The sequence below is a fragment of the Pelodiscus sinensis genome, chromosome 11 (genome assembly GCF_052426305.1).
Source record: "Pelodiscus sinensis isolate ZL-2025 chromosome 11, ASM5242630v1, whole genome shotgun sequence".
Lineage (NCBI taxonomy): Eukaryota > Metazoa > Chordata > Testudines > Trionychidae > Pelodiscus > Pelodiscus sinensis.
This window is the reverse complement of record NC_143062.1, coordinates 26619600-26690777: the sequence shown is the minus strand read 5'-3', so window position 1 is coordinate 26690777 and position 71178 is coordinate 26619600. Positions and strand designations below refer to the sequence as shown.

The following is a 71178-nucleotide window of genomic DNA, read 5'->3' as shown; positions in this document are numbered from 1 at the left end:
GCATCTGGGAGCCCTAGGCCCCTTTGAATTCCCAGAGCAATTTCTCCCTTTTCCCCAGCCCCCCACCCCTCACCAGCAACAAGTTTCACAATGTATAAGTAACACACAAATCGTATGCAGTTTGAATGTTTTTGTACCTATCTTTGCCTTTGCTTTACTCTATGGCTGTGTCTAGACTGGCAAGTTTTTCCGCAAAAGCAGCTGCATTTGTGGAAAAACTTGCCAGCTGTCTACACTGGCCACTTGAATTTCCGCAAGAACACTGACGATCTCATGTAAGAAATCAGTGCTTCTTGCGGAAATACTATGCTGCTCCCATTCGGGCAAAAGTCCTTTTGCGCAAAAGCTTTTGCGCAAAAGGGCCAGTGTCGACAGCTCAGATTTGTTTTGCGCAAAAAAGCCCCGATCGCAAAAATGGCAATCGGGGCTTTTTTGCGCAAAAGCACGTCTAGATTGGCCATGGATGCTTTTGCGCAAAAGCATCCGTGCCAACCTAGATGCTCTTTTCCACAAATGCTTTTAACAGAAAAGCTTTTCCGTTAAAAGCATTTGCAGAAAATCATGCTAGTCTAGACGTAGCCTATGTGTGTGCGGTCACTTTAATATGACTTTTAATCTACTGGATAGGCAGAAGAGTTGTTGTGGTACAGGTGGGCCAGGAGTTCTTAAAGCAGGGGGCGGGGGAGAGAGGCTCAGAAGGAAGAAGGTTGAGAAGCCCTGCCCTGCTCTAGCAGAGTCTGAGGGAAAACACTTTGCAAGAGGTAATGACCAGAATGAGTAAAAGCGGCGGCGGGGGAGGCGGAATGTCTTGCTCCTTTTACTTGTTGGTATGGGGACCAAACCCAGGGCAGTGTGAGCCGGGGCACCTTCCACTAGATTTACAGGGATTCTTAAAATGTGGGTCAGGATCCCCTTTGAATGGGATCACCAGGGCTGGCTTAGATTTGCTGAGGCCTGGGGCTGAAGCCTAAGCCCCACTGCCCAGAGCCAAAGCCAAAGCCTGAGGGCTTCAACCTGGGCAGCAGGGTTCAGGTTGCAGGCCTACAACACTGGTGTTGACTGGAGCCCCTGGCCCTCTAAATTGCTGCCAGAGCCCCACATGGCACACTCCTGGTGGCTCTAGGGGCTGCCGGGGTGGGGTGCTCTCCGGGCAGGCTGCCCTAGCCCGTCCCCTTCCAGGTGCTTGGAGCTGCCCACACACACACACTTTACCTAGAGGCCTGGCAAGTCTGTTTGCTCCTCTGTTCTTGAGCTTCAGGTTTGGCCCCTTTGTCCAGAGCAGTGGGGCTTAAGCTTTACCCTCCTCTCACGAACCCAGGGCAGGCTCAGCCTTCGGTCACCACTCCTGGGGTCATGGAGTAATTTTTGTTGTCAGTAGAGGGTCACAGTGCAATGAAGTCTGAGAATCCCAGCACCAGGGTATCTTCATACTTTGCACTTGAGCTGTTCTGTTCACGTCTCTCTCAGCCCCTGTGTAAGCATCTTCCTCCTCATGTGACAGTGGGGAGACAGAACCAAGGCTCAGATAAAGCTCTGGTGTCAGAAACCTCAGCTTCCACTGCCCTCCTTACTCCAGGTGTGATTGTGGCCTGCAGGAAGGCTAAGAGAGGGCTGGAGCCCATGCAGAGAGTCAGTGCCAGAGCTGGGGGTTAATGCTCAGGATTTCCTTACTCCCAGTGCTTTGAGCACGAGGTCAACATGCCTCTCTCCCTCCTGGGAAAGGCAATGAGTTGTTTCCCAGGATCCCTGATCAAACATGGAGCTGTAAACATCAGAGCAAGATGTTTCTCGGCCTCTGCCCAGCTACTCTGAGAGGAGATTATTACCCACCCTGCAGTTGGTGTGAAGTGACCTTGAGGCACCCAGTTGTTGTCTGGCTCCAGAACAATGGGAAGGAGCTGGGCGAAAGGAAACTCTCTAAGTACCAGACGGTAATCTCCTGGCCAGAGGGAGGAGGCAGGAAACCCTACATGCCCAGAGGTCAGATGTAGAATCACCATTAACACAAATTGGGGGGAGGGGAGAAGAAGCCCTCATCTTCACTTTATCTCTGTGGGGATTAACTCTGGCAAAATGATCCCTCAGAGCATTTAGCGGGTGAAATCTCTGGCTACCACCTGCCCCAGTCTCAGTGTGGAAGAGATGCTGCACTGAAATTGTTTGGGATGGAACCTCTGGCCATTTGCCTGCAGTGATTCCTGGCATTTTATCATCTCCGTTGGAATCCAGCTGTCAAAGCCACAGATTCCACTGCTAGCAAGAGAGTTCTCAGGACTTGCACTTGAATTCCAGATACAGTTTCAAGGACTGGCCAGAGGGTAGCCCGGCATATGGCACCACGCAGCTGATGAAAGGGGCATATCAGCACTGGGTGACTTTATCTACCCACATATAAACCAAAAGCTTCAGGGGGTAGGCGAGTTAGTCTGTCACTGGAAAACCTTAAAAAACAACAAATAGTCTAGCAGCACCTTAAAGACTAACAAAACATGGACACGTGTTTTGTTAGTCTTTAAGGTGCTGTTGGACTATTTGTTGTTTTTTAAGGGTTTCACATGTAAACCAGTCAAAGTTGACAGTCGGGCAAGGAGTAAAGAAGTACTGTCTTGATACCCAAAGTGACTGCTTCTTGTGGATAAACTGGCAACACAGGGAATCTGTGACACATTTGGGAGATCTGGTAATAGAGAAATCGCCTTGAAAAGACCCCATGTCTTTTACAGGGAACACTGGCCCTAGCTACGTGTACCAATGAGGCAAACCATAAAAACTGCCAAAATCTGACTCGCTGCAGGAGCGCTGGGTTATTCCATAGGCAAGGCTGACCTGAGCACACTGTAGAGGCTTACTGGTTAAGGTTAACTGATGGGAGACGGAGCAGCTCCCCACCTGCCACCGGCAGGGGGCTGCTCCAGCCCTGCAGAGGGCCTGCCACAGACAGGTCCACGGCAGGACCAGGAGCCCCACAGGTAGGGATGGGGGGATGCTCCAACCCAGCTGGGCTGGAATGACCCTCCTGCCCCCACTCCCATGGGCACTTTCTGAAGGTGGGGAATCATTAGAGACGCTTGAACCCATCATTTCATGTTAAGCTAAAAAAGAAGGAAACAGGGTAGGGCAGTTGGTTGAAGCATGGAACCAGGTCACCTGGATTCTCTTTATGTCTCTGAGTAGCTGTATGATTGAGTGAATCTCTTCAGTACACTGTGCCTCCCTTTGCCCCTGTGGGAAAAGACCGCTGTGAAGTTTAATTAACTGCTTGTGAAGTGTGCTGATAGCTTCCATCAGAAGAGGCTATAGAAGTGTAAGGTGTTGTTATTAAGAAACCATCCAGAACTCAAGCTGGGCCTCGTTTGAAATTTGGCACCAGTCGGTTACTATTTTGTTTTAATTCTGTTTCACTTTTGATTCCAGCTTGGAGTGGAAGGGCCAAACCACTGTGAACAAGGTCAGTTTTTGTGGTCGTTCTAGCCTGAATAAAAGCAAGAAGCATGCATCATAACTATTCCAAGGAGATGGCAAAGGAGAGATTGCCGCTCCAGTTCTAGAGAAGCAAGAAGTTTGGCTCAAAGTTCAAGTAAGCATTATGATTATTTAATATTTATACTGCTAGAGGGCCAAATCAGGCTTGCAAAGCCCATTGTGCTGAGTGCTCTAGAGATACAAAAATATGGCCCTTGCCACAAATAGGTTACAAAGACTAGGACCTAAAAAGTGTAAGGGGAGAGGGATACAATAGAATGCATGTAATATTCATTTGCATTCTTCTGTTTATAAATAGATGAAGTAAGTCTCAGGTATCTCCTCTGCCTCTCTGCTTAGTCAGCCATTATGATTTGGCGGAGAAGGGTCTTGATGGTGGGATTCTAAGGAGCGGATAGTGGCCATACACAACTTTAAAGTTTAGAGAAGGTAGATTAGGAGCTTGTGGTCTCCCCGTCTCCTAACAACAAAAGCACAAGGGAATATTCAGTGAAACTGAAAAGTGACACATCCGAAACTGATAAAAGGAAATCGGTTTTCACACAGCGGAACTCATTTCCATAGTGTGTCTTTGGGGCCAAGAATTTACCAAGATAATCAAGGAATTGGGAAATTTTGTGGATAACAAGAATATTTAGAATTAATAGTACTAAAAAATCTATTTGGAAGGGATATAAAATGTAATGTTTTGAGATTTAAGCCAATCTTGAGCCATTAGAGATAAGGATGTGGCCTTCCTCTGGTGTTTCTTGCATCTTCTCCATAAGTATTTGGTTCTGGCCACTCTTGCAGAGAGGACACTGGACTGCCTGGACCACGGGTCTGTCCTGGTCTGGCAGTCCCATTATCAAGTGCCACCCAAACCTTGTGAGAGTGGCCCATCACCAATTACCAGGTGCACCCACTCTGGTCACCCATAGATTGTTGGATGCTAACTCAAGCACCTTACTGATAGGAGGGGTCTTGTATTCTGTATCTTTTGGTGAGGCTTTGCCTGTGTGCAGTTCTGAGGCCAGGAAACAATTGTTCATAAGGGAGTTATGGCACTTAGCACTTAATAAGATATTTGGTCCAGATATTTAGTGGCATGATGAATGATTTAGGGCAGCAACAGCTTTGCACACTAAATACCTTCATCATGAGAAAGGGAGGGGCCTGGCACGTAGTGGAAAACAACACCGGAGATTGGAGCCATTAAACTCAGCAGAACACCAGGTCTCTGACTGCCCACTCCACCCTCTCCCTGGCCCTCCCCTCACCTCCCTTGGAACTGTTTCTGATCTGTGGAAAAAAACAGCTCCCCAGGTAGAGAAGGAAGTTGGCAGTGACAATGCACTGAGGATGTCACAGTGAAATCAGCGAGGCTATTTATAGGCAGCTAATTGATTAGAGTGGCCACAGCAAAAGGAAATGACTTTCAGGATGGGATAGAAAACTGAGGGCCCCAGCCAGCTTTGGAGAAATACAACAAAACACCCTAAATAATCAAAACCCAACTCATCGCTTTGAAGAGCAGAGAGAGCTACAGGGAGAGAAGTGGCATGAGCAAAGAGCTGCCAATGAGGATTCATGATGGGGAGCCCTTTGGGGTCTGACGTCAGAACACAACTGGATGTTGGAAGGCATGTGCCTTTGTGTGCGTTGGGACTGCCGTAGGGGGAGATGGCAGCATCTTGGAAGGGACTGGGATGAGAACTAACGTGGGGGGTGGATTATCCCACATCTACCCATGCTAGGGTTCTGACACCTTCCTCTGAACCATCTGGGACTGGCCTCTGTCAGAGCCAGGACATTGGACTAGAAGAGCAAATGGGTCTGAGTCAGTGGGGCAAGTCCTGTGTTCCTATCCAGAGGTAAAGGGCATCTGTGGCTTCCTGTGCGATCGCATGCCCGAGTTGACTGCTCGAGGGCAGTAAAAGTGGGCACACCTCAGGCGGGCCCTTCCCTGTGACTGAGATGGGGCAAGGGACAGGCCACTTCTTTTGCTTCAGACTTACAAGATTTTTTTTTTTTAAACTTTCTGTGCGGCTTTAGTGCTGAGGGAAGCTCTGGTGTTCCTTCCGATAGCAGCTCTGCATTTACCCTCTATCAGAGGTGAAAGCGGGCCAGTACAGCTGGTATGGCATAATGGTAGGAACTGGCTGCCAGTTCCTGCCCCCACATAGCTGAGGTTAAGCTCTGCCATGGCAACACTGCTGGACCCTACCGCAAGGCTTCTGATGGGGAGGAAGCAAAAGTGGCAGCTGCCCCAGGGCTCAGCAGTTTAAAAGGGCCGAGGGATCCTGGCTGTCTAGGCCTCGGCATCCACAAAGGGCTGTCTGGGGGAGTCTGCCCAGAACCACCCTTTCTGCCTGAGCCTCCCCTCCCCCTTTCAGGGGCCCAGTTCCTCCCCCACCACCAAGCATACCAGCTTCGAGTGCATCTGTAAGTCCTCCCTTTTACTTTCACCCCTGCCCTCTGACATTTTAAGCCCACCCAGACCAGTAAACTTAGTTAATCTTTGCAGCAGCCGCTCCAGGCTAGAGCCTCCCCACCTCTGTCCTTTCTGAGTTCTCAAGCACCAGCCACTTGATCCTTTCTGTCTGGTTTGCCACCCTTGTAGGCCTGGAACCAGCACCCCAGATACCAGCTGACTTTGCACATACACTCTCCCAGCTGTTTGCACACCAGAGACCTGTTGGGGAGAAAAATAAACAAAAAGTGTATTAACTAGAAAAAACAGAGTCAAAGATGAAATCGTGAGGGTGAGCAACTATATAGCAGCACCTCAAAAACCTCAGGTTTTACATGTCCATGCTGGATAAAATCCCTCTTCTCAGACAAATTACCTATTGCCTTCTAACAGTTTCCCAGCCTATGCCCTAGGATAGGGAGAACCAGTGTTCACCGACAACCTTTTGCTCCAATCTGTCTGTTCAGTTCTGGATAAAAAGTCTCATTCTCAAGCCTGTTTCTAAAAGGCATTTTCCTTTTTATTTTTTCTCTGACAGTGACTCATGATTTATTCAGAGTGGGGAAATTCCCTTTTGACATGATAGCTGGGATATTGCAGTGTCTTCCCATGAACTTGAATGGTCTGTCATTGTCTTTTCCTGAGTTGGACAATGGATGGTTTGTAACCCCAGTCTCTACACTTATCTCATCTTGACCATCAAGTTCCTGACATTACAAGCTTTCATATAAAAGCCTTTATTCAATATGTACTATATTATTGTCCTATAAAAACATAATCGGTTGGTTTGACTGCTCTTTTTAGGGATTTAAACATTCTGTTCTCCCCTTCAGGTGCCACATCCTCCTCTTAAGATGGACAAGGTTTCTGTCTTCAAGGAGCTCAAAGAGAGAAAATGAAAACAGGAGGCCTGATAAACAGACACTGCACTTCTCTTTGACAAGGGCTAGAGAAAATATTATTGGGAAAGGAAAGTTGACTGGGATTCAGCCTGAAGGCAGCTCTGTGCTTCTTTGTGTACATTGTATTTGAACAGTGGGCAAATTCACTTGCCATGACTGGAGCCAAATTTTAGAGGCAGTGTTCTCCTCTGGGAGCACAAGACTGACGGTATGTCTACACTACCCTCCTAGTTCGAACTAGGAGGGTAATGTAGGCATACCACACTTGCAAATGAAGCCCGGGATTTGACTTTCCCGGGCTTCATTTGCATAAGCAGGGAGCCGCCATTTTTAAAACCCCGCTGGTTCGAACCCCGTGCAGCGCGGCTACACGGGGCTCGAACTAGGTAGTTCGGACTAGGATTCCTATTCCGAACTACCGGTACACCTCGTGGAACCTACCCCGTGGAACAAGGTGTACCGGTAGTTCGGACTAGGAATCCTAGTCCGAAGTACCTAGTTCGAGCCCCGTGTAGCCGCGCTGCACGGGGTTCGAACCAGCGGGGTTTTAAAAATGGCGGCTCCCCGCTTATGCAAATGAAGCCCGGGAAATTCAAATCCCGGGCTTCATTTGCAAGTGCGGTATGCCTACATTACCCCGCTAGTTCGAACTAGCGGGGTAGTGTAGACATACCCTGAGAGACAGGAGTCCAGGGTTCTTTTCCTAGGTCTGTTAATGACCTGCTATGTGACCTTCAGCAACATGTCTATCTGTCTATATTCCAGTTTGTCCTTCTGTGAAATGATAATGGTGTTTCCTCAATGTATAGAAAAGGCTGTGAGGATTGATTGACTAATTAAATCTTGCAAGATGCTTTCAGATCCTGGGATGGAAGGTGCTAAAGTAGCCATAGAAAAGCTAAATGGTATTAAATAGTAATAACTTGGAGCTTGGAAACATCTGGGCAAAGAAGAACCATGAATCAGTCATCTGAGCCACAAAACCTTCATTTCCCATCAGGAATTTACTCAACTATTGCAGCTATCTAGATCTGTATCCATCCTGGATTTAAATTCACTGATGTTGTTGAGTTCCACAAGCCAATGAATCCATTAGGTCATTGTGGCCTTTCTGCTTGGTTATAAAGACTTAGCATGGTGGCTTCTGTTCTCAGCTGAAGAATAAAAATGACCAATGATCATTTCTTAGGCAGGGGATAGTCCCTTTTCCTTAAGGACTGTGAAGAGGTGTGAATCCCAGAGCAGCGTGGGCTTCAAGGGAAAGTGTGCGTTATGGGGAAGATCAACACTGCTGCAGTTAATCTTCCCAGGTTTGATTTAGCGGGTCTGGAGAAGATGCACTAAATTGAATTCAGAGAGCGCTCCCCATTCGCACTGGTACTCCTGCTCCTTGTGAGGAGTAAGGGAAGCTGAAGGGAGTGTTTGCTGCTGTAGACCACCTACTGTGTGGATGAGGATTTAAGATGTCAACTCCAGTTACGCAGTTAAAGTAGCTGGAGTTGCATATCTTAGGTTGACCTTCCCCTCCAGTGTAGACCAGCCCCAAGAGAGTCAGGTCCTGCTTATACCCTGGCCCAACTCGGTAAAAAGGGTTGAGTTGGTGTGGGCAGCAGCAATCCACTGTCTCAGAGTTTGCTCGTTTGGAAACGGTGCTTTTTTCAACGGTTCTGTTATCAGATGGAGCATTTCCTTCATCAGTGTTAATATCCATGTAGTGAAACAATGAAAGGGCTTCCTATCAGTTCCAAATAGGACATGAAAAGCTCTCAGCATTAAGAGTAGAGGATGCTGGAATAGGGCAATGGGAAACGCCTGAGTCACTGAAATGCCTCTTTGATTCCAGTAGTCTGATATGTTCAAAAGAAAAGAGAGCGAGGGAGAGAAAGAAGAGAGAGAGCAGCTAGTTAATGATCTGAAGGACACAGGAGAGGAAACGCCGATGCCTGAAAAACAGACTCTGCAAAGAGAGAAAGGCAGAGGGGGGGTCTTCAGGCTGGAGCCTTGAAAAGCAAAGAGAACAACAAGGAATGAACAAAATCAAGTTGCAACACAATGCAGCTTGTTTTTATAGTGTGATGTAGTGCTACCTGGCCAAGGAACAGAGATGTTCCAGGGACGGCCACAGTACACCAATACTGCGCCAAATTCAAAAGATGCAACCTCAGTTGAAGCCCATTGGAACTGAGCTCACCTGCCTACTCAAAGCTGAATTTAATCCACTCCCTTCTGTGGAGTTGCAATGAGTCAGTAGGAACCAAAGTTTAGCTGGGAACTGGGGGTATGTCTACACTACCCCGCTAGTTCGAACTAGCGGGGTAATGTAGGCATACCGCACTTGCAAATGAAGCCCGGGATTTGAATTTCCCAGGCTACATTTGCATAAGCCGGCCAGCGCCATTTTTAAAACCCCGCTGGTTCGAACCCCGTGCAGCGCGGCTACACGGGGCACGAACTAGGTAGTTCGAACTAGGCTTTCTAGTTCGAACTACCATTACTCCTCGTGGAATGAGGAGTAACGGTAGTTCGAACTAGGAAGCCTAGTTCGAACTACCTAGTTCGTGCCCCGTGTAGCCGCGCTGCACGGGGTTCGAACCAGCGGGGTTTTAAAAATGGTGGCGCCCCGCTTATGCAAATGAAGCCCGGGAAATTAAATCCCGGGCTTCATTTGCAAGTGCGGTATGCCTACATTACCCTCCTAGTTCGAACTAGGAGGGTAGTGTAGACATACCCTGGGATGTCAGTTGTTTGCTGCCACAAGTCTGTTATCCACATTAACTAATTAATCTGCATAGCTCCCTTGTGAAGCCTTTACAGTATTCCACTATTAAGGCAGCTGATAGTGACAGGCTGGCTGGTAGTGGAGTGTGGTACAGTGCCCTACAGCCCAGCACAGAGCAACACAATAGAGTACAATGTGCTGCTGTACAACAAAGTGCAAGCCAATCCTGCAAGTGTAGTGCAATTCAGTACAGTGCAATGCAATATCAGATACTGCCGTGCAGTGCTGGGGATTACAATGCAGGACAAGGATTCAATACTGTAAAATACAGTAGTTCCATGATCCAATTAGTCAAATCCTGTTTCTGTTTTAGCCTGGGAGCTTTGCCATTGATTTCCATATTAGCAGAATTGGAAATATCAATATTACATCATGACTGTTTATAGAAGAACTAACCTGCTGGTCAATTTACAGAACATAGGAAAGTTATGAGCCCTGCTCCAAAGCTCTTGTTTGATCATAAAGAAGCCCCAGTGCCTTTTATGGAGACCTACATCATTGCAACTATACCGTGAGTAGGGGTGTCAGAGGTGGAATGTCCCAGACTTTGTCTGTAACACAAAGACTGCCATATGGTTGGGATGGTCTATAGGGAAACCTCAAGGTGAACGAGGCACAGTCATTCCTGGGTAATTCCCCCCAGTCAGCTACTCAGAGGATGAATTTGAATCTCTGCATTTTCCTTTGCCTACATTTTTTTGCCCTGCGTGTGACCCAGCGTGGTGCAGGCACTGGCCAGTGAAGCTGCTCCCTGTAGTCTGGTACCAAGCCCCTGAAGGTTCAGAAGAGAAACTTCCCATAATGCGCCTATGGAGTGCACAAGAGGAGCATGATGGTCCCTCTAGGTCAGTCTATGGCACTTTGGCAGGGGAGAGTGTGTGGGGGGAAGCTTGCTTGGTTGTTGGGCCTGCTTCTAGATAAATAGGGGCCTTCACAGCTGTCGATCGAGCCCCTTTTATCTGCGTTGTTTTGGAGGAAAACTTTGAAATAATAATGATTTAAAAGCCCAAAGATCTCAGCAAAACTCCCTGCACAGATATAACTATACTAGGAGGAAAATGTTCTTTGTAAAGCACCCAAGGTCACAAGACCACAAAGTGGAAGGTTGACCCCTTTTATTGTCTATTGTCTTGGCTGGTGGCAGGAAGCATTTTCTGGGCATTGAAGCCAATAGCTCTGGAATATTGCTTAATGTCAGGAGTGAGCAAATCACCAATGTTAGCCGGTACCTGCTGTACTAGCACAAAATGAGCTGGAGTCTCAAAGCCAGGAGAAATCCCCTTCTTGGATCAAGGCTTAGGGCCTAAAGGTGTCTCAGCTGCTGGCTGGCCCTTCCACAGGATTTATAGGTCTCCATCCTGACTCCCGGAACTTGTGTATTGGCTGCAGTTCCTGAGGCTGATGTACAAATCCTCCAGCCATTGTCCATGTTCCAGGACATGGACTGGGAAAGGATTTATTTTCTTTAGTTGTAAATTGTCTGAAAGAAAAATACAGCAAAACTCTCCACAGATATGTGTCTAATCCTTTTTATCTTCTATTTGCAAATACATAGTTATGCCCCTTCCCTTCCCCGACTGAAATCAGACACCAGTGCCCCTCTTATGAATATGGGCTAGTTTGCTTTTCCTCCTGTTGACCCCACCTGATAATTCAGAGGTTCTCATTTTGCTTAGAATGGAGACTAAAAAAGTGAGTTGAAGAGAAGCCAGAATTCTCCATTTGCATTGGTGATGATAGATCAGATATGACACCAGCTATGCAGAACTGTAAATGACATTATAAGGAACAAGCTAATGGAGAATCCAAGCTTCAGAGAGATGCGATTTGCCATGGATCCCGTAGGGAGTGAATGTCAGAACTGGGATTGATCTGAATGAGTGCCCTGAACTGAGACCTGTACTCAGACCACTGTAGCATGCCTCCTTCTGAGCGAAAGTGACACTAGCTGTGTCTTTGTGCTGTCAGGGAAGCATAGCACTTAGCCTTTAGCAAGCAGGGTGCGTCCCTAGCTAGGGCACTGGATAAGGGCCCAGGATATGTAGTTTCAATTCCTAGCTCTACTACTTAGCTGCAAGTCAGCAATAGAGTCAGTCACTTTGTGTTTTCCTGCCCATCCTTTGTCTGCTTTGGAAACTCTTTAGGGCAGGGACTGTCGCCTACTCTGTATCTGTACAGCACTAGCACATGCATTTCTATGATACATGTAATGAGCAATGACAATATCAACATGAACAGTGTCATGGGACAGAATTACCTACAGATGAGACAGTTGTGATGGGCAGCTTAATTGGACAGGGAAAGGACAGTTCCATCATGTATTTTTGCCCCGCTTCTGTACTTTCTCTCTTCTTTCTTTCCTTCTTTCTCTTCTTTCCCCTTCATTGTGTAATTTCAGGCCCCTATGTGCACGTGTGTGTGAAAAAGGTGCAAGTGCACCCCCTCATGGTCCCAATTCCAGCCAGGCTGGGCAAGGCTCGGGTGGTACATTACCCCAGACCCTCTCCCATGTTCCAGCCAGCCACAAGAAAGCTGGGGCTCCTTCCCTCCCCAAGGAGGTAGGCTGGGGGTGGGGCTGGGTCCTGCTCACTCCCTGCCTTTTTCTGCTAGCTCTGTCTGCAGCCCCCAGTGTGCGCCGCAGAACCAAGTGGCAGCTGCCCTCTCAGCTGGCTGCCAGCCGCAGAGGCCAATCAGAGCCAGAGAAAAAGGCACCCATCGCCAATGCCCAGCTGGCAATGAAGGGAAGGGCCTCGGCCCTCTGGGAACTGTAGTCCTGTCTTCATCCCTTCATGCTCCCTGACACGGGTAGGCAAGTGGGGAGGCAAAAAAGGACTACAACTCCCAGAATGCCATGTGGCTCTCCTTGGCACACATGAGAAGCCAGCCCTCTGGGTGGGAGCAGAGTTTGGATCAGGCTTGGGCAAAATACCCTCTGGCCTGCAGACATGGCAGGGAGCCTCAGGCAGACTCCTTGCCTTCCCTCCCGCCCTCCTCCCACCCCATCCCCTCTCCACACTGCTGAGAAATGCTACTGTTGGGTTTGTTTGAACAGCTGTGAGCCTTCAAGCACTGGTCCGGGCCCCAGCGCAATTCCATTGGATGGTTTCTGGCCAATGGGAGCTACCTATTGTCAACAGGCAGCTTGCAAAGCACCCTTAACCGTGCCCCCCCCCCCCCCCCCCCCGGCCTGTAGCTGTTCAAAAACCACATGGTTCCTGCAGCTAGTGTGGGTGTCAAGCAGGTAAGTCTCCCAGCCAGAGCCTGCCTCTGGTACCCCAACCATCTGTCCCCCTGCCCCACATAACCCAAACCCTCTGCCACTCCTGCTCCCATAGCCTGCACCACAAACCCCTGCCCTGGGTCACAACCCAAATCCTCTGTCCCTCTTCCTGCCCCTATATCCCCTCCCAGATCCTGCACCTCAATCCCCTGCCCCAGGTCACAACCCAAACCTCTGCACCCCAGTCCCAAGTCACAATGTTGTCCTGCCCTAGGTCACATACCCCTTCACTCTGCACCCCTGCCCTAGCTCACAACCCAAACCACTGCACCCTAATCCCGTAACCCAGGTCACAGCTACCTCCTTCACTCAATTGCCCTCCAAAATCCCACACCCTCTCCTGCACCCCAACCCCTCACTGCATGCTCCCTTCTGCACCCAGCTTCCATCCGAGACCCCGCACCTCCCCCATTAATATGGAAGAGTTAGGCCCGTAACCACTTTCCAAATTCTTGGCATGCTCCCATCAAAAATTATTGCCCACCCTTGGTATGAGCTAACTCTGCACAGCAAAAGTGGGAGGCTGAGTCTGGGTCACATAGCAAGAGGAGTGGGAGGGCTGCAGCTCTGCTTAATGTCCTGCTAACTGTAGCAATCGCATGAGAGCCTCTTGTCTGGAAGGCAGACAGGCTGTGCCACAGGACAGGGTGGGACTGGCTTGGGGGCCACTGGCTGTAGCAGGAAGAGCCTAAGAGTGTTGTTTCTCTCCCCCCCCCCCCCCCCCAGCTGCGGTGAATGTCCCACTCCTTGCCCTTTGCTACCTGGATATATAGGAGTTGCTGCAGGGTGCTGTTGCTCAGCCATAGCTTGGCACTGACAGTCTCTGCCCATCCACCCGCACTTCTGAGGGATGATTGCCCCTTCACTGCTGTCACTTCATTCCCACCTTCTAGTCCCATAGGAAGAAAGGGAACCATCCCTTTGGGTGGTATTTGATTCTCTTTCAGCTTGCTCGGGGAGTGGGGTGGGGGGGCAATGAGGGTACGAACAGGTTTGGAAATGCATCACAAAGCCATCACTCCTCTGTATCTGATCCTTAAGCCCTCGTCCGCAGAGGAAACCTGCACAACAGCTTCAAAAAATGAGCCTGGGAACTTAAATTCACACCTTAGCTAGATGCTGCAAAATATTAACTGAACAGACGCACTGGATTTATGATTCATTACAACAATCTGTGACCCCCTTAACTAGCCAATGACTGAGGAGTTGTTAAGGGGCCACTGCACCTTCAGTGGTCTTTTGAAAAATGTGGTAACTATTTATGCTAAGCCACCTGTTCCACTTCTGTTTGACAAAAGACAGGACTATGCAGCACTTTAAGGACTAACAAGATGGTTTATTAGATGATGAGCTTTTGTGGGCCAGACCCACTTCCTCAGATCAAATTGTGGAAGAAAATAGTCACAACCATATATACCAAAGGGATACAAACAAAAAAAGTGAACACATATAAAATAGACAAATCAGATTTTAGAACAGAGGGGAGATGAGGGGGGAGGTTAATGTCCCAGGGAAAATCAGCCCCAGCCTTCCCCAAGCTGGCTGGAGCATGGGGCAGGGAGGTTTGAGCAGAGCACCATTCCTGCTTTCCCCTTGCTGGCCAGAGCACGCTTACTTGGGGGAGCAGGGAGAGAATGCATTCGCATCCTTGCAGTCCACATTTATAACCCCCCCCCCCCCGAAATGCCTGAGTAAGGGCCTGCATTTAGCTTGGCTGACATTTTTGCTGGCTATCCTGACTCTTGGGCACTGTTTGAACATCAGGCCAGTTTGTGGGTTTATTTTGTGGTATCCCACGTGCAATTTCCATGAACAAATCAAAACAAAAACAAAACCTCCCTCACACTAGTAAAGACACTTGCTGTTATCTTTGAATTCATTTTTTTTAAATCACAATCAAGCTACTCTCACTGTTTCCAAACAATCCTTGTTAATCAGCCTCTTGAAGGATTGGGAGGCACATTAGCTTCAGATAAACTTTAGAGTCATATTTCTCTTCATCTGGCTTTCTTGCAGCTATAGATGTTAGGTCTTGTCTGGTTCCTATCTAGACAGTACCTGAGAGCCAGCACAGAAACATTCCCTCTTGTGTGTTCCTCAGTGGGATTTCCTGTCTTCCATCCCCCACCTGTTTCTGTAATCGCCCAGAGTGGCTGAATACTTTGGGACGCGTGACCCATTAACTTTACTTGAACCTTTCCAGTGGCGATAATCCCAGCTTAGTTCCTGACCTAGCTGAGAGCTTGCTTTAGGCTCCCCAAGTGGATCTGCTCTCTGCAGGTTCCTCTAAGGCCCCGGGTTGAGTCCGAGCTATAGTAATACACACAGTCTATTTGTGCCAGGTGTTGTGGTGGCATGAAGCCCAAAATGTCTGATTCACTCCCATTCTAGTGAAGTCCTCTCTATTGCCTGGCCACTGGTGTCTATCTGGCCTAGCTATGTGGCATTTATAAGGTGCCTATCCCTGCAATACATAAGGGCTGTATCAATTAAATCTCAGACAGGAGGTGACTACCAAAGGAAGCTTCACTGTCCCCTGATCCCCCTTCTGCACTGCGTGGCTGCTGCTGGCAAAGCCAGACCAGCATGAGACAGAAAGCTGGCAGAGGAGGCATCAGGAGGGCTTGTCAGATGAGATCAACACCTTCAAATAACTCCATGGGGGCAGAGAGGAAGACAAATACCAAGGAGCACTGATAACAAGGCTTTTCTCAGAATGCCACTGGGCATTTGGCTGGCGTGTTCAGTGCTTTTATGGTCCCAGGCGATGCAGGTCGATAGAAGCCGATGGCTAGAGGAACAGCCAGGGTTCTGACAGGGGAGAGGATCCCCTGAAGTATTCCAGCCTTTTCTCTGAGCTCACTCATACTGGCACGGATCTGGGCAGAGCAGTGAGTGGATCTATCAGGTACTCACCCCCCTGCCTGGCAGAATGATTCCTGTGCTGTCAGCAGGAGGACCAGATATAGGAGCATCTTATGGCCCAGGAGCCTGCCTCTCCACTCTGTTACATTGGCTTTACCCTGCCTAGTTGCATGGACCCCAGCACATGCAGCTGGAGTTGTGGAGGAGGGAGCCAGGGTCTGAGGCCATTCTCACAACGGGTGTGAGGGAGATTGTTATGTTCCACACATTATCACTGGACTTCACAAGGCGCGGTTGCTGCTGGAGAGAGTGTGGCAGCAGAGGAAAAGGAAAGAGGGGAAGACAGCAGTACCAGGACTGGCCCATGTTCTTGTGGTTTTGATTCCGCGCTGGATTGACAGCCCTGGAGACTGGCATCCTGGCTGTTCCCTCAGGGCAGTTACCATGGGGCTGCATTCTGCAGACTTCCCAGATGATCCAGCACTGGCGGGGGCACTTCCAGCAAGGCTGAGGGGGATTTGAACTTTGCTGGCACATTCAGCCCTAAATTTCACTGCTGAGGTAGCCAGGGATTGGGGGGGTGGGGTTGGATTAGTGCCAATTGCAAAGGGAGTTGCTGTGAAGAGATTCACCTGCCAGGGCCACTGAGCCGCCATGAGAAGGGCCTTTCTCATTGGTGCTGCTCGCCCCTCATGCTGCGGCAGGGCCTGGGAAAATGGAAGAGCAACCTTCCGCATAGCCTGGCTGTTCTCCTGCAGCTGTCTCCTGCCGTTAATATCCTGCAAGCGGGTTTGTGAAAAGCAAGAGTTTTCTCTGAGGGTGGAGAGTTGTTGCGAAGTTAAAGCAGAATGCGCCAAGCTCCTGCTTGTGCTATCAGTAGGATCCCCCTGGCTGTGGCCAGCTTGGCTGTGTTATCGGCCGAGCTCTAGATCCAGGTATGTCTCTAATTCCCCAGAGTGACAGGGATGCCCTTTGTGGAAGGCGAGATTAGAGCAGGCGTGCGGCTGCACAGCCTCAGCCCAGGTGACAGGAGAAGCGAGCCCTGCGCTCTGTTGAAAAACAAGACGGAGGAGAGAGAGAAAAAAAGTGACAGCACTGGAGGGAGTCCAGAGGGGGGAGGAAAGAGCTTCTACACAAAGGGCCGGCCTGTCTTCACACCTGCTCGGACATACGGGGAGCATGGAGGCCCGGGGGGTAGAGGGGGGCCACTGACAGATAGAAGCAGGGGGAAATAATTCTCACTGAAAGAAGCATGTCAGTGGAAGATAGCTCAGTGAGACACTTCAAATAAAGGGAAGCAGCCGTGGTGACAGGATACATTCTTTGCCTCAAACACACTGTAGGCCAGGAGTGCCAGAGGCATCTGTGGGGAAGAAAGGCTACTTGAGTCGCATCAAAGACAACCACCACCGAAGCACAATTGAAGCCTGCAATCGTAGCCAGCCTGAAAGCGGGTTTCGCACAGGCTGCTTTGTTCTCTGATCATCCTCGTCGCTTTGGTATCTCCCACCATCGGCAGGCACAGCAACCGCTTCTCGTCTCTGAGGGAACCAAGCTGCAGGTGACTCAGGTTTGGGGGAGTTCTCTGCCCTGCCCCTCCTCAGCCCATGGCACACAACCCTAGCCAGCAGTTTGGCATTTGTATTGTATGTATTGGCTGAGCTATTATCCTGTACCTGCAGCAGCGTGTCCCCAATCCCCCACCCACATTGGCGGAGCCATTGTCCTTCACCTGCAGCAACCCATCCCCAATTCCCCCTGCCCATTCCCTACGGGAGAGCTGCCATCTCACACACAGCAGGCCCAGTTCACGTCTGGTGAAGCCGGGTGTCACTCAAATGAGGTGAGCAGAGAGGCCCTGACCTAGCCCAACATGCTCACTAGGGATACGTCTACACAGCACGCTTATTTCAAAATAAGCTATTTAAATTTTTTTTTGAAATAGCTTATTTCGAAAAGCACATTCACACTACAGGGAAGCCTCAAAATTAGTCCGAGGCAGGCTCCCCTAAAGTGTAGGTGCTATCTCAAGATAGAGCCCCAGGAAGCACTGGGGAGTAATTCCTTTCAGTGGCCTTGGGGAGGAGCTATTTCAAAATAGCAGCAGTGGAGCGTCCACACTGCTGCTATTTTGAAATAGCTGTTTCAAAAGAGGCATTATTCCTCGTGCAATGAGGTTTACAGGTTTCGAAATAAACCATCCGGTATTTTGACTTGATTTTGAAATAACGGATTTGCTGTGTGGACACTCGCATTGTTATTTCAAAATAACGGCTGTTATTTCGAAATAACACTGCTGTGTAGACGCACCCTAGCACAGTGAGCTGTCACTTTGATACAAAGATCTAGGAGAGGCTTGATACAAGGCTCAACAAAGAACAGCGTCTGCCCTCCCTCCTGTAATCTAATAATTTCTGCCAGTTCTCAAGGACATAGATTCAGAATCATGAGTCTGAGGACCATCGTATCTCACCATAGCTGCTTTTGCTACTTACCAAGGACTGGTGTTTGAACTGGGCTTTCATGCTGTCCTAATATTGTAGGGGGTCTATCTGCATCCCATGTCCCTGGCCTCCCAATATTCCTGTTTTTAAACCCAGGATCACAGACTATCTCTATCCACCTCTCCTGCTTCTGGTGGGGCTTCCAAGCTGGGGAGTTGCAGTTCTCATTCAGAACAAGCATGGGCACCATTGTCTTTTCTCTTCCAGCCAGCTCTACAGCCATGCTGAGGGTGATGTCTGTTGGGTATTTGGCAGGATTTGTACCTGATTTGGGGGTCTTGTGGGGTTTCTCGTGCTTGGTATGTGAGAAGAGGAGAAGGGTCTTAGGACTGAACTTTGTAGCTTTCTTTTAGCTCTCACCTTAACTCCCTCAAAGGAGCATCCACACCTTAAGCCAGAGGAGTCACTTGTCAAGAGAACAAAGCTTGAACCAGGTTGCAGAGGATATGGGAAAACGGCTGTCTCTACATGGAGAATTAGGGAAGATCTGCCCAGCATGAGATCTTTAGGGAGCCTTTCTAGCATCTCCTGGGGTATCCCACAGACTCTTCCCCCACCATGTTCATGGTGGATGTTGCTTTTGGGATGTCATTTGCGAGCAGCATTGTGCTGTGGCCTAGGTTATCTTTCGAGTGGGCACCTCGAAAGTTTCTCTTGTCAGGTATCAGCTATGTAATTTCATTGCTAAGTTCATAGGGAGAGCAGACAGCATGTGAACCTTACATTTTCATTGGCAGTTGGCTTCCACTTGAACTTCACATCAGCCCTGCTGAACTTGGAGAACCTCTTGGTGGCAGAGTTGGCTGCTCATCTAAATTTTGCGGCTTGGCTTTTCCTTCAGCGTGACAACATTTCTCCTGAATGCCGACTTTCAGGGATTAGCTGCAAAGAGAATTTAGTCTTGGAAGCCAACAGGAGCTGCCCAGTCTTTGGTGCTTTTGAAAACCAGGTAATTTACTTAGGGCATCTTAAGGTGGACTAACTTTAAATGCCCATTTTGGAATATCACGGCCATGTTATCTTTTTGTATGTTTTTCCAGAGAACAAGTAACATAGTCTCTAAGAGGTGGTGTCACATGGGCTATAGCCAGCCTTACCATGGGGGAAAGTGATAAACCTTACAGGAAATACAGAGAGCAAAACTAAGTTTGCTAATTAAATTGCCCCCTTAAAATGAGCAATCCCTGCTCAGACATACCTAAATGAAACACTCCTGCTGCCAATATCAATATATTGGGAATCTGTTCTAACCAGCCAAACACCCAGCTTGCTCTTGGTTCTAACACTGGTTACTGTATATGACTAGTGAGTCATTCTGTGTTTGTACAGCAGCTATCTCAACAGGATCCGGGCCTGGTGCTCCAAGGTGCTATAATAATAAAAATAAAAAATAATACTAGTGCACTTTCAACATGGGTGATATACAAATGGCCAGACAGCTATTTTCTGCCTCACCTCTCTGTTCAGAAAGCAACTTCTGGTCTGCACATGAGCCTGGTGAACCTAGTGAAAGAATAATAGCTGTAATAAATTAGCCAATTGTGCCCCCTGGTGGTACAGAGTGGTGTGTGCCCTGGTGAGCTGAACAACTCTGTCCACATTTAAAGCCATAAAGACCCACTTCTAGTACATATCCTTTGGTATATATGGTTGTGATTATTTTCTTCCACTATTTGATCTGAGGAAGTGAGTTTGGCCCACGAAAGCTCATCATCTAATAAACCATCTTGTTAGTCTTTAAAGTGCTACATAGTCCTGCATTTTGCTTCAGCTACACCAGACTAACACGGCTACATTTCTATTACACTTCTAGTAGGTTTCCTACAATGCATCTATTTCATTTGTATATAAATACTTGATTGTTGTTTTTCTTCCCCTAATATCTGTCTGTATCTCATTAGACTGTGTGGTTCTTGGGTGCTGGTCTATATGATATAAGTAACTAACAATCTGTCTCCCCCAAAGAATCCTCACCCTTTGATCCAATGCTGCAGTGGCCCGGCTGTGTGCTTTGCAGGCAGGCAGATCTTTGGACAAAGGCTTTAATGTACGTTATACCAAACAGAAAGGCCTGGTGAGGTCCAAGTCTTCACTGCCACGTGAGGAAAGTTATGCATCCCTATTGCAATGCTAAGTGTTCAAAAACCATACATTGGGTCCCACAGTAGCATGAGATTGCCTTAACAGTCATGAGAATTGTTTCCCAAAATAATATTGGCCTTGTTACATTTGTCTTTTGTTTTTTTTTAACCTTTGGAAGATCACATTTTCTGGCTTTTTCTCATAAACCATGAGGGCTAGAAACTTATGACTCCAGCCACTGAGGCTTTAAGATACACACCCAGGCTATGTCTACACTACAGGGGTTTTCCGAGATAACAGAGGTATCCTGGAAAAACTCTGCCATGTCCAGGGAATGCATCTGCTCTTCTGCTTTTTTTGCAGAAGAGCAGACAGGCTCTTTCAGAAGCCCTGTCTTCTTCCTCCCACAAGGAAGAAAGGCTCTTCCAAAAGAGGAGGCTTTTCCAAAATTTGGCCCACTGTAGACGGGCCAAATTTTGGAAAAGCCTCTTCTGAAAAAGCTATCGGAAAAAGGTACACAAATTGCAGAGAGCGATTTGCGTACTTTTTTCCAATAGATCCCTGTAGTGAAGACATAGCCCAAGTTTCACAAAATTGCCCCAGTTTGCAATGTATCTCTCACTGCCTGTGCGTTCCAGAATCCATAGCAGTGACTATCCCCTGACCACTGGAGCTTGTTTACTCAGGCCCAGTGAGAGAGAGGCTGTAATCTGCTATATTTTTTGAGGGGAGGAGTCCCTTCCTCATCTCAGTGAGTCCTAAGGATCCCTCCTTTTCTCTATCTTCCTCCCCCCATGGTCTTGCGTCACAAACAGCTGATTGGATGGCCATCTTTTTCTAGGCCATTGATGCTGCTCAGCTGGCCAGAGGATTGCCTATTGAGCAGCAAAGAAGCACTTCCCTAGGGCTATGCTGTTTCTCCAGCTTTCCCAGCCTTCATTGGCCAAAGAAGGAAGAGGTGATTAAGCAGCATAGGCCTTATAGGCCTTTGTCTAGGGCCCCAGCTCCTGGAGTCAGGGGATTATAGCAGAATCTCAGGGGGTTGTTTTTGTTAAAGTTTGCAGCTCTTATAGTTGCAAAGCTATGCTTGGAAATGTGAATGAAGTGTAACCGGTGCAGGGACATACCTCTTCCTGTGTCTGCAGAGAGCCCTAAACCATATCTGAAAGGGATGAACTACTGTGTTCATATCCATAGTGTGTTACTCTGAGACCTACTGCTCTGGGGGCCTGGCCACTCCCAGTATAATGTGGGACACCAAGTGTGGCAGGAGGAGAGCTTGGCCGTGCATGCGGATACACTCCCTCTGTTGGGGTGAGTACTGCTTCTCCTGCTGCTACTCAGGGGGAGAGGCAAGGGCCCTATGAGTGTGTGTGTGTGTGTGTGTGTGCGCATGCGCACAAGCACCCCTCAGGCAGTTTCCATTTCAAGGGGGGAATGGAGCCACAGGATGGGCAGGGCCATGAAGGGACAGTGAATTCACAAGGCTCTATGTTGGAATGTGCTTATGGCTTAATCTGGCCTGGGTAGGCTTTCTTTCCCACCTCCGCTGCCCCCACATACTTCCATCCCTGCTAGCCCATCACCCCACTTCCCCTGGGAGCTGGCTTTGTCTGCATCACTTCCCTAGGCCTAGGAGTGACCAGAAAGTCTGGGGAATGCTGGCCACTAGGCCCCACTTCATTCAAATCCCATGGCAGACCATGCCAGCTGACTTGGGCTGTTTCACTGTGGGAGCGATGCTCAGGCTGGAGTCTGGGCTCCAGGACTCTGCGAGGTGGGAGGGAGTATAATGTGGGACTGCGTAGAGGGGCCAGAGAAGCAAGGGAAGTTTATCACCCTTGTGCAGCGTTCCTAGTGTCTGCAATAGGGTAGATGAAGGCCTGGGGGCTCATGCCCATTCCCAGATCCCATAGGTCTCTGCGCAGTCTGCCAGCGTGTCCTAACTGAAACAGAGCTTGTCTCTTTCCGCCCCACGCAAGGAAGGGCTGGGTCCTAGCCAGAGTTTCCAGTTCCTGTTACAGTCTACTCAGCAGGCTTTTTCTCTGGGGGTAGAGCAGCAGTCTACCTGGAGCTGAAGGGTCTGTAACTTCTCCTCCTAGTTCAGGCAGCATTATCAAAGCCCAGTTTCACTCCCTCTCTGCATCTGTCACACCTGCATTTTAAGACCTGGGTGCATTTGCTCTTGTGATGCCCTCTGCATTAGAGGTGCCAGGTGGAGTCAAACCTCTAGTCTTTCCTATGCGCCTGTTTCTTTCCTCTGGACCCAGTGTCCTGCCCCTTGCTCCCTGCTGCAGGGCGGCCTTGCTCTGGATCTGCTGAGGCTTTGGCTGGGATGATGCAATAGAGAAGCAAATGGAAGGAAGATGAATGGGGAGCAGCTGTCTTCCTGTATGGTGTCCTCTTGGGGGGACAGCACTCTCCTTCTGTGATGGCACAAGCAGGTGCCACACAAGGATAATGTCTTACATGGGAGGACATCCCTTCACACAGTGTCAAGTATTTCCAGTCTTGGAGCTGAGCAAAGAGTCGCTCTTGTTATATGGGCCTGGACAGCATTAGGAAGAGCTGACAGCCACCACAAACCTGATGTTGGCAGATGTTCAGCCCAAATAGACTGGGAGATGGGCCTGAACATTTGAATCCAAACTGGCAAGCCTCACACCCCTTGGGGGGCATGTTGCTCATGGGCGCTGCTAACACCTCTTTCCCAGTGTGCTGTAGCTGCTTCTTAAGGGGTGGACTGGCTGCATAGCCCATTGGATTGGTAATGGAATGAGGCACTTGTCACCCCAAGCCAGGGATCTGATGCCGCAGGCGAAAGCAGGCCCCAGCGGATAGTGACCAAAAATCACTCCCCATTAGGTGGCATCATAATCTGTGGGCACAAGAGCACCAATGCCAACAAACATCCCATCAAAATGGCAAGCTGGCGAGGTCAGTCCCAAAGGTAGCCCCATCTCCCCCGGCACAGGAAGGCTGCTGCAGTACCTAGCACACTCCCCCCGGGCTTGGGAGTGGATTTCCAGGTCCATTGTGGACTTCCTGGAAGTCACTAAGACACTCCGTGGTTGTGCAGCCTCAGAAGGGTCCCAGATGGCACAAGTGATGGGCACATCATCTCCTGGCTCCTCCATTCCCCTGGTCTCTCCCCACTCTGAAGAGGTGCAGGAAGAGGGAGTCATCTCTGATGACTCTGAAAGAGGGCACCGGGCACCAGGCACCAGGTTCACATGGTGCTCGTGCTGCCACTGCTTTGCCACCTCATGGCTGGGCACGAGTCCAGCTGGCGTGATTTCTGCCTGCAGGCTGGGCTGTAAATTAGGCTGCTGGGCTGGATGCTGCCTTCGCTTGTGAAGACAATAGAGGAAGCACTGAGGACTTCCCACTCAAGATACACATCGCCTATTCAAGAGCAGAGAGGGAGACCCAGATTAGGAGACTATAGGCAGGCAGGCATTGGCCTGCATTGGAGAGAGATGCAGACAGTGAAAGCACACCAGAGAGAGGCAGGAGAAATGGGGCCATGTCTATTTACCACTGTGTTGCTGCTAGGGCCCACACAGGGATGGAAGGGAGGTGGCTTGTGTCTTCCTGATTCTGGAACTGCTGGGTCAATTGGGCAAGCAATGGTTCCTCGTGGAATAATCAGGACACAAGATCATGCTCCTCCCATCCCTGGCCCACCGTGGAATATCCCCTGCACTGGAGGCTTCTGGACAAGGAAGGGAAATGCAGCATACAGGGTATTGCCTGGGCTGGGAGATGCTTATGGCCTCGCTGTATTGACACAGCCTGGGCACAGAGGCTGCAATGCAGGGTGAATTCCTCCGAGAGAGAAGATACAGCAAATTCTGTGGTCAGGGGCTTTTCCATGGTGCTTAGTGCTGAAATAACAGCAATCACAGCTGAGGCATACACTGAACACAGCAGGTGGCTGGGAACAAAGCTGTTTATGTGATTGCATCTGGGATTCAGTGAATCCTCCACTGAAGAAGAACGCCCAGCACCTGACAACCCTGTCTAAGGGAAGTGCAGCTCTGTATTATCCTGGGGATGTTCCTCCACACTGGAAGAACAACCCAAAGAATGAGCCCAGGTTTTACACCTCACTGGGCTGGGATGCATGAGTGCCTCGTCAGTGCCTTATAGATACCTGTGCCATGCAGACATCATCAGCGCAGCTCAGTTATAAACTCATCAGAGTTGGGAGCTAAGAAGTTCCCTGGAACCGGGCAGCTCAGCAGGATTCAGACTCTGACACTCGGGTGCCTCTCTCTGCTGGGCCCATGCATTCCTGTGGGCTTTTCCTTTCACACTCGGTTTGCTGCTGCTGCAGAGGTGAAGGCAAGACACTAGCTCAGGCACTGGTGGACCCATCCAGAGCGCAGGGTGGAAAGAGAGTCCCCTGGAAGGTAGTGGCGGAGTCCAGAGAGCTCAAAGGCCCGGGGGAGGGGGCAGGGGATGGCAACAAACCTCTTATCACTCACTGTGTTGTCAAGATTAGACAGCAAGGATGGAAGGATGAGATGAGACAGGGACAAAATCAAAGCTGAGGCCACTCCTCCCAACCCAGGGGGATTAGGTGATTAAGGGCTTTTATTGTTATTTTTCCAGGTTCCAGCAAAGGAGGGTACTTGGCAGGATTAGGCTGAGGAAGACTTACCTCTTCTTCCCCCCTCCCAGCACAGAGAGACAACAGTACCTCAAAGAGGAGAAGCTGCCCTGACGACAGACAGAACGTGTCCCAGGAGAAGAATCATCTCTCAGCAACCTCTGCTGTCCCCTCCATCTCCACATGCCCTTTGCATGCACTGGGACCCTGCCTCCTCCTGAGCAGGTATTATCGCTAGGGAACTCAGCCTGGAGCCCGTCTGTTGTAGCCATGGTCACAAGGAAGTCCAGATCTATTCTTAGTTTTATTTGCTGGTCTGTCCAGGCAGCTCCGTGTCAGGGCCTGGGTGCAGCCAGGATTGTCTGTCTACAGCCGTCTCTGCTGTTACAAGCAGTTATGTAAACATGGCCTTTTCTTACTCAACACACGGCATTGGCCCTGTGTGTAGCCCTGAGGGAGGGAGGGAGGATGGCCTTGTGGTTAAGGCAGAGAGCTGGGTTCAGTTCCTGGCTCTGCCACAGGTTTCCTGTGTATCCTTGGGCCAGTCACATATTCCACAGGTGTCTCTGATCCCCACAGGTAAAGTGGGGATAATATTCCCATGTCTATTTGGATTGTAACCAAGAATGTCCTTAGTGTGTGCAGTGCCCAGCACAACACAGCCCTGATCCTCACTAGTGTCTTGAGGCATTGCCTTAGACAGGTAATAATCAGCTGACTGCTGCTTCCTACAAACAAGCTCCAATGCCTGTTAGCCCTGCTGGAGCAACTGCAGCTGCAGGAAAGTAATCTGGGGTACAGTTAGCTTCCCTGAGCAATCGACTGCTTGTTTCCAGCTGCAGGAACTTTCCTAGCAGCCAGTGGTATCAGGGGCAGGAGTTGTGCATCCTAAGGGAGGTTGGAGGGTTGTTTGCAGCATCATCAGAAAAACTGCCTTTCAGCCAGTCATGTGAGCCCACTGAGTCTGGTAAGATCATGTGAGCAGATACAGCTCTATTTTTCCCCCACCCTCATCTCATTGCCTCTGCTGGAGGCCCAGTGCAAGAGAGGGGAGTTCACATTCCCCTTTCCCCAAAGCTGCCTAACTGTGCTGTCACAGCATGGAAATCCCTGCCCAGCCGGCAAGTGGGGAATATGCATGAACAGCCTTGGGGGTTGAGCAGCACCCAAGACCCTTTGCCAGGATTTCACAACAGTGTCCTTTCATTATTTGAATGCAGCAGCTGTTTTTCCTCATTCAAACTCTTGTGTCCTCCTAGCTTGGTTCCTTTCTTCCTCTCGTCCCCTGCTGGACTAAGGCAGATTAAGGAGCCATGACCACTGTGCTCACGAATCACTCCGCTCTTCATTATTGCCCGGGCTGCGCCGGGTGCATGGAAGATGTTTACAACAGCTTTGGCCATCCCGGGGACTGTGGGACAGCTTGTGTTGCTTTCAGCACTCTCTCCTGGAAAGCCCTCCAGGGGCCATGCCCTGGCCACGTGGCTGTGTTCTGCCACACTTTGCTGCAGTTCTCTCCCTAGTATTGGTTCTGCAGACATTTCATCTCGTGAATCTGCTGCTGGCCCTACAGAATTGCCGTCACTGTACAGGAGTCCCTCAGCATGTCATATTCTGGAAAGCAAGCGATCGCCTGCCTTCCAAGAATCAGTAGGATACATATGGGTAACAAGCCACTGGATGGCGCTCTCCACCCACACAAAATGCCACCCAAATGGCATCTATCTGTCCTGTAAATGAAGCAGTGCCCCTACATATATTACGTAGGTGGTGCCGGTGTGATGATTCTGCCAGCTGTAGCAGGGCTACAGTGCCCACTATGGAGAGACTATACCACACCTCGTAATAGAGCCAACAATACTATGGCTACTGTGTTCCAGGCATGATGAGGATATGAACACAATCAGTCAGGACACCAGAAGGGGAACCATTTCACAAGCTGGATAAATTCACTTCCCTGTTTACAAAGCCACCTGTTAGAATGCAGTACACAGCTAATAGCATGTGCCCCCTAAGTGGCAGTCTGCAGCCGAGGGTTTATCTATATGGACAAGTTGCACTGGTTTAACTTCAATCAGTTTAGTGACACTTGGGCAACTTTTGTCCATAGACTCTTGAATATCATTTTAAAACTAGTTAGAGTGGATTAATTTGCACCTGCATATTTACTGAGCCACTAAGGTGCTATAAGACAGGTTTATACCAGTAGGGGTGTCCACACACATAGCTGCACCCATGTCACTACATTAGTGCAAAATAACACCTGTAGTTAAATGGGCACAGATTTGGACTGTCTTTTACCAGGTTCCATACAAACCATCATCTCGCTGAGATCCAAAGTGCTACAACCGATGCTGAGACCTGGGGAAACTCAGTACACCTCACATTTTCTGGCAGTTCATCCTCAGTGGCTCCTGGCCTGGAAAGGCAGGGCTAGGACCGTGTCAGAGTCCCCATGCTGGGCCAGTTTGGCAAGGTGGGGGATCTTGTTTGTTTGAATCCAGCCAGTAGTTACTGCCTCTTAGCATCCGTTAAGTGCCGGTGCCCAGACCCCAGCCCTCCCCACACTGTAGTGATGCGTTTGTGAAACACACGGTGCTTGCGGTTGACCAGAGCTCTGAAATAAATGAGGCCGGAATTCATGCACTGTTCTGTATCCTGATGTGGTAAGGAGCTCAGGCCTGCCTGAGGGAGGGCGGGGGGGTAATGGAGGCTGCTGGTGCCAGCAGAGGCTGTGAGGCCACTGCCAAGAGCCTGTGCAGGGGGCCTGCGATGTCACTGTCAAGATCCTCAGCAGGGGCCCTCCAGGGCTCCAGATGGCTCAACCTGGCACTAACGGAACTGTGATAAAAATGAATCTGTCCCGGACACCGGACGGCGGGAGATTAATGTCTGAATTGTCAACAAGTGAGCAAACAAATGTCACAGGAGGAAACAAAGGGCTGACGAGAATCCTTAGGGGTGAGATGCTGCTTCTCTCACCGTGGGCTGTACTGTATGGCCCCGCTGCTCCTCTGCCTCTGAAGCACTGCCCAGCCCTGCCAGCTATTAGAGGGATAGGAGGGGAGTGCACAGTCTCCCACAGGGCAGCCTCATTATGCACATTTCAACCAGCCTGAGGTTTGGTTGGCAAGTTGTCAAGGCACCTCCACAGTTCCCAAGGTAGGGGGGTGTCCTGGCTCATCCATAACGCTGTCCAAGTGCTAATGTTAGAAAACTGATTACCTGGCACGGTGTTGCAATCCCCTGTGGAGGAATCCCTGCTGATAGGTTTCAGTGCAAGCCAGGTGTTCCCCTGGTCAGTCTCCCAGCTGTATCCCTCTCCAAACATGCCTGCTTTTCATTGGGGGTGGGGGTGCAATGTTTTCATGTTGAAAGCAATGGGAGTTCCATCCAGGCACCTGAGGGTCCTAGTTTGTAATAAAGCACTTTGCAGTTTCTGGATGAAAGAGGCTATAGAAATGGGAAGTTATTACTGTCAGTCCCTCCTGCATCTTCTGTGTTCTCCCTGTTCTCCCGTTAGCTCCTCATCCAGTCGACTTCCAGAAATGCTACTTTAAAATCAACTCAGATGTTCCCCCTTTCTTTGTCCATTAACTACAGGGTTCTGGAAAGGACCCACAGCAGCTGCCCAGTCTTCAGATCTCATTCCTTGACTGCATAGAATCTTAGCATCATAGAACACTAGAACTGGAGGGGGACTCAAGAAGTCTTGTAGTACAGTCCCCTGCCCTCATGGCAGGACCAAGCACCATCTAGATCATCCGTGATGGATGTTTATTTAGCCTGCTCTTAAATATCTCCAAAGATGGAGATTCCACAACCTCCCTAGGCAATTTATTCCAGTGCTTAACCACCCTGACCGTTAGGAAGTTTTTCCTAATGTCCAACCTCCAGAGTTTTCTCTTTCCTCCCTTTTCAATGAGCTTCCATGCAGTTGCAGCATCAACTCTCTCTCTTCTTCCTTCCATATCTTTGGCCATGTCTACATTGCAGAGAAAAGTTGGAAAAAGATTTACAAATTGTGAACTTCAATTTGTGTATCTTTTTCCCCTTTTTTTTCCAAAAGAGGCTTTACCAAAATTTGGCCCATCTATACGGGGCCAATATCTAGAAAAAACTCCTCTTTCAGAACATCCCTTATTCCTCTCACTGAGAGGAATACAGAGATGCTGAAAGAACACGTCCACTTTTTTGGAAGCAGTTCTAAAAAAGCGGACTTGTTCCTTGGACATGGCAGAGCTTTTCCAGGATACTCTGCAGTGTAGCTATAGTCAGCGTCTGCTTTTGGGAGTAGGTCTGATTCAGTAGTTAATGGCCAACAAGTGGAGTAGTGGACCGTTTTCCTGATGTCGATCCCTACATGTATATAGACAAAAGTAAGCAGGGGTTTGCACCACCAGAGCTAATTAGGTTTTAGGGTTGAATGTTGGTCAACTCAGTTCATTCAAGCCCCAGGTTACCGTGGTCTGTGCTTGGGGTACATCTGCTCTGCATGTCACTGACTGCCAGAGCCCAGGTCAATTGACTGGGGCTGCAAAGCTGAAGAGAACAGTCTTGGACTGGAACCCAGGTTCTGAAACCTGTGGAAGGTCTTGAAGCCCAAGCCTGAACATCTATGCTGCTATTTTTAGCCCCACAGCCTGAGTCAATTGACCCAGGCCCTGAGACTCAGTGCAGTGGGTTTTCTTTGCAGTACAGATGGACTTGTTGGGGTTAGCACTGAAGCTAGCGAGCCAGCAGCTCCATGGATTCCTAACCAGGGGCGGGGCCTTTATAAACAGTGCGGCAACCCATTGGGTTTAGGGTTACCAAATGGTTTTGACAAAAATGCCGGACACACTTGATCTCAGATTGGGGAGGGGAGAGGCAGGAACCGGCATAGGGGGAGCGGGGTTGGTCGGAATGGGGTCGGGGGGAACGGGGCTGGCTAGGGGAGGTTGAGGGGGAGAACTGGCCAGTGGGGAGCAGGGCTGGCCGGGAGGGGGTCAGGGAGAGCGGGGCTGGTCAGGGGAGATCGGGGGAGGGGAACCAGCCAATGGGGAGTAGGGCTAGCTGCAAAGGGGTCAGGGAGAGCAGGGCTGGCCGGGGGAGATCGGGGGAAGGGAACCAGCCAAGGGGAGCAGGGCTGGCCGTGAGAGGGTCAGGGAGAGCAGGGCTGGCTGGGAGCGGGTTGGGGGAGAGAGGCTGGCTGGGGGGGAAAAGCGGGGGGGAACCGACTGGTGGGAAGCAGGGCTGTCCTGCACACGGTCCCAGCAGAGCGCACAGGCGAGTCCTGCCTTGTGGATTCCATCCCGCTCCGGCCCCCTCTGTCCTCCTACTGCATAGTTGTGTACTGCCTGGCTGGTAGACACGTTCACGTAGCATGAGCACATCTACTGGCCAGGCAGTATGCAACTACATACTGATACTCATAATAATAATAAAACTTATTTAATTAGAAAATACCGGACATTTATATGTCCATTTTTTTTCTCAATTTGTTTCCTGGACAGAAAGCTCAACAACTGGACTGTCCGGTTCAACACTGGACACCTGGCAACCCAAGTTGGGTTACACCGGGGCCAGAGTGCAGTCCTTGCTATTCATAAATTCCCCCTTGCTATCGGTGTGACTGTAGTGTATGTATGGGAGCCTGCCATAGCTCTGTCAGGCACCTCCCTGTGCCAGGTTGGTCACCCCAGTGTATCTAGAGCTTCTGTGAATCAGGAACAACTCCCTGATGATCCTTCCTTAATCTGGTGAAGGATGGGCCACTTGGCTCATCAACTCCAGTCTGTTCTTAAGGCCAAAGCCTGCCTGAGGGGGGCATCTAGTGGCAGCTGTGTCTCACTGCATTTATAAGGGTGCAAATAAAGGTGAAATTGCATAGCTGGAGCAAAGTGTCATCACTGGGGTGACTATGAAGGGGGACTAAGTCCATCTGTTGTTCAGCAGGCAGGGGAAGGGCTGTCCTTCATTTGAAATGAGTCTTTCAGTGTGGAGGAGTTCAAGGAACCAGCTTGCTGTCTTCCCCTAAACCTTTAGGCTAGCTTTCCCTATGGTGTCCTGCACCTGCACACTATTAATATTTGCTTGTATTTTGCTAGCCCCCCGAGCTGAGATCAGGGCCCCATCATGCTGGATACATGTACACACACACAGCCCCTTCCCCAAAGTCCTAACAACCTAAATAGACAGGACAAAGGAAATATTATTAACTCACTCTTCACACATGGGAAACCAAGATTCAGTGGTCTGCCCAAAGTCACATAGGAAGTCAGGGCACTGACCAGAGATGTACTGAATATCAGTTCTGTGCTTTGCCCAGGAGACAAGGTGAGGAGACTACCACAGGCTCCTTTTAATTTTGATGCCACCCTTGAGCTCCTATCGAGTTTGGCATTGGCCCTACTTGGGTACCCCACGGACCCCCTTGGGATCACAGTTGCCAGTCTAGAAGAAAAGGCTTCCAATGCCATTCAGACAATAAAGCCAGTGATTGTTGTCTGACCAGTTTGTGTTCAGATAACCCTCCCTATCTAGTGGTACGCAGACCCGAGTAACTATGAGTGGTCACTGTTACTCCTCTATAGTGTTCTGCATTGCTGATTTGCCATGTCATTTCATGGACTTTATTCTGGATATGCCCATGTATTGTGCAGGGGACCTGTGAGATTTTTGTACCGCAGTATCCACAGATGTGGCAGGGAAAGGGGTGAAGGAGCTTATTGCACATACTGTGGCATCTAGACACTACAGCCAGTTGATGGAGTAACTTGCATGTTGTGCTTATAGTATAATATTGCATCTGAGACTCAAACCAGAGCCCTTGTGAGATCTTAGAACTTCAGACATTGGAAATGGAAAAGTTCCTCTTCTGTGGCCAGCGCAGAAATGTTCCCTACCAAATGCTTTAAATGGCAGTTGTATTTTTAGGATCGTCAAGCACCAGCCTAGATTCTGTAACAGAATACTGATATTAAGCAAGAAAAACAGCTGCTTATGCGATCACTGGCTTAGGCCATGTACATACACGGTGCTGTAAACACGTTAGAGGGTTTGTCCTGATGGCCATCACCTTCATTGTCTTCTTAGTATACACAAAACATGTTTGAGGTAGCACGTGACTAGGATTTATCACTGAATTTGGTCCAGTAGTTGGATCATTAGCTTTCCTGCTTTGGGCCAGGTACTGCTGGGATGCAATGTAACAGTGGTGCAACGTGCATTGCTAACAATTGATTTGTATAGCCTACGTTTCAGATACCTAATTGCTGCATTTCAAAGCAGTAAATACATGACTGACTCTGCAGTTAGGTTCAGATATATATACAAGGATGTGTGCACAGTGAGTTGAACATATTCTAGAGGCAGAATTGTTAAGAGTCACACATGTAGGTGTTTTGATGCAGGGAAATTGTATATCTGTATCAATACAAACCTATAGGGAACCTGGCACGTGTTATGGAGAAGCAGTGTAACCTATTGTATAAAATGAAAAAACCTTTTTAAAAATGAAAAATAATAGTTTTCTGCTTTCCACTCAGTCCTTATAGTTGGTCAAATAATCTTATGTTAAAATGTTTAGCATTTCATATAGGAGAATGGTAATAAATTAGTGTTATGAATTTAAGCCCAAGGAGATCTACAAATGTAAGGAGCATGGTTTTCTATATACAAACCAGGCCCAGGGTGGCAAGGGAGATCTGCATGTTATAGTTTAGGCTCTTAGGAGTTTGCTTGTTTTCTTCTCAAGCATTGTAAGGAGAGCTGGGTGAACAGTGAGGGGAATGAAGGGCAAATATTCACAGGAATTCTGAATCACTTTTCATGTCTGTGTTTGTTTGCTGGTCCCAGATCAATCCCAACCTGTGTTTGTTCAATCAAATGCTGGGGAATGGCTGTTCTTTCCCTCAACACCTGGATTCACAAGCAGACAAGGGTATTCCTTGATTGTGAAATAATTGCTCACCACCTTTTTTTAAAAAATAGTCATCCAATCAGGGAGCAGAAACTGGACTGGTCAGAGCTCACAATGAATAATCAAAGAATTAAAAAACAATATGGTCAATGCATAGATTAAAATCTCTTCCTGGTTATCTGAATCCTTATATGATGCTGTTTATCTAAAGTATTTATTGAGCAATTAGGAATTTTTAAAAAATTGCAAATAATTTGCAAGCAGAAAACAAAACGAAATTCATTGGCTAAACTGTTGTGGCTAGTAGTGTCCCAAACCTACCTATGAGCAGTAGGTTTTCAATAGCTCTTTTTTTCTTGATTAGTGCCTGATTCAAGCTGACATATGTTCCATATCCAGAAAGTATTATCTTCAAAGCTCAAGGTATTTAAAAGATTGACTAATGCTCCACATTCAGGACCATGGTTCATAACATCTCTTCTCTAGCACAATGAAACTTTCCATAATAAGGGTAAAGTTCCTCTAGACAGAGCTTTCTTAGGTACAGTCCAAAACTGGAATTAAATCTCCCAGGAACCAAGGATCAGCACTAGCCCCACCTTCCACTCAAATTCCAGGCACATTCCTTTGATCCAGCCTTCTCTAACAAATATATAACGCAGGTGTGTATGCAAATGCATATTCCAAAACTCTGTGCTGCACATGCTTTTCCCCTGGGGAGAGGATGAGAGAACAAACACAAGACAGATGCCTGGCCGCATTGTTTAATGCACCATTGAAAGACACTCAAGTACTGCAGTGATAACTGCAACATAAGAACCTATCCAGAATAGAATAGTTCTTGTATTTTAACTCACCCCAGGCTGAGACTAGGACACACATAATCTGGTGGGGAGGAGACGGGTATCTCCTGAAATACAGTGAGGTGATTTTTGATTACACTGCATTTTGAAGGTTTTGGTCAGCTACTGTGTACATCTCTGAAGAGATCTGCTCTGTTCATAGAGTGTACACATTTTGTTAATGTTAACATGTGTGTTGCACTTTCCACTGGGCTTTGTTCTGTGGTGGAAGGGAAGTAGTAACAGTGATGATGTGGGACGTGAGAATCGGATGCAGTGAGATTTCTGTTTTATGCTGCAATTTACCTTTGTGAGCAGTTGTTTGGTTGGTGATTGCTCCTTTGATTCTGCTTGTCTGTGATTCTGCTTGTCTCCTTTTTAAATGAACTAAGGTTTTCCAGTCTGGTTCTAAATGTCCCAAGTGATGGAGCTTCCTCCACTGTGTATTATAGGTTTTGCTGGAATGCTTTCTCTGATGTTCAGCCTCAATTTCCCCTTCCTTAGCTTCATCTTCTGACACTTTTCTAAACATTTACTCTCCTTCCTTGGTCTGGACTCTCCAGTTATGCTTGGTTTGTTATCATGGCCCCTATGATAGATTCATGGTCCAGCTATGTAGATTCATCACTCACACCTTCCAGTTTGCCAGTTCCTCTCTAGTCCAATGTTACAGTGAACACAGTATGCCACAGCTGTCCAGATTGAGGATCTCTGTTCCCTGCTCCAGAGATAGCAGCTCTACTAGATAAGGGACAAAGGAGTCTCTCTACTGATCAAACCGTGAGCTTCACTCAGCTGAAAGCCCTTTGTTGATCTCGCTTGGTGTGCAGAAGGGGCACACCGTGTGAGGGGCAGAGGATCAATCAGATCGGACACAATGGAATTTGGAAAAGACGATTTGGTGTTAACCAAATGGAATATGGTGTCTGTGACGGGGAGAGGCAGCCCCACACTGAACCTGCAGGGTCCAGCCAGGGTTACCTGGCTGCAGAGGCCCCTCCCCCACAGCCCTACTGAGCATGCCTGGGCTGTAGCTGCGCTATAAAAGCCTGGGGAAGGACTCAGTCTGGGGAGACAGCTGGAGGAGAAGGACCGGTGAAGAAGGCTCAGCTGTTGTCAGGGACTCCAGGAGAGGCCAGAAGGGACGCGGAGGCGAGTTGGTGCAACCCAGGGACTGCCTGCCGAGGGGACGCTGGCCTGGAGCTCGCAGCAAGCTGGGCAAGTAAAGGGGAAGGAACCCCAGGGAACCAGCTAGGAAGTGGCCCAGGGCAGGAGCGGGAACCGCCTCTCCCGCCCAGAGAACCTCGGCGTGTTTTGGCCGGATTGCCCTGCTGAGGGAGTGACCTGTTATCCGGTCGCTCACAGGGCCGTGGGCTGGGACCCGGTGGAGTAGGGTGGGCCTGGGTCCCCCTACCTGGGGTGCATCCCCGCTACAACCCTGAACTGTGTTGTGGACTCAGGCCGGAGGGCCTTGGCCTGGCTTAAAGGGCCAGCTACAAACTGCGTTGTGACTGTGTTGTGGACTCAGGCCGGAGGGCCTTGGCCTGGCTTAAAGGGCCAGCTATAGACTGCATTGTGGACTTGGGCCGGGGGCCTTGGACTTAAGAGGGCAGGTAGGAGGGGCCTGCCACAGTGTCACACATGAACTCCCTAGCCTTATACTTTGCATTTTACCAACTTCTGATTAGCAAAGCACTGTTACTGTCAACTGTCCTGCATGATTAGAACCCCAGGTGGGCAGGTGCATGCTGGGAAATGTAGTCCTAAAAATCTAGTCTCGGGACATGGCTAAAGGGAAAGGAAAGTGTCATGGTCTTCATCTCCCATTACCCTGGGAAGAGAAAGAAGAGAGCTCCCTTGCTCAGGGCAACATCTCTTCCCCTAAATGGTACGAATCCCCAATAGGGGCTGAGGCTGCCTGCTACAGTGATATTTACCCCCTTTCTGAACTCTCACTGATTCCTGTCACTCCAAGGGCTATGCCAGTTCATTATTACAGGGATCTCGGTCATTCCCACCCAGACAGCGAACAGCCTGGAGTCCTCCTGACCTTTCATTATGAAGGGCACCAGCAGCTGATTGCAGGCTTGGGAGGTGCTCACATCTTCCTCTAGAGCACCTGGCTTTGGTCTCTCTCAGAGATACAATATGGTCACTCACCTCTTCCGGTATGATGACACCAGTGCTCCATACCTGGTGTGGAAACACAGCCTGAGGCTGATCCTGAACCAAACAACCTGCCACCGTATTTCCTCCTGATCCCAGTCAATTATGTCCCCAACTACTAAATTCCCCTCTGTGCCATGCTGTGTCTGAGGTGGTGACAGCTCTGTCCCATGTCTCCATCAGGTCGCTGTTACAAGGGGACTTAGCTCAAGACTTTCCCCATGAACAGATATTCTCTATCCAAAAGGAGTAAAGGTGGGTCAGAAAGCCAAGGGTCTTTATTCAGATTCAGGTCCCACACAAGGGCCCCGCTCCTGCCCTACATTAGCTCTCTAAGGCACTATCATGAGGTGCTGCAGGGTTACAGGTAATGCCTTCTAGGTGGTACATTAAAGAGGGATATCTTCAGCCAGGCACCCAGAGAATAGGGACTAGGCAGGGGATAGCTTAGAGGTCATGACCAGCAGCCCCTCCCTCAGTAAAGTGGCTGTGATGTCCCAGGCTGGGTGAGTGCAGAATGACTCCTGTAATAGCCTCCAGGGTCCCTGCTCTTCTGCCACCTTCCTCTTCTTTGGAAAGCCCTGGGGTTCACTGCAGTTGCAATGTGCTACCAGAAAACATTCCTGAGCTATTCTTTTGTCTGTGGCTTTTTCTGCCTCCCACTGCTGCACGGGTGATGCTGCCATGGCCCTACTAGGGCCAGAGCTCTGCTGCCCTCATTCAGTGTTCTGATGCCAAGGCAATGCAGACATCCCACAGAGCTCTGCTGCATGCATTGTGTGGCTCCCTCCCTTCAGCCAGAGCGCTGCCATATTGGTGAATGAGCTGGGGGAGAAGTGGGGCCAGATATGTCTCACAGGGAAATGGCATTTTCTATAAGATGTTTCCTCAAAGGTCCCCTGGAGGTGTCTAATCTCCAAGGACTCCAACAGCTTAGCCACTGGCCTGGCCCGTGATTCTAGGCAAGACCTGAAATGTCACAACCTGTGGGTGACATTTCACCAAACTCAAAAGCTTCTTTGTACAGGCCGATTCCCAGGCACTCAGGGGAAGGGATGTTTAGTCTCCAAATCATTGCGAGTGCCTCAGAGTGACCACAATGTCTCAAGGGACATGCAGACCCCGACACAAAATGGTACCTATGCCCTGAATGTCACTGGTTGAAAGCCCCAGAGCCAGAGGGGCTACTGATGACCCAGCAGGGGGGGTTGTGTGCCTGCCTCTTTCTGCAGTGACAGTGGCAGAAGCTCAGGGAACTCTCAGAGCCTCCAGGAAGTTTCCTGTCTGACGTCCTAGCAGAAGCATTGGGTCCCCAACCGCTGCCAGTCCTGGGCTTCCGGCAGGGGCTCCAGCCCGGAGCCCCCCTCCGCTATCAGCTCACCAGATGCTTTTGCAGGATACTGTGGTAAAACTGTGCAGGGCACGAGCTGCAATTTGGGGTTTTCTCTGATGTCAGCCTGGAAGACAAATTGGATGGGAAAAAAATGATGCCCCTGTCAATGCCCATTAGTCACTCTTGTTTTCCTCCTGTGTGTACAGAGAAGAAGCAATGAGTTCCCCGAGCAGCCAAAAGTGGGGGGACAGTGGGAAGTTGTAGGTCTGGAGGAGCTTGGCCAACCATTGCCCTGGCCTGAAAGGGGAAAAGATGTTCTCAACCTGTTGTAGTCATTAGCTTCTTGAGTCAGATCAAGTGTGTTGCCCCCTAGTGGTGAAACAGCATGTACTGCAGCATCTGACACCTGCCTCCGATGATTTTCAAGCGTAGGGGAGAAAGAGAAGGTGAGCCTGTCCTTTAGCACAGTAGGCCATGGGATGCATCACAGAAGTGACTTGAGGATGTACCAGGAAGTACACACCACATCCTCCGGCCCCAGGTGAGAAAGTACCCTCTGGACTAGTCCCTGGGGCACACCAGCATCCACTGTGACCGAGTGTAGACCTATTGGGCCCAGACAGAAATTCGATATTTATTCAGTGTTAATGGCCACTTGCTGCAAAGAGCACTAGCGCTATTGGGAAGACAGTGTTAGCCAGTAACGCTGCACGTGTCTAGAGCACGTTCCATTAGGAAGCATCTTACAAACACAGTCTATGGCCACGCTGCAAACTTGAGGGCTGAGTTATACTTTGCCTGGACATACTGGTGCTAGGACTGGCAGGGAGGAGAGGAGGCATGGGCTAGTCACCCTGAGCACAAATCAGCCCGTGGTGAGTACATAGGTGGGGCACCTAGCCTATGCCACCAGCGCTTGTGCTCCTGCAGCTACACCCCTATTTTTAGTTCACTAGCTCTCACTGAGCAGGTCTATGGGTGCTGGCATGGGAATTGCCCTTCCTTCCCCTGATCACTAAGTGTAGATGTAGCCAAAGATCTGTGGCTCATGTGACCTCACCTGAGTTTGCATCCCGCGTAGGGTGGAATATGGCCATACCGCAGTGTGAGGGAAAGCAAGGAAGCACCCAGGACCCATTTGAAAGTGGAGGATCCAGTTAGGGCAGTGGAATAGGATTGCCCTGCTAGGAATGTCTGATTGCTCCGGAGTGGGGCAGTCTCAGAGCCACCATCCCACCTCACCCAACGAGACGGAACAATCTGATGCTGCAAAATTGCAAGGGTTCATTCCTATTCCTTACACCTGGCGCAATCAGTAAAGACATGAAAGGCTCTATTGCCCTGCCAATGCTGAGTCCCATTCACATCAGTGTGTGCTTAGCGCCTACTTGTGTGCATGGGGCTAGAACTCTGCAAGTGCCTCATCCCATCCACTGAGCAAGCCAGAGGGATCTGCTAACAAGCAGATACTGTACCTTCACACTGTGTCAGTGCAAGCTGGGCTAGCCTGAAGCCTAAGGAGTACAAAGGACTTCTTGGGACTCCTTGCAAGCTTGCAGCCCACCTGCTGGTTGTTTCTCCTGGGAGTGGAACCAGCTTGGGAGGCAATCCACGGCCCAGTTCTTTTCTCTCCCCACAAGTTAACTTCAGCAGCTGGGGCACTACACAGCACAAGGCTGGCCCTGCGGTGATGGAAACTGCAGAATGGCAGCTTGGGTAGAAAAATTCCTTCTGTCTCAAGATCAGTGAGGAGTAGAGCGGGGAGCAGAGTGATCTGGGGGCCTATCCCAGACCCCAACACCCCTCAAACAGTGTCCAAACTACAAAAAGGACAAAGTCTGAAGGCAAGAAAACCTGTCAGAGCTGAGGGCCCATGCCCAGAGGCTGAGTTTAGGGACAGAGTTTTTGCTCAGTCCTGGGGCTTTCTGCAGGCTGGGAGCTAGTTTGTACTCGCTATTTAACTCCTTGGTAGTTGGGGTGGGAACTCTCTCACGGGAACTCATGGCTTTGTTTGAAAGAGAAGAGGAACTGACTTTGTAAGGAAAAGACCTAAATGTGCTATAAATTCAATGGGGCAAAGTAACTCCATCTGAATCACCTGGCTAAACTAAGGAAGATCTAGTTGCTTCTGGATCATTTGCATGTATAGCAGTGGCGCTGCATGCAACATTCACAGGGAGGTGTGAACCCAGCCTGCCCCAGAGGTCTGGTGCTTGCCCCCTGCATTGTGCCCTCTGAACAGGGGCATCTCCTTTGCTTGGAGGAAGGTCAGAGTGAGTGACAGGTTGAGGTGGCAGTGGCAGGACTCTCTCAAATACTCGTTGACATCTCCACACCCATTCCATCTTGTACTGGGAACTTGCCAGATCTGACAAGCTGAGCTGGGTAAGCCTGCGTCAGCACTTAGATGAGAGATCCCCAAGGAACTCTACTATAAGGGAACCTGATGGTTCAAGAAGTGATGGTCTGACTCACTAGCGATGCACTTGAGTCCAGGGGGGAGGTGCCACCTTTCAGAACTGTAATACTGAAGCCCTAGTTATTGGTGATCTTTAAAGACCTCATGGTACATTTCCCAAAAATGGCAATTGTAGCCCTACTATCCTGGCCAAACGCCAGCTTCAGTAATTCCTGCCCATGCTAACCAACTGAACTCCCCTTGCAATTCCCAGGGGGGAATAGTGGTTTTCATTTTTCTTGTCAGAACTATGGTCCTAATGTTCCTGGGTGGTGATGAACAGCTGCTGGGTTTGGCCTTAGAGGTGGCTGCATGGATTGGATGTGTGATCCCTCTGCATAGTGTGTGCGTCAAGGCAAGTTTGGAATGAAAAGACTCTACAAGAGTGAAACATTATGTGATGAACATTAGACTATTTCACCAGTTCTGTAAAAGGGTGTCACAGGGATTATCGCTCCCTTGTCTCTAATAGGTAGCACCATCATTACAAGTACCAGTTTAGCTTCTAAAAGCCAACAATTCTGTGAAATGGGAAAATGGGTCTCCTCTCTGTTGCCACTATGGCTGCTTTTGCTTGCTTTGCATTAAGTGCAGCACTAATTAATGTTACTAACGTGTGTCTCTCTATATCCACATTACATGCAAAAATCCCCTTAGTCCTGGGCTGCGTCTAGATTGGCATGATTTTCCAGAAATGCTTTTAATGGAAAAGTTTTCCGTTAAAAGCATTTTCGGAACAGAGCATCTAGATTGTCACGGACGCTTTTCCGCAAAAGCACTTTTTGCGGAAAAGCGTCCGTGCCAATCTAGAGTGGCTTTTGCACAAGAAATCCCCGATCGCCATTTTCGCGATCGGGGCTTTTTTGTGCAAAACAAATCTGACCTGTCTACACTGGCTCTTTTGCGCAAAAGCTTTGCGCAAAAGGGACTTTTGCCCGAACGGGAGCAGCATAGTATTTCCGCAAGAAGCACTGATTTCTTACAGGAGGAAGTCAGTGCTTTTGCGGAAATTCAAGCGGCCAGTGTAGACAGCTGGCAAGTTTTTCTGGAAAAGCGGCTGATTTTCTGGAAAAACTGGCCAGTCTAGACACAGCTTTTAAAGAGAAATGGAAGAATTATCCTCCACCAATGCATTTACAAATCAGTCATTTTCTGGCCACTAGATGGTGCCATGCAACTGTCCTTTACAATTCATGACTGGAAAGGAAATGCAGTGGGAGGTGCCAGTGGGAGGTGCTGGCTAGTCTCAAACTGCAAAGGCACTGGGGACCTGCATAGCTATCATGCACATCCTAAGAGCATTTTACATGTGAGCAGGAGGAGGTTCTGCTGGTATCAGGGCTGACCAGATCTGGAATGCTGCTGCTGATCTAAGGGCAAAGAATCTTTCTAACACCTGCTCCTAAACATTCTGTACTAGAGATGGCTACATTATAGGGATAAGGAATAAAGGATCTGTATATTGAGCTAGGACAGGTATTCCCAAAAAGGGCATTAGAAGAACATTATTAAAGCTGCAGAATTTGGATGCCTAATTTGTGACTTGATTTTTCAGAGAAACTTAGCATGGTGCTTGGTCCTGCCGTGAGGGTAGGGGACTGGACTTGATCTCATGAGGTCCCTTCCAGTTCTAGTATTCTTTGATTCTATGATTCATTAGCTAAAAGCACTGCTCACATTGGCTTGATGGCTTCAGAAAGTGCTCGGCACGTCTGCAGATCTGAACACAGGATATTAAGTCGGGCATTATGAAAATGAGGCCCACCAAAATTAGTGGCCACTTTTTTGTGAAAAGTTTGGTTTAAGTGACTTGCCCAGTATCACATAGCAACTCTGTGGCAGAAGCACAGATAGGAGCCAGTTCTCCAGAACAGGGATGCTGGAACAATTTGTATCATGGGGGTGCTGAGAGCCATTGACTAAACTGTCACCTGGATATAATGGAAACCACTTCAAGCCAAGGGGTGTAGCAGCATTTTCCCCTATTCTCCGCACAGCTAGTTCTAGCACCTCCAGGACAGCATTCAACTGCTCTAGCCATTAGACTCTCATCTCTTCCTTCTACTGCCTGCCTCAGTCACTGCACATCTTCCAACTTTTGCAATAAATAAGGCAGCAGACAACAGCCTCCCTCACTCATCCCTAGAGCACAGGCCATCATGTGGACTGAATGAGGCAGTGGTCCTGTGGGAAAATAGGTGATCATTCAGTTCAAGCCTCAGATTGCATCCTGCCACAGGAGTGAGGAAAGTGTCATAAATAGGATGACCATATTTCCTAACGTAAAAACAAAAGGAGGGCAGTGGCTCTCCTGAACTTCACATCCCTCCCTCCCTGGTCTGTAGGGGCTTCCCAGAGCCACCCCCAGTGCCCAGGACCGGGGCTGACCTGTAGCTGGGGTGGCGTGCTGAGCCTTGCTGCCTGGCACTACTTGTGTCACTACTCCCCTGCAGCATTCCTCCATGACCCTCTCATGGGATATGCCCAACTTTTTTTTTTGGTAAACAGGGCATCGGTTTGTTTGCTCTTGCTGGGTGATCAGCTGGGAAGAGCAAATGGGACAAATGCCCATCTTTGTCAAAAAAAGTTGGGCTGACCAGGACAAAGCTTCAAAACAGGACTGTCCTGGCCCCAGCAGGGTCTCTGGTTACCCTCCTCATAATCCCCATTTCACAGATGGGGTTACGGGCACAGAGAGCGGAAGCAACGTGCCCAACTCACCCAGTGAGTGAGCTGGGAGTCCAACGCCGTCTCCTGCTCTAGCGCACACTTCTTCTCAGAACTAGGAACAGACCCGGAGCCTCCAGACCTCCACCCATGCCCTCACTCACATCTCAGATGAAAAGCACTAGGCCCTCCCAGGCGATGCACGGAAGCACTGGCGTGACAAATGTGAGGTGAGGTGGATGTGGTGTGAGGGCTTGGCCCCGGGTTGCTCTTCCTGGCTTGGGCTTAGTGACAGGGAGGAGGCCATGAGGAGGTGCTGCTGTGGGACTGCAGTAGTGTGCCTGGCTACTCTGACTCACCTTTCTAGGTCCCTTTCTTGCTGATAGAAGGTTGCACCCTGATTAAACCTTGTAGCAGCTTTTAAAGTAAGCAGCTCTCAAAATGTGAGAGCGCCACTCAGGGGAGTCTCTCAAGTGAATAAACTGGAGCTTGGGCCCATCTCTTGCTGTGGTGGGTGCCTGAGCAAACCCAAAAGCTGCCCCAAGACAGGTTCAACAAGACTGGAGCTTTGGCATCTTGCTGCGAGACCAAGGCCCTGACCTGTTCATCCCTTGGTTTGCCCAGTGCACTTGGCAGCACAGCTGGGGCTTTCCTCACCCCCATGATGTGAGGACATGATGCGCGAACAGGAACAGCTAACAGGAGAGTTTGGGGAGGGAGTTCTCCAGGTAAAAGAGTAAAAACGGGACCCTTGTGGTAAGTGGCTGTCTGGAGTGTGTGTTTGTGTGTGGGGGAGTTATTTGCAGTGTGCTGAACTTGTGTTTGTCGGTTTGGGTGGGTTGGTTGGTTGGTTTGTTTGTTTGAAGGAGCTTCTAAAAGGTTTGAAATCTAGAAGCCTCTGTTAATTGGCTGAGCCTCAGTCAGGGGGAGGGACTACCAGAGCTATATAAACCTGTGATTTAGCGACCAGGAACAGTTAACAGGAGAGTTTGGAGAGGGAGGTTAGAGGGCACTAGTGACTTCTGAAGCAAAATGCAGGACAATGTAGCACTTTAAAGACTAACAAGATGGTTTATTAGATTATGAGCTTTCGTGGGCCAAACCCGAGGAAGTGGGTCTGGCCCACGAAAGCTCATAATCTAATAAACCATCTTGTTAGTCTTTAAAGTGCTACATTGTCCTGCATTTTGCTTCAACTACCCCAGACTAACACGGCTACATTTCTATCACTAGTGACTTCTGACCTTCTTTAAAACATAACTCTTAGAATAATCTATACTCCAGAGGTTTAAAAAGAATCCCAGTTTATACTTAAACTTATCATTAAAAAAATGGAGACAGAAGCCCAACAGCAGAGTGGGGGCTATCCTGTTTATTGTGTCCAGTGTAACATGTATGATTACCTGCCCTGTGGGTGGGTGGCGTATGTGTGCACCCGTTGCAAGGAGCTCCTGACCCTCAGAGACCAAGTTCGGGCTTTGGAGGCCAGGGTGGCTGAACTGGAGGAGCTAAAGGAGGTAGAGCTATGTTGATGAGACTTTCCAGGACACTGTAGTACTGTCCCACCTCCAGTCTGAGCGCTCCAGTGCTCTTAAGGAGGATGAAAGTCTCAAGGGAACAGAGCATTCAATGGGAGCAGAGGGAAACCATCCCATAGTTGGGACCCTCCTCCCAGAGGATGTTGCGGTATCCTCTCGCACTGAGGATACCTCTGAGGAGGAGGGAATGCCAGTTAGGAAGAGGCAGGTGTTAGTAGTGGGTGATTCGATTGTTAGAAACATAGATAGTTGGGTTTGTGATGACCAGGAGAACTGTATGGTGACTTGCCTGTCTGGTGCGAAGGTTGCGGATCTCTCGAGGCATCTAGACAGACTTATGTGTAGTGCTGGGGAGGAGCCGGTGGTCGTGGTACATGTAGGTACCAATGACATAGGGAAGGGTAGGAGAGATGTCCTGGAGGCCAAATTTAGGCTGCTAGGAAAGAGACTGAAATCCAGGACCTCTATGGTGGCGTTCTCGGAAATGCTTCCAGTTCCACGCGCAGGGCCAGGTAAAATGCAGGACAATGTAGCACTTTAAAGACTAACAAGATGGTTTATTAGATGATGAGCTTTCGTGGGCCAGACCCACTTCCTCAGATCAAATAGTGGAAGAAAGTAGTCACAACCATATATACCAAAGGATACAATTAAAAAAATGAACAAATATGAAAAGGACAAATCACATTGCAGAACAGGAGGAGGATGCGGGGGGGGGGGGGGGGAAGGAAGGAAGGTAAGTGTCTGTGAATTGATGATATTAGAGGTAGGGAGAGTGGGATGTTTGTGAGTTAATGGTATTAGAGGTGATAATTGGGGAAACTATCTTGGTAATGGGTGAGATAGTTCAAGTGTTTGAGTCCTTTTTGGAAAGTGTCGAATTTTAACATGAATGACAGTTCAGAGGATTCCCTTTCAAGTGCAGATGTAAAAGGTCTTTGTAGCAGAATGCAGGTGGTTAAGTCATTGAGAGAGTGTCCTTTCTGGTTAAAATGGCAAGAAACTGTTTTTTCTTTGTGATCTTGTCTGATATCTGTTTTGTGGGCATTAATCCTTTGGCGAAGTGTCTGAGATGTTTGTCCAATGTACATAGCAGACGGACACTTTCGGCACATGATAGCATAGATTATATTTCTGGATGCGCAGGAATATGTGTTCTTGATCTTATAACTCACTTGGTTAGGTCCAATAATGGTATCAGCAGAATGAATATGTGGACAAAGCTGGCAACGGGGTTTGTTGCAAGGGAAGGTACCAGGGTTGGTATTAGTGTGGTATGTCCTGTGGTGGTTGGTAAGAATCATCTTGAGGTTAGGTGGCTGTCTATAGGAGACTATGGGTCTGTCTCCCAGAGCCTCTTTTGAGTATGGTATCCTGTTCCAGTATAGGCTGTAGTTTATTGATAATGTGTTGGACAGGTTTAAGTTGGGGGTTGTAGGTGATGACAAGTGGTGTTCTATTGTTGGTTTTCTTGGGTCTGTCTTGAAGTAGATGGTTTCTAGGTATTCGTCTGGCTCTTTCAATTTGCTTTTTTATTTCTCTGGGTGGGTGGTTGAGGTTTATAAATGCTTGGTAGAGATCCTGAAGCTTCTGGTCTCTGTCAGTGGGATTAGAGCAGATGCAGTTGTATCGAAGGGCTTGGCTATAGACGATGGATCGTGTGGTGTGTTCTGGATGGGAGCTGGAAGCATGTAGGTAACTGTATGAGTCGGTGGGTTTTCTGTAGAGAGTGGTGTCTAATTTTCCATTGTTGATTTGTACTGTGGTGTCCAGGAAGTGGATCTCTCGTGTAAAATGGTCCAGGCTGAGGTTGATGGTGGGGTGTAGGGCCAGGTAGGCAGGCGGAGCTTCAGAGTCTCAATGCGTGGATGAGACGATGGTGTAGGGAAGAGGGGTTTAGATTTATTAGGAACTGGGGACACTTTTGGGAGAGGGGGAGCCTATACAGGAAGGATGGGCTCCACCTAAACCAGGGTGGAACCAGACTGCTGGCACTAAACATTAAAAAGGCCATAGAGCAGTTTTTAAACTAAGATGGGGGGGAAAGCCGATTGGTGTGGAGATGCACATAAATCAGAAGGAGACTTCTCTTAGAGGAGAATCCATTGATAGAGATTCTCTAAGCTGTAGTCAGAAAGAGAGGAAAGGAGAGGGCAAACCATGGGCCAGAGCAGACAAACAACCACGTACAAAGGAATCAATGCATCAGGAAAGGGCAGATAAATAAGCAGTAGCAAATTTTTAAAGTGCTTTTGTACACAAATGCTAGGAGTCTGACTAATAAGATGGGTGAACTAGAGTACCTCGTATTAAATGAGGAGATTGACATAATAGGCATCACTGAAACCTGGTGGAATGAGGAAAATCTGCGGGACGCAATCATCCTGGGATATAAAATATATAAAGAGGATACAGCAGGCCGGGTGGGTGGCGGAGTGGCACTGTATGTGAAAGATAATGTAGAATCAAATGAAATAAAAATATTAAGTGAATCAACATGTTCAATAGAATCACTATGGATAGTAATTCCATGCTCCAATAAGAAATTAGCAGTAGGGATATATCCCTTAGTCTGAACTAATGGCCCGTGGCTACACGCGGTAGTCAAACATTAACTTGAACTAAGTCCTTAGTGTGAGTTAACTGTTACACCTCATGGAATGAGGTGTAACAGTTAACTTGAACTAAGGACTTAGTTCGAGTTAACATTTGACTACCGCGTGTAGCCGCGGGCAGTTAGTTCGGACTAAAGAGGATTTAAAAATGGCACCCGGATGGGAAGATGAAAATAAAGCCCGGGAATACTTCAAAGTAGGAATAAGAGCCTCCAGAAAAGGGCGCTTTTTCCGGAGGATCGGGGCCAGCGTAGACGCTCTTTTCCGGCTTTTTTAAAAGCCGGAAAAAAGCGGCGGACATTTTTATTTAAATGCCGCGGGGGATATTTAAATCCCCCGCGCATTTCCCTACTACGACTCATGAAATTTACATGCCCCTTCCGGAAAAGGGGCCAGTGTAGACGAGCCCACAGCGTGTAGTCAACCTGTGGAACTCCTTGCCAGAGGAGGCTGTGAAGGCTAGGACTATAACAGAGTTTAAAGAGAAGCTAGATAATTTCATGGAGGTTAGGTCCATAAAAGGCCAGGGGATAAAATGGTGTCCTTGACCTCTGTTTGTCAGAGGCTGGAGAGGGATGGCAGGAGACAAATCGCTTGATCATTGTCTTCGGTCCACCCTCTCTGGGGCACCTGGTGCTGGCCACTGTTGACAGACAGGATACTGGGCTAGATGGACCTTTGGTCTGACCCAGAACGGCCATTCTTATGTTATGTTCTTAGATTTCTATGATGGATCACAACTGATGTGCAATGGTTAGTGTAGAAAGGAAAAGGGCATTTATCAGTCCTGTTGCTTTATAAATGTAGCACAATTTCAATTCCCCTGATGTTAATAAATGGACAAATGATTGCACAGAAACATATCCTCTGTATTGTAAATGAATAGAACACTGTCTCCGGGGGCTTTCAGTAGGTACATGCAGAAAAGTGGACAGTATGACACCAGTCTTGAGCACTCTGGTATGGCACCGACCCAGACACTTGTCTGCAGTCCACTTAAGTGGCTTCCACTGCTGGCTTGTTGCCTAGATCACTTCCAAGAAGTGCCTGCAGAAGGGAAACCTAGGAACTAGGACTGGAGCTGGGGTACATGTAAGGTGCATAATACATTTTCCATCTATAAGAAGTATGTTTAAGGGGTGCACTCAGCATTCAGGCAATTCACACTTGCACACATTGCTTGCATTCCTTTCTTATGGGAAAGCATGTGACTAGTAGGGGAATCTAAGAGCTGACTGAAACCAACATGCTTTTATAGTGTGTCTTTGCAGGTAGTTTGGGTGCTGGTGCTAGATGAGGCAGTGCACATGGAAATCAACAAACCAGAGGGAAGCTCTCAGGAGCAGGAACCTGTCTTTGGGTGTTTGTGTGTTAGAATTAACTGGCCAGCCAGGCAACTAGGCTCACTGCCCCAGTTGAAACAGGCCCAGTGTTGATTCTGGGCAGATGGGACCTGAAAGATCAGGTTAAGATATGCAACTCCAACTACATAAAATACATAGCTAGAATCAGCATACCTTAAACTGAGCTTGATGCTGTCTTTACAGAGGGGAAAAAGCAAGGGTAGCAAACACTCCCATTGGCTTCCCTTACTCCTCATGTCTACCAGAAATACCAGTGCCAACTGGAGCTGCCCTCACCATCCAATTCAGCAGGTCTTACCTAGACCTGCTAAATCAAACATCAGATCAATCTCCTGCTCAGTAAATATAGACATGGCCTTTGAACCAAAACAATGACACCACGATGTAGAACTAGACCAGGGTACGTTGGACTACCCCATCCATCTGCACCCCAACATCCCAGACCATCGCTTCCATGGGCACACAGCCTTCCCCCAACCCAGAACCCTGCATGTGCACTATGAGCCTGAGGTGGTATAACAGCAGCAGTCTCTGGCAAGCAAACTCTGAGCCACACCTACTTACCCCACCTCATGAGTGTGGGTGGGGACAGTAAAACCAACAAACATGCAAGCTTGAAACTCCCCTGCTGGCTAGTCCAGGCTCACACTGTTTCCTTTAAAAAAGCAGCTACTGAAGAGTGGTTCTGGGTGAAGAAGGCAGGACAGATCTTGCCCACTGCATCACCCTAGTGCCCTGAGGCACAGGGCACATGAAAAAGGTACATGGGAGAACCTACAATCTACATAGTAATTGGGCAGTCCAATAGGTTACTGCAAGAGCCAGCAAGGACCTTCAGAAATAGAGAAAGCATTGCACATCCATCATCTCTTGTTTATTTCCATAAGGTTTTCCTCACACATTTAAAAAAACATAACTCAAGAACAAGCACAGGCGTTCAGGGGACGCAACCCTCTCAGGTGTACTGGGCTCCAGTCACTGTTTTATTTTAAACAGGCTCAGAACATTACCAGCTCGAAAAACTTCACTTTGTGACCAAAAAAAAAAAAGTACAAAACTCCTTTGCCTTGTTCCCAAAAATAGAAGTATAAATTCAAGGGGGAAATGGATTATTTTAAAGCCTTCACATGAACAAAAGATGCCTTTATTCTCTCTGCCCCCCCAATATACAGATTTGCCAGGAGCACATCCACACCCAGGCTGTCTGGCTAGTTGTACCTGGATAGTAAGGGCCCTTGCAGATAACAAAATACCTGTTTTATAACCTAGTCTTGCCTTACCTGTGTGGAAAGAACCCTGTTACAACCAAATCCAAATCTTGTTATACTATGGTCCCTTCTACAGCAGGCAAAGAAGCCCTTAAAAAGACTAAGCCAAAAAAATTATTTGCAGGCATTTCCATTTCAAATTTTCTCCCCCGATTTTGCTCCCCAAAGAGCATCACTGGTTTGGCTCAGAGCATGTCCCTTCAACGGCCTCTAATCTCAACTCATTCTTCTCCCCCCCTCCCACCACTTTAGCTCTAAAGTTATAGTGCATCAAGGATGTTGTCAATTTTGGTGACCAGCTCCTGGCGCTTGTTGGAATGCAGCTTCTCATTCTCAATGTACGTATCCTTCTTAAGCTTGCCGGCCACCAACCGCTCTGCCTCAACAGATGACTTCAGAACCAGCTCTTTCACGTGGCTGTCAAGCTTCTGAATTTCACTGACCTGGTGGGAGTTTAAAATAAAGGACTATTAAAGAGAATGAACATGCATGGTCCTATGACACTGCTACGTAGAAAAGCAGGTAGAGATGGGACCAAGGAAGGCACAGCACAGGCTATAGGGCAGCCGCTCCCACTGGCATCGCTATTAGTGAACAAGGCGTTTGGAAGGTTCCGCTGGGGGTGGGGGAAGGTGAAAGCAGCTAAATGTGCAGAACAGGTGAAAAGGAAACTTCAGTTCTTACTTTCAGTAAGAATGTTTAATGATACGTTAGAGGCTTAAATCTAGATCACCAGTAAAAATCCAACTCAGAAGCATGGCGACCATAAGAAGTTGTTATTGTGGTTACCAGTACGAAGTGAGTTTAGTGGGTCTCAGTCCTGTTCACAATGGGATCAGTACTCTCAGCACAAACTATTCCTGTAATCTCTCTCTATTTTTAGAGTAAGTCTGAGTCCAGCCATCTAACTGCAAGTCTGTTTAACAACTCCTTGTAGATCAGGGGTCAGTAAAAGGACCTCCACAAGCTGGATCCAGCCTGCAGAGACCTTGTCGCTCCCTCGCCCCCAGGCCAATCAAACACAAAGTTTCCTCCGCCCTGCAAGGAGCACACGGCACTTAGAAGCACCACATGCTGCTAGTAAGGTGGGAGAAGACTTTGCGCACCCCTCACCCCCAGGCCAGAGCCTAGGAGCCGGGGGGGGAAGCGCATGAAGTTTCCTCCGCCTGAGGTGCCACCCCTTCCGATGCAGCCCAGGGCCACTTCAAACATTTCTGAAGTGGCCCCCGGTAAAAAGTTATTACCTACCCCTGTTGTAGATGGTAAGAGTTAGGATGACCAAATTTAATATGCAGCTTCCTCTTTTCTTAACTTGAAACAAGGTCAGGATTTGGTTGTGCCAGGAAAACAGGAAGTGCCTGGAATGGGACTGGTTTTCATAATATGGAAAGGGATTAAAATAGTCTTCCTGACTAGTGATTTAAATCGTGATTTAAATCAAATCCACCCTGCAGCCAAGGCAGCAACTAGGGATGTAAGAGAGTACTTGACTACCCAATAAGCATAAGTGTATTAGGTAGTCGAGTACTCAACTGCTTGCTTTCTTCCTCCCCGCTGCCTCTGTATCAGAGGAAACGGGGGGGGGGGAGGGAGGGGGAGGAGAAGAGAGCCAGCTTGAAAGCCAGCTCTCCCCAGCAGTCTCCAAGGTGCCACCTGCCCCCACATCCGCTGCTGTCTCCATCGGAAGCAGCAGCTGGGGGGCGAACGGAGAGAAGGCAGGCTGCCATGAAGCAGCCTCTGCCTGTGGTGAGTTGAGGCTTGCCACAAGTTGAGGATGCTCCAGCAACAACTCCTGTTTCCAGCAGCTGGCTGGCCACGGACAAAGGCTGCTGCCGAAGCAGCTGCAAACAGGGGCTGCTAGACCTGGCACAAGCCAGGACTGAACAGTCTCAGCGTGTGCCAGTCTAGGGCTGCTGTGGCTCTGCATTTTAAATGCAGGAGCCACAGTGGTCCCAGAGCGAGCCAGGACTCCTCAGTCCCGGGTTGCGGCAGGTCCATGAACTACCTCCACTGAGGCTCTGCGTTTTAAATATAGTACGAGCCAGGCATTTAAAATGCAGAGCTACAGCAGTCCCATCTGTTTTGGCTCGTGCTGGTCCAGGACCTTCCCCTACTGCGGCTCTGCCATTTAAACGTAGTTGGAGCTGCGCTGCCTGTGCACCCGGCTCTTACTGCATTTAAACTGCAGAGCTGCAGCAGGGGTAGCTCCTGGCCCGGCGTGAGGATCGTGTAGCCAATATAAATTGTATCAACTATGCAATTAGTCAATTACCCACCTCTTAACATCCTTAACAGCAATTGGAGTGGCTGAACACCTGTGAGTGCTGTTTCATGTGACATGAAGCAACAGTTTCCCAGATTGGTTCTGGAAACAAACCCAGCAAAAGCCTAGGACCCCCAAAATAATGTGTGTTACTGACTTGGATAGTTTGATAATATAGCCTATGTTCGTATGTTTAAACTTAGATGTTCTAAGTTTTCATTCCATTTGCCATTACTAGGAGTGTAATGGTAAAATAGAAGCAGAATTGTATGTTACAACTACACTAATAACGTGTGCCCATGCAGCTGACCTAGGGGATCTTTCTGAGTAGAGAGAGTGACAGTGGCAAGAAATTTTTCCCCTTCATGTATTTTCTACAGCAATAAATGTAAAACTACAACAAAGCCAAACCCCTGCCCCCCCTCCAACCTCCATCCCCTACATTTTTCTGAGAAGCCGCTTTGGAGTGGAAGAAAGAACAGGAGGCAGCAGTTAAGCATCAGAGGACATCTAGAATGGTTCTAGTAGGTTCTTAAAAGGCCAGCAACAGACTGTAGCTAAGACAGGAGAGAGCTCTTACCTTATCACACAAATCAGAGCCTTCTGTCTTTAGCTTGGACTGCAGAGAGGATACTTCATTGGTAAGGGCCTTGTGCTCTGTCTCCAAGGTCTTCTTGCCACTGTTCAGAGTGGAGATGTCTCGTGACTGTTTGTACTTATTCACCGCTTCATCAAAATGGCGGTACAGCCCCAGTCTCTTGTTCACCAAGGTGAGAACTTGCTCGGTTATGCAGGCCACCTTCATCCTAGCTTCAGCAGCTGGATCCTATAAGGGGTGATAAGGTACATAGACAAGCACATATATAAAACCTAAATGGAGGCAATACCTTTCTAGCCACATTTGCTATGCAAAAGCATCACAGATCCCATATTTTCCAATTTAAAACCAACAGCTGTGAAAAGAATGCCAAAACGAACTTGGTCGAAGCATAAATGCTTCCGGTTACTGCCTAGCTCTGGGCTAATAAAAACCAAGAGGAAGAGACTCCCATAAAAGAGTAACAAACCAATTAGATTCAGATGTGCTTGCTGCCCAAGGCTGGAATGTTTTACATGGAAGCTAAAAACAGTATCCACCACATACCAAAACAAAACCAATAGGTTTCACAGTGCTCAGAAGCTACAGTGATAAGGGACCATGTAAGTACCTAAATAGGAATATTCCAACAGAAAGAACATTTAATAAAGAGAACTATTTCTACTGGAAATTTCCAAGCATAGGGGGAATAAAACTTCCCCTTCAGTCAGAAGGCTGCAACTTGCCAGACAGTACCTTGGTAATGGAGAAGTCAAGCCTCACATAGAAGATCACTGTGAAGAATAAGATGTAAAAGGCTCCAACCACCAACAGTGGTTCCTGCAGCATCAGGATCTTGTTGAAGGTGTAGTGCACCTACAAAATAGGATTCAGAGACTGAGACATGACTTGCTGTTAGTCAAGGGAGAAACTTCAAGCACATGAATGTTCCTAAAAATAGTTATGACCAGAGAATGGATCCAGTGTGTAGTCAAGAGAACAGTCATATATGGGCTGCATCACAGTGTGTAACATCTTCCAGCCAAGAGAACTTCACATTGCATGTCATTCTTCAGGAACCCCTTAGCCCCAGACCAGATATCATTATGACTACAAAGGTTAGGGTGGAAGAGGTATGGCTGCTCATTTAAATTATTCAGAGAGGCCAAGCTTACCACAATGTCCTGGATGTGCTGCTCTACAAGGTTGTTCTTGTGTGCCACAATAACCGGGCGTCCAAATGTGTCCAAATAGGTGTAGTGGAGCTCATCAGTGGCTCGGTTGATTTCATATGGGCTGTCCACGTGAATATTCCTGCAGAAATAAACAGACATACCCACATGCTTCTATGAGGTCTGAGATGGGATTACTTAAGATTTAATTGGCCAGTTGTGGCCCAGTACACCACTCATTTGCACACTGAAAACAAGTTCTCTGCAGTTTAAGAAGTAATGTATATTAAGTGATAGGTTGCTTTTCAAGGTGTCTTCTGCGCTCAAATTGGCTATCATTTCATGATGCTCTGATCCCAAGAGCCTACAGGAAACTTGGCCATCAATGCAACTGGAAGCATTTTCAGCAGTAACAGCATAAGAGCAAAGTCACTTACTTGGCACCTTCCGGCAGGATTATCTTTACGATCAGAGAGTCTGCAACTTGCTCATCAAACACATGGTCAATGAACCTCATCTTCAGGGCATATTGGTCACCTGACAGAAGGCAGAAAGGACAGAAACATTTCCAGACAGTTTCACAAAATAAGTTTCCATGGGAAGGTTTCCCCACTGTCTGTGAATCTCGGCCTGCTAGAGGAGTGGAGCTGCATGCTCTCCTTAGAATAGGATCATTTGGCTCCCCTGAAAATGGCAGTTTTTAATCAGCAGTCTAGGGATACAGGAAAAGGCACATACCATCAGAAGAATGGCTTGTAAATTACAAAACTAGCAATAAAAACTAAGGGTTACAAGGACACCATACTGTACAAATATTGTTTAACACAGTAAGCCTGGACTTTTGCTACCTGAACCCTGTGACACCCACCAAGGTTATAAAGGTATTCGTAGCTTGGCAGGTTGTAGCCAATGATGTAATGAGTCTTCCAACCCCCAAAAAGTGGGAAGCGAGGGCGAATCTCCATCTCCACAGAGTCATCCAAGATGAGAAGGTGGCTGGTAGAGATGTTTCCAATTTCATCTCGGTAATATACATCCTGAGCTGCAGCAGGAAGAATGGTCTACATGGGAGAGAAAAGAAGTGACATACTGTAAATCTTCAAAAGCATTTCATATTTCCACCTCATCCCTTGTGTGCTGTTGCCAAATAGGAGACAAAAGAAAGGGCAATAGGATTTTCTATAGGAAAGTGGTAAGAAAGATGACACAAAATGCAAACCTTAAAAGATTTGACAGATGATATTCCACTGTCTGGCTGCCTTTGATAGTCATATCTGGAGAAAGGCCCTTTGAGCACAGCTCCTGTGTGCTTTAAGTCAACAGTCTCTTCTACAGCAATATTTCCCCAGTGAGACACTTCAATGACCCGTATCATACTGGTGATGGTCAGGAACGGGCTGTTGTTTTCATAGTGTACCTTAAGGGTATCCTGAAAATGAAAGAAAATAAAATACAAATCCCAGCAAAGGAAGCAATTAAACCCCTGAGGGAGACAGGGGAAATAAAGAATTTCCCCTCCCTCAAATCCCAAAGTGAATCATTCCATTGTAATGAAGCCCATTGCAATGACCATCCCTTGGTCCCCTTTTTTTGATTTATAACAGCTGGTCACACAACAGAGTGTAAATGCATACAGCTCAAAACTGACACGTAAGCTGAAACTCAGCATGGACACTGTCGAAACATCAATTAAAGCACTTTAGCACAATTTCTAGCTGTTTTAGCTGATCAGGTGGAAGCAGGTGAATGGATTCAAGGAAAGTTAGCATAGGCAGATTGGAAGCCCTAGATACAGAGATTTCCCTTTCAATTAGTACAACTGCAGGTAGCAGAATTAATTGAGCTAACCAACAAATGCTCTGTTTGGACTGAAGGGAACCAGGGTTTCAGAGCAAAAGAGTTAGAGACTAGTAACAATCCCTCTGACTAAGGTTATGTCTACACTAGCATCTGAATGACAAAAGTTGTCATTCAAAAGTGCTAACCTTTCTACTCCACAAACAACAAAAATTTAGCTGCGGCAAGTGCTAATGTAAACAGTACATTGTCCACAGGAGCGCTCTCTTGCCGACAACATGAATCCTGCTCATTGGGGGTGTAAGTATTTTGCTGGCTAAAGTGCCTACCATCAATATTTACACTGCCAGATTTTTAGCAACACAACTGCGTTGCTAAAAGCCATATAGTGTAGACAACACTGAAGTAGTCCATATCCTGCTATCAGCACCCCATTATAAACAAGGTCATCTGACCCATGTATTACAATGCACCATTCTTTTGGGCCCATACATGCACCATCATAAGAGTAACTGTGTTCCTGACATAGTTCCTACTGGAACAATTAGTGATGGATGAGTGAAATTTGATAGGAAAAATAGATGTTCAGGTGCTTGGCTTTACACTTAAGCAATGTTAAAGCAAACTCTGAATCTTGCAGTGAGAATACTGATACTGCATGAGAGTACTGATACTGCATATTAAGGACAATATGTACAAAACAACTAGGGTTGTTTATTAACAAAAAGTCTTCTCCATATTATCCCATGAGCTTCCTTCAATATTATCGATTCGGAGTAACAGGTGCTTGCCCCTCAGCATGTTACTACAACTATTTCTATTTGTATTTTTTGAGTCAAGTTAGCATGGCTGATTTGACGCCCTTAGACTGAAGTCCTCTCAGTGTACTCAGAGCATGTATAGCAAAGGCAGATGCAGTTCAAGCTCTCCCCATACCATCCCCTGACATCTGTGCCCTGGCAGCCTTAACAGAAAGGCCAAGTCCAGAGACAAGTAAGGCCAATGGTGGTGGTATTATGCTCAGACACTTACCCATAAGGAACTGGACTGAGAAATACCAATTCAAATTCATGTAGGACACCAGTTTTCAGATACTTGCCACCATCATAATTCAGGGTGAATCTGTGACCTCATGGGAAATGCCTCTGTATCTTTCTGAACTCCACGAGCTATAATTGACATATTTATGTGGTACACTTTGCAGGACAATTTATTTTCAAGAACCTTTCAGCCAGGGTTTCACTAGCCACAAGAGCTTACCTGGCTGTATGGTGGGATGTCCTTGAAGGGCCCATATTCAATCATGTCCTCTGACCGGGTGGGATTGCCCAGCTTCGTGTAGCTCTCTACATTCCTGGAGGCCAGTTTCACACGTGTAGTTTGGGTCTTGGTTGGGTATGGCGAGTAGAAATAATGATTCCCTTCAAAGACCACAAACTGTTTCTCCGCCTGTGTGATGTGCGTGGGGTACGGCTGCAGAACATGCGTGAAAACTGTTTCAATGGATAAACGGATCTTGGCACCTGGTGTCAGAGGAGATGGCAACTTCACAGTGAAGAATTTGCCACTGAAAGGGAGAACAGCAGGAATACCATAAACACCAAGATCTCTGCTGGCCTGACATACACTCTTAAGCCCCTGCAACACACACTGGTGCAAAGGCGAACCTGGAATTTTTCTATTTGCTCAAAAAGGGCTCCTTCCTACAGAACTGAGAGTGCCATACAAAAAGCTAGGAATGTAAAATCCCAGTTAACCAGTTAAACTTTAGGTTTAATCTGTTAACTAAGTGGGATCCCGCCCCTCCCCCCCCCCCCACACACACAGGAGGGGGTCAGCAGCAGACGCCACCAGCCCCATGGGGGGGGGGAGAGGGAGAATGAGAGACAGCTACTGCTCGTGGCCCCTGTGGGGCTGAAGCAGCCCTCCCAGGTACCAGTTAACCAATACCTGGGTAAACATCACCCAGTAAGGTTACCTGTTCACATCCCTACAAAAAGCCTTGCAGGATCCGGCCCAAAATAGCTTTCTGCAAGTGGCCTAGTGTTTATTCCTCAGGAGATTTCTGTTCCACTGTGTGGGTACATTTATATATAAATGTTGAAGGGATAGTCTATAATTGAATATTATTTGGCACAGACCTCAATGGATGCTCAAAGGGAATCAAGCCATCAGGTTTAAAATGCCATGTGTGTGATGTTTTCAGGACAGTACTGGTGCATTCCTTTTAGGGAAGTAAAATACCATTTAATCAGTTAACTGTTTAACTGGAGAGGCCCCCTCTTCCCCCGCCCTGCAATCGGAACAGTCAGCTGTTTACAACTGTTCAAGCTCCGGGGTGGGGCGGAGTGTGGGGCCAGAGCGTGAATCAGGCAACTTGTAGCACTTAAAGTGCTGGGAGGGAGTAGAAGGAGTAGGAAGTGTGGGGCTCCAGTGCCCCTGTGTGCAAGAGGCATATTGGGGAGAGGACATATAGGGCCGCAGATGGAATCCCAGTGGGCCATGAACTGCTACAGCCCACTGAGATGAAGGAGGGGCATTTTTGCAACTCACTGTTCATGGCTGCTGTAAGCTATCTGATTTATTTGAGCAGCCAGCACAGAGACCTAGAACTATACATGGGCCCTCCCAAAGGTGGTGGAGTTTTTTTGCAACAGAAGAGCTCCTGGAGTTTGCAGAATAGTAATAGAAATGTAGCCGTGTTAAGTCTGGTGTAGCTGAAGCAAAATGCAGGACTATGTAGCACTTTAAAGACTAACAAGATGGTTTATTAGATGATGAGCTTTCATGGGCCAGACCCACTTCCTCAGATCAAAATGGAGTTTGCAGTGAGGGATCGGATCTGGGGTTCTGCCAGTGTGTGTTAACTGTGTTCTCAAACTGCTACATGCTTTGGCGTGGAACATCATAAGATGGGTATCTGCAAAAACAGAGGACACCAGACCAACCTTGAGATTTGTTGTAGGAGTTGCATGATGAATTGTTTAAGCCTTGGACCTGCTCCTTAGACTTACATCTCTTTTGTTTCTGCTATTTTTCTACTGAGGAGGTCGAATTTGAATAGGCAAGTTACAAGTATTGGTCCCCCAAAAGAACTGCTCCCTGGTATTTGGCACTGCAGGGTAAAACTCACCTTTTACCTTTCACCTTAGACTCCCGCACCTCCAAGGTGTTGTCCTCCTCTTCCTCACCTTTCACCTGTTTCATAACAAAACATTTCAGATTGATCACAATTTAGGCTTCCCTAATGAAACAAATGCAGTTATCAGGTCAAATACTACACAATTCCTATTCATTTATTAATGGAAAGGACACAACTCATTAGATGACACACCATTATTTATTTAAAAACCCAATATCTATTAGCTTTGCAATCATTAACACTGGCCATCTCAACAAAATGTGATCCATATCCAGGAACGGAAAAGTGGAGGCTCCCGTTGAACTTTTGGAAGCTTCTGCCAGTGTCCTAAGCCGATTCCAAAACTAGCAAAGACATGGAACTGACTGTCTTCCACTGGTTGACCCTACTCCTCCAGCAGGTCTTTCTACAGACCTTCTTTCACTGCAGTGCCCAGAAGAGTGGCTAACAAGTGAAAAACAAAGACTGGTACAACAGTCTCATTCTGTTGTCATCAGAAAACAGACTATAGCTACTCTCTCAAACCTCTTGAGGAAAAGAGCACTGGGTTGATAGCCCTAGGATTGGGGACTCAAATGTTGTAAGCATCCACAGCACAAATGCAGCACAGAAGATGTAAGCTTTCTCCATGGACTTTTGGGTCCTGCTCCAAAATCTGTCCTTACTGCTCTGGATGGACCACATTTAGATGTTGCAAATGAGAGATTGATTAGTATCATTCTAAACGTCTCATTACCTTTTGAGAATTTGCAAGCAAAGTTACCCTGTCTTCTTGTTTCACAATCATAATAATGGCCTTTTAGTACTGTAGCTTAATTATTTGTAGAGCACCAAGAGCATCCTAAGAACTTACAGACATCTGATGATAACAACCCTCAATCACTATCAACTTGAGCTGGATTTGAACAGAGGACCTGGAAGTCTCTGCATCCTAGCACCAAGCCACTTGAGTGCTATCAAAACCATCACACAGAATGTGCCTAAAGCCTTTGTTTCAGTACCACATTAACATGCTGGACCAAAGTCTGTTCTGTTTCACCAGCATGTCTGGAGTAACCCTTCTGAATTTTTGCTCTCATTAAAGAACATCATATGCTGGCATAGAATAATGATTTATACTTTGCACTGCAGCGGTGCCAAGCTGTTGTCCAAGCATGTACAACTCAAGAACCTGAAAACAAAACTTAGAGCAAAGCAGAACACAACCTTTTGTGTTTCAGTGGCATTCTACTGATGATCTCTATTACTTTAAATCCCACCTTCATTTTTAAAGCATTAAGCTATTATTCCAATATTTTGCCCTTTTGTAGTATACATTGGGGAATTTCAAAGGCTTAGGACTTACATCTCACACTCTGAGGTAGGGACAAGGAGTCCTGTGGCACTGTAAAGACTAACAGATTTATTTTAGCATAAGCTTTTGTGGGCAAAAACCTACTTTGCCAGACACATGGAGGTAGGGAAATGCTATCTTTTAGAGTAGGGGAAAATGAGAGACAGAGTAGTGAAGTGATACAGTAACTCAGCTGAAGAGCTGGAATCAAAGCCCTAGAGTCCTGTCCCCCAGCTCCTTGCACAGCCAGCTGTTATTCATAATCACTCCCCACTAAGTACTGTAAGCGAAGCAGAAGATAGGAAGTGGATGAAAGATGTAGGCAGCTGACAGTTGCCCATTCAGGCTCAGGGCTCGCCTCCCAAACTTCAAGCCACACAAAAAGACGAACCCAAACAACTGCAATGATATAAATGTTACCTGTCAAATCACTCCCCAACCGCATAACAAAACCTCTCTGCCCACGCCAAACACGAACATTTAAATCCACCCTAGAAGAGCAGGCAGGGTCCCGACTAGAAAAGGCATCGGGAAATTGCCGAGGAATGAGCCGGTGTGAGAAGCTGGACGGATCTCACGCAAGTGGCCGGCGGCGAGCATGCAGCATGCCTGCCGTAGGGGACAAACACCCAGGGCAGGTTTGTGCAGAGCCGCCTCTCGGATTTCTCCATTTCCCCCGCGGCGCGGTTAGTGGTTGCATTGCAACGGCGGCCGAGGCCCTTATGCTTACGTGTCAGTGCCCGCCAGGAGGGAAGCGGCTGTCACTGGCCCCATCCGCTCAGTGCCACAGGCAGGAGAAGGGACAGCGGCCGGCCGGGGGGAGGGGCCGGCGCTGCCCTGCAAGACGGAGCTGCCCAGGCGATGCTCCAGCTGGGCAGGCCGGGCCGCTCGCACGCCGCGGAGGTTTCCACCCTGCAGCGAGGGGCGCGCTGTGCTCCCCAGCGCCTCGCCGCCCGCACCGGGGAAATGGGTCCGTGGCGGGGGCGCAGCCTACGGGAGCCGGGGGCTCTGGGCAGCGCCGGTGGGGGGAGGGGCCGCCACGCGCCCGAACGGGCCAGGCCGAGGGTCACGAGGGCAGGGGGGGCCCCTGGACACTGGCGCGCGGGCCGGGGAGCGCACTCACCTGCACCCCCAGGTAGGCCAGGCGGCTGTCCAGGCCGGGGTCCAGCGCCAGCAGGAAGGAGCTGGCGGCCCCCGAGCCCCCCGCCGGGTTGGCCAGGCTCAGCTCGGCCGTCACCTTGGCCAGATGCGTGCTGAGATCCACCGTCCGCTTCACCTCCTCATTGAGCAGCTCCGGGGCCGCCAGGGCACAGCCCAGGCAGAGAAGCAGGCGGCAGGCGAGGCCCTCCATGGCCGCTCAGGCAGCGGATGAAACCGGATGGACTCCGCGGCGGGGGCCCTCAGACATCGGGGAGGGCACAAGATGGCAGCGCCCAGGACGAGGGAGGGACAAGATGGCGGCGCCCACTGGTGGACCAGGGCACAAGATGGCGGCGCGCGTAACAGCAAGGACCCCGTCAGACTCTGAGACGAAGGGGGGCTACGCGGATGCCTAATCAAAAATGCTCCTGCCAAGGGCTGTGCGGTGACTGCCCGTTCTGTAGGGTCAAGACTCCTGAGTTCCAGCAGTGAGAGCTCAGGCGGCAGAACTCGGAGATTGTCCATGTGCAGCGGGTGGATAGTGAGTTCTTCACAGCTCCCAGCTTCTCCTGGATCAATGTGGGCAGAGCCTGACCATGAGACTAGTCAGTGCGGCCAACTCTGAGTGCTCAGAAACCCCGGAAGACTCCCAAGTCCCAGGAGAGTTCATTAAAACAATATGGCTATGTCTATGCTGGCGGCTTCTTGCGCAAGAACATTGTGTGCAAGGGTTCTTGTGCAAGAAGTCTTGCACAAGAAAATGTCCACACTGCCATGTGCGAGCTGTGCTTTTGCGCAAGAGCATCCATGGCAGTGTGGACGCTCTCTTGCGCAAGAAAGCTCCAATGGCCATTTTAGCCATAGGGCTTTCTTGCACAAGAAATCCCTGCCAAGTGTCCACACTGCCCTCTTGCGCAAGAGCTCCTGCACAAGAGGGCTTACACCTGTTAGAAAAGAGCGTAGTTCTTGCGCAAGAAGCCCTCTCTTACCACGCCGTACTGTAAATCTTCTTGCGCAAGAGCCAGTGGGCAGTGTGGATGCTCTGTGGATTCTTGCACAAGAATGGGCATACTTGCGCAAGAAGCCGCGAGTGTAGACATAGCCTATATGTGCGTATTTTCTCCTTTACTGCCTAGTTTCTGAGCTGCCTTTAGGTTGCACTGCAATGTTCCCTCTATTTTTCCATCCAGAATAAATATTGTTATATGCACCAATGCATATGTGGATATGCACCACTAGTAGAAACACATACTGCCCCAGGTGGTATTTGGGTTTACAGGGAACACTGGTGCACTTGGGTCATGTTTTCAAACTTGTTAACTATGAGGGCTAGAGACTTTTTTTAAAGTTGAAAGACAAACTTTGACTCCAAGAGCTGGGGCTTTCAGAAAATCACCAAATCTCTTAAGAAACATGACAAAATCATGAGAACTGGCAACACTGCTACCAAATATTGCTAACTCTTAGCTTCAAATTAATTAGTTGGGCCTCAAAATAATAAGATTAGTTTACAAATAATGAGATTTTTAATAATTGGGAGGGAGGTTATATTTGTCTTCTGATTTCTGAGCTTTTTTGGAGGCAGTTGGGTCACATTTTCAAGCATTTTTTTTCTCTGTGATCATGGATGCTAGAAACTTTGGAAGAACAAGAAGAAAAAGAAAGTGGAGATTCTCATGTAATTACAGGGTTCCAGGAACTGAGCCTTTAAGAAAAAAAACCAAATAATGCAGGTCTTGTAATAATATTGTGAAGGCTAGCAACACTTGGATAAACACTAGAAGATGCCAAAAGAGAGAGAGAGCTGAGATAATTGAAGGGCCTTTACCAGGTTTTAGCAAGAAACCATCCATAGACATTTGACACTAAACCAGCCATCAGGGAAGCAGTAAGCATTGTATTTTGGGACTGAAGAAGGAAATGGGTGGTTATGTTTTCCAGAAATTAGAGAAGATGTTTGGGGCTGGTGCAAGAAACAAAGTGTTGTGTTCTGTGCCTGCTCTGCCCCAGGCGTCCCCAAGTCAGCCACTGCTGAAACTGACCAGCGGCTGACTACAGGAAGCCCGAGGCAGACTTGCTCTGCCCCGGGCTTCCTGGAATCAGCCGCTGATCAGTTTCAGCAGCAGCTGACTTGGGGACGCCTGGCGTTCTTAAGTTGAATCTGTATGTAAGTCGGAACTGTATGTATATAAGAGCAACTCTGCCTCGGGCTTCCTGTAGTCAGCGGCTGGTCAGTTTCAGCAGCGGCTGAATCTGGACGCCAGTTCCGATTTACATACAGATTCAACTTAAGAACAAACCTACAGTCCCTATCTTGTACGTACCCCGGGGACTGCCTGTAATATTGCAAATGGGAACATTCTCCGTAGTTTGGGAAAGAGAGAACAGAGCAAGCAGATCAGGTGATGCAGAAATGTGATGTATGGGATCCCAAACAAAGTTGCTGGGTTTAATTTTAGGCCTGTCAGACTTGCTGATGTTCTTGGGCGATGTAGCTGATTTATGGTGATAGTGTATGCTGGCAGTATATTTTCCTCAGAAAGTTAATCTGCTCAGGATTCTTATTTCATCTTTCTGCCTGAATCTCTGTTTTTGTCTCCATTTTAATTGATATAAATCAGTTCCTGACTTTGCACAGACACTCCAGACACTATCCCACCTGGCTTCCCAGGAACAATTCATCCTTCCACTACATGACCTTCACTACTACCAAAGTAAGTGAACATTTGTCTGTATATAAGGGATGGATGGGCCCACACAAAACCCCATTGGGTTTTTGATCATTGAATCCAGAGCCAAACTCCAGTTCTGCTCTACTGATTTTGGAGATACAACTAATAACTGCCCCAATGTCAGATTGTGATGTACCAGAGCTGTAATGTACAACTTAGATGTGACTCCATTGTTTAGGTCCAGGTCTTTGGCTCATCTCTAATTTAAATTACCAATTAATTCTTTAATATTAGTGTGAATGCTCCCTCTGATACAAGTTAAAAAGATTTAAATCCTGCCATATGTTCCTCATTCATTCTTAATGTGACTATGTTGTTTTCAGGAATCTTGCATCAAGCATCAGTTTGGCCTTATAGTCCCAATTCACCATTGTCCTGAACTTTGCATAGTCATTTGCACCTGTGCAGAGTGGACTTAAAATGCCACCATTCTGGCTTTGCAACGGAATATTGTAAGGTGCAGGGCATCGAAGAAGAGGGCCCTCCATGTTTACTCACTGTGTCTGTGAGTAATGTACATGTTGTGCTTGTACAGGAAGGGAGAGGCTGATTTTTAAAAATGAAATATATTACAGGTCACTTGTCAGTGCATTAGATAACTCTTCCTTGCTCTAATACATTTGCATAGTTGCAGATTTCTTACTCTCAGTATCTCTGACCAGATGCTGTCCTGCATCTCCCTTTTCCTTTCTTTCTTTTACTGTGGGAATCACCTTAAAATAATCATCTTAATAATGAAATAATACCAAGGAGCAAAGAAAGGTGTATCAGCAGCTGTGCTGAGTGGGAAGTTAGTTGTTTGTTAAAAGTTGCTTTGAAAATCAGATGTCTGGTTACAAAGCATTACAAAAAGGCCAGGTGCAGGGCTGCCCTCTCTCTGACTGAAGTTAGATTAATAAGGGGTTTTTGGTTGTACTTCTGAATGGTCCTAGGACTCAAGTCTCCTGCCAAGGGACTTGAATGGAAGCAGAATTAATTCCTGAGAATACATCTACATGTTACCATAGTAAAAATTCCAATTTTATTCATGGACTAGGGACAGCAGCTGTACCCGGCTGTCATGAGGGAGCCTTTCAGAGGCCTGTGTGTAGTATGCTACATGTGGCCTGTGGCTAGAATTACAAACCCTATATACAACGTGAAGAGTGCCAGAGTTTAGTAGATGACTTCGGAGTCCACAACTCAGAATCAGGGAACAAGACACTACATTGTTGTTGTGGGTGTCACATCCTAATCCCCTTTGAACTCCTAACAGAACTCTCCTTTGCTAGACAAATGCCCAATGGTAAGGTACCATTACATTTTAAATGCTGAATATTGAGCACTATGTCCCTTTCACCTCCTCAGGTGTGTGCTTGGATTACTCTGTTTTTCCCACCTGTCTGCGAATGATGTTAGTTAATTGTTATTAAGCTCTTGTTTTATTAAAAATAAGAGCTGGATTTTGTAAAAGATAACACAGAACATAAAAAGCGTCTTATCCAAAAACCCCAATGCTGATGGCAACATAATATTCTGGCCTTTTCTGACACCTTTTAGCCAAGACACTCAAACTGCTTTGCAGTAACTGTACTTGACACCGCCACAGAAGATCCAGGTGCACATGCCATTGCAATGAACACAACCTTAGGGTGGAACATGGTGCTAGTTTAACAGCCTCACAAGAGTTCTACAGAAGTATCAAATAACAAATGGGAACTGAAAAACAATCATGTATCTTAGATGAAACTTCTGAGAGAACTTTGACCAGCCAATAGTAAATACCTGCAGCAGAATATTATTAGGGTGCATAAGAATACAGCTTCTTCTTAACACTCCTAGATCAGTAATGTTTTATAGCTGCATAAACAAATTCTCACAATGTTCTTCTTCGGTAGGTAGGATCCCTTATTTTACAAAATCTAGTTCAAGGCTGGGCAAGATGCAGCCCGGGGCCAGATCTGGCCCACCTAACACTTTGATCTGGCGTGTGGACTGCATCTTGCTGCTTTCTATTTATATCCTGCTGCCCGTGTCACCAAATTTCCAGGTGCTGGCTCAGGCAGCAGGGTCCTATTTAAATGGTTCACAGCTCCTGGGTGCGGCAGGGGCCGGAGCCACAAGCCATTTAATTAGCCACCACAACCCCAGGCGACTGCCAGGCAATGCAGTAGTGGTGGGGCTGGGAGTTGCGAGCCCTTTGCTGTGTATTTAATTCAAAGCATCTAGCCCCAGACAACTCTGGGGGCAGACTAGTCCCCTACCGCAGCCTTCTGCCTCAGGCCTACCCATTCTGTCCCAGGCCCTGCCCCTTTTGGGGGTGGAGCCAACCCCTGACTACCTACCAAAATTCATTAAGTGGCCCCCCCTATGAAAATTATTACCCACCCCAATCTAGTTTGTAGAGATGTGACCCAAGGTCACATGGGAAAAGCGTGACAGCCAGGATTAGACCCTTAGATATCCAGAGTTACAACAGTTAATGCTAACAAAGTAGCAGCAGGCAGATAAAACCTCCTGTTCCAGGACTTCAGTCAGATGATTAGGGATTAGGATGAGCCCTTGTGAGGGTCAGGAACCCCTCCTCTGCCTATAGTGGGCTTTTTGTAACTTCCTCTAATCTAAAGACTCTGATTGAGATAGGTTACTGGATTAGATGGGCTGTGGGTGTGATTGAGATAGCAGTTCCTGTATTCATGTAGTTTCTCTATAGTGAACATCCATATTTTGGTGCAATATGGTAGTAGAGCTTTAGTGACTGTCACAGGACTTGGCATTTTTTATCTTCAAAAGTCAGTACAAGCATTAGCTCATTAATCTTTCCAGCACCTCTGTGTGTGAACAAGGTTTAAAGAATAAATCACCAGGCTTCTCTTTCATATCATATCATAATAGGCGGCCAATCTAGCTACACAGCAGCCCCTCATACCAAGCTGGGGCATCAGCTCCTTACAGGGAGGGAAGAACACCATATACTATGTTATCCATACTTCACAATGCCCCTTGGCTATCCTTGAAAATCTCCCATCTAAGTGATAACAAATTCTTAGATTGCAGCATGTGATTAATAATCCTGGGTTCTGGGACACCGATGCTATCACACATGGAGGAAAAAATGAATGGATGGAGTTAGCACCATCATGGGTCTAATCTTTTTCCATTTGAGACAAATAATTTTGCTGGTGATGAAATTGGATTAAGCACTACTGCATCCAGAATATGAAAGCACCAAAATCTTCAGAACTCTGCAAATCTGTGGATATCCACTTTATATCTGTGGATGTGGATGCAGATATCCACAGCACATTTTTGAGGATACAAATGTTTTAGCTGCGAAGGGCTCTAAAAATCTTACTGCACCTCCAGAGCAACTGTGTCTCTCTTAGAAGAAATGACTCTCAAAGTGGAGGACTGTGTGAAAGTCTGCAAATAGAGACATACAGGGCCAGATTTCTCCCTGGTGTAAACCTACTGAGTGCAGGGAAGTTACACCAGAAATACCTATGGCTTATTGCATACTATTTTATTCTTTGAAGAGTTTAGGTAAGGAGGACACACTAAATAGTAGCATGGTATACTGGATCAGTGATGATAAACATTTTAAAATAAGGCCCAATTATATCCCTTATAAGTCATTGGGAATGTTGCCATTGGTTTACTACTTGTGCATTTTAAAATATTCTTTACTCTGTGATGTTGGTATTTCCAGGAGGTATTTTGCTTTGAGGTAATAATGTAGTCAGCTTTACACTTTATAATAGTTTACATAGTATGTACAGTGTTCTATTGCAATAATCTAAGCAACCTTTGGGAGCTGTCAGTAGCAGTTAGCAATAAACACCTCTGTTCTTCTAGTCTATATTAAGGCTTTCTGAGGTTTTGAAATATCCACCAATGAGAATGTAGGTAAGACTTGATCAACCAATGGCAAAGTTTGTTTGATAAGTCACTGAAAATCAACAGGAAGACAAGGACCTTGAAAAGCTGCTGAAAACACCACTTTCTGAGTTTCACTGATTTCACAGTTCTTAACCTGTCAGCAAATCCTGTTGTTCAGCTTTAGCCCATGAAAACATCACAAAGCTTTTTGGTTTGGCTTAGTCACTGATTTTCATGAGAAATGCACAGGAATGGCAAGTTTGGAGTGTGATTGTTCAGGATTCCATACACAGTGCTTTCTTCTGAATGCTGACATTACAGAGGCTATTGCTAAAAGAATATAATCAACTTGAGATCTAGCCAGTGTCACAACAAAACAAAGTGAAGTTGATTCAGGTATCCGCTCCCTAAGTCTCCCTGGCAATTTTTGTAGTTTTGAAAGCACATTTTCTTGGAATGTTTAAAAATTTTCCCTGTTGCTAGGTGAAAAATCTAAACTGGGGAAAAAAATATTTTTCTTTCTCTTTTTTCAGTCACGGTACTAGGCATAAACAATATTTTACAGGGATTATAACAATGGTAGATTTAAAAACTCCAGCAAGAAGTGTGGGTTTTATGTTTACAGTATCCTTCTAACTCACCGTTTAGGCTAAACCACAGGAAACTGCCGTTTATGCCTTGGAGAGAGTGCTAGACTGACATGGCCTGGGATGCTGCTGTTGGAAGCAGCCTTATATATACATTACAGTTAAAACACTGGCCTCGGTCCTGCAATTTGATCTGCCTGGCATTGTGCGTGCAAGGAGCCCCACTTAAATTTAAAGCTCAGAGGAATCCAATTGTAGAATACGTTTATTTTTGCTGGGTAGAAAGGACTGAATAGAGTTCTGATTGTGTCAGGGGATTACAACAGGCTGCAGAGCTGGGGGATGAGGATGGAAGCATGGAGGGGACACTTTTTGGACAGACCAAACCAGAGTAGTGCAGTGACTCTGTGCACTCTGTGCACTAGGTTGCAATACCGCTTGCTCACATTTGGAGGGGATAGGGGTATGGGCTCTTGGGCTGTGTGTGTGTCAGATTGCTACTGCGTGTGTGTTAGGGGCTGCCTGAGTGAGGAAGAGAAAGGTCAGGTGTGTGAGGATCAAATTTGTGGCTGGTGTGAGTAGTGTGGATGCAGTAAGGAGGCTGTGGTGATTACTGGCACTTTCACACCTGAAAATATTCTGCAAACAATAACTGTCACATCACAGGTCCTATTTTACAGAAGAGGAAGCAAGCAGAGAGCGATACAGAGCAGGGCTGTAGCCACCCAAATCTCAGCCATGTCAGAGAGAGACTTGTGCTACTTGCTAATAGCCAGTATGTGGCCATCACAATGCCAGCACTGGGAGAGGCTAGCTACCCTGAGCACATGTCAATAGGGATGCTAAGTGCATATTCAGGGTGGCTTGTCTTTCCTGCTGCTTGAGCTACTGCAGCTACACGTCTGATTTTGAAAGACACCAGCTTGAGCAGAACTATCGTGGGTACATTTACACAAGCTGGGAATCACACCCTTGTAGCTCAGATATGAACATAGAACCCGAGTACTAGAAGGAACATTGAGAGGTCTCCAAGTCCAGTCCCCTGCACTCATGGCAGGACCAAGCATCATCTAGACCAGTGTTCCTCAAGCTTTTTTTTATAAAGTACCCCTTTAAAAAAAAAAAAGAAGTAGCACCAGCCCCCACCCCCGCTCTAACCCAGTGCCCTCCCCCTCCCGCAAAGCCAGACCCCTCAGCCTCCCCACTCTAACCCAATGTCCCCCCTCCCCCAGAGCCAGGCACTGGACGTATGGTAACCCTGCCTTTGAAGTGCCCGCTCCCACGCCCAACCCTGCTTTGGTGGCTTGTCTGCACAGAGCAAGTGGCCCACCAGCAACAGGCTCGTCGCCTGGGGCTGTGCGCTCCCACCCTAGCCAGGCGCCCCCCCCAGTGTGGCACCCAGGGGCACATGCCCCCACCACTCCACTCCTCGCTACGCCACTGATGGGGGGGGGTGTCCTTTGGAGCAAAGCTAATTGTGCCACTTCATCGCCTTTTAGCTCCTCTCTGCAGCACCACGGGGACGGGGCGATGGGGATGTGTTGTACTGAGCTGCTGGCAGGGGTGGGGGTAATGCACTTCTCCAGGTTCAGATGCCCTCTCTGCTGGAGCACCCCAGGGAGGCTGCCGGAGAGGAAACAAACTAGGAGAGGTGGCTGTGGAACTGGGTTTTTTTTCCTCCCCACCCAAACCTGCCCCCCAGCTTGAAACTGCCCTGGGTCTCACCGGAGCCACCGCAGCCATAGCCACGTGCTTTGCCCACCAGCACCGGGGCATGTGTGCAGAGCAGCTGTTAACGTCTGGGAGTGCGGTTCCGAACATTCAATTTGACAGGCGCGTGCTGCCGCCCCTTCCCCAATCCCCTTTGCAGGGCAAAATCCTGGACATTTTTTGCCAGATTTCACTTGTGTTGATGTACCCCCCAGACTTCTCTTGTGCACCCCTAAGGGTACATTTATATTTTCTGATTTATATTTTCTCAATCTGTTTCCTGAACAAAAAGCTCAAATACTGGACTGTCCGGTTCAAAACCAGACACCGGGCAACCCTATTCTCCGGTTTGTTTAAATCTTTCCAGAAATGGGCACCAACAACTGGACACAATACTCCAGTTGAAACAAAATCAGTGCAGAGTACAGCCAAAGAATTACCTCATGTCTTGCTTACAACACACCTGTTAGTACGTTCAGAAACACGTTTGCTTTTTTTGCAACAGAATCACACTGTTGACTCATATTTAGTCTGTGATCAACTGTGACTCCGAGATCCTTCCTCCAATAATCCTTCCTAGACAGTCATTTCCCATTTTATTTGTGTGCAACTAATTGTTCCTTCCGAAGTGGAGTACTTTGCAGTTGTCCTTATTGGATTTCATTCTGTTTACTTCAGAACATTTCTCTTTATCCATATTATTTATCCTCCAAAACACTTGCAACTCCTCCCAACTTTGTAAGTGTACTCTCTATGCCGTTTCTAAATCACTGATGAATATATTGAACAGAAAGCTGGGCCCAGAACAGATCGCTGTGGGATGCCACTTGATATGCCCTTCCAGCTTGACTGTGAACTACTGAAAACTATTCTCTGAGAATGACTTTCTAACCAATTAGTACTCACCTTATAGTAGCTGCAACTAAGTTGTTTTTTCCTAGTTTGTTTATGGGCAACGCCCTTATACCACTGCCACATTGATGACAGATGTATTTTGTGAAGTTTGTGTTCTTCTTTTCAGAAGCATTTGGTATTGGTCAATGGACTGATCCAAGATAGCGGAAGGACTGTTAAAATAATCCTGCTGTTTGCAGCAGTGTGACAGAAGGCAGGACTCCAGAATAAGGATGTTAGATATTGGGCTGGACTGCGAGGTGTCCGGTTTTCACCCAGACAGTTCAGTATTTTGGCCTTCCGTCTGGTAAAAAAAGAGAGAATACCGGACATATAAAATGTTCGGTATTTTCTGTTTTCCTCAGCTGGTGGCATCTGTGAGGATGAAGGGAGTGAGGTAATTTAAAGGCACAGCGGCCTTTCTTTTCTCAAAAAGGTGGCTGGTGGCATCTGTGAGGGTGGGGAGAGCAAGGAGTGCAGTAATTTAAAGTAGCAGCAACCTCTTTTTTTTTTGCTTAACCAATTTTTCCCTGCCTGTTCGGGATTTTTTGTGAACGTATCTGGTAACCCTATGGGTAACTGAATAGTCAATTCAATTCGCATGAATTCTTATGGTTACTCGACTATTCCATAGTCCCCGGGGCGGGGCTGGCAGCCTGTGTGCTTCAGCCCCACTCCTGGGAGCTGGTATGTAATGGGAGCAAGTTTAAAAACCAGCTTCCCGCACAAACCAGCTGCCTGCCACCCTACGTTGCTGCCTCTGATACAGAGGTAGCAGCATGGGGTGGTAACAGTCCCCATCCACGAAAGGTCTGAGCTCCCCACAGACAGAAGCTGCTGCGGTAGGTGGGGAGGCT

At 47.9% G+C, this 71178-nt stretch overlaps 1 protein-coding gene and 1 long non-coding RNA gene across 2 annotated transcripts in view; one reads left to right on the top strand and one right to left on the bottom strand.

Moving 5' to 3' along the window:
* LOC149523807 (uncharacterized) overlaps positions 1 to 7113 on the top strand; it is a 13530-nt gene extending 6417 nt beyond the window's left edge. Inside the window, exons 4-5 of the long non-coding RNA XR_016350436.1 lie at positions 3415 to 3577; positions 6769 to 7113. This is a non-coding gene — a long non-coding RNA (uncharacterized LOC149523807). The remainder of the gene's footprint in view (positions 1 to 3414; positions 3578 to 6768) is intronic.
* A 41587-nt stretch (positions 7114 to 48700) lies between these two features.
* Positions 48701 to 60822, bottom strand: RPN1 (ribophorin I). Its single transcript, XM_075938825.2, has 10 exons — positions 60524 to 60822; positions 58059 to 58123; positions 56186 to 56492; positions 54348 to 54557; positions 53997 to 54189; positions 53566 to 53665; positions 53132 to 53270; positions 52713 to 52832; positions 51960 to 52205; positions 48701 to 49559 (listed from the first exon to the last, which is right to left on the bottom strand). Exons 1-10 carry the CDS (start codon positions 60749 to 60751, stop codon positions 49377 to 49379), a joined length of 1791 nt encoding a protein of 596 aa, XP_075794940.1. The 5' UTR covers positions 60752 to 60822; the 3' UTR covers positions 48701 to 49376.
* Between the last annotated feature and the right edge of the window lie 10356 nt (positions 60823 to 71178).

Excerpts from the sequence above, each read along its gene's own strand:
- RPN1 (XM_075938825.2), bottom strand. The coding sequence starts at position 60,751 with ATGGAGGGCCTCGCCTGCCGCCTGCTTCTCTGCCTGGGCTGTGCCCTG. Across the intron at positions 54,558-56,185 it reads ACATCCCACCATACAGCCAG|GATACCCTTAAGGTACACTA; the intron begins GTAAGCTCTTGT and ends TTTCATTTTCAG. Across the intron at positions 49,560-51,959 it reads GCTCTGATTTGTGTGATAAG|GTCAGTGAAATTCAGAAGCT; the intron begins GTAAGAGCTCTC and ends AACTCCCACCAG.